The sequence below is a fragment of the Aythya marila genome (assembly GCF_965140915.1).
Source record: "Aythya marila genome assembly, chromosome: Z".
NCBI classification, from domain to species: domain Eukaryota; kingdom Metazoa; phylum Chordata; class Aves; order Anseriformes; family Anatidae; genus Aythya; species Aythya marila.
Genome location: NC_139080.1, coordinates 18,427,777 through 18,499,865, shown reverse-complemented (window position 1 = coordinate 18,499,865; position 72,089 = coordinate 18,427,777). Strand labels below are relative to the sequence as shown.

Here is a 72,089-nt window from a genome sequence, read left to right as displayed (position 1 = left end):
GGACTGTACAACCTCTGCTGAAATGAATTGCTTAGCTCATGCTGATTTAAATCTCCTCTTTAAGTTGGATTTTGGCTGGATGGCATCACAAGAATCCAAAATACAATGGGAGAAAGTGGGTAGGATCAAGCAAAGAATCAACAAGAGATGCAACATTGAAATTATGACTTATCAGTTTGTTATTTTTCCTTGAAATCAGCAGCAAAGGGTTCTGGGAACACTGCAGGTTTGGATACTGCTGGGCATTTTTTTTCAGTAGTGGCTTCCTGAATTTTATGTGAAATTCAGTGAAAAAATAATGAAAAACATATATCTATGTATCATAACATAACTCCCTGTAAGTGCAAATTTATATTTTGTGCTTTAAAGGGAAGTTCTATAAATAAAATCAATGCATATTACTGTGATAACATATATATTTTTTAAACTAAGATCTGTTTAGCGGTATCTATATTGTCCTTCATTTTTCCCAGAATGTTTTTGGTAACATTCACTAGTGATTTGTGGTTATAAAACAATGGGTAACTATTTACTTTTGAAAAAAAAAAAAAAAAAAGACAACAGATAAAGGATTTTCTGTTTCTCTTTTCATTTGTTTGTTTTGTGTGGAAAGGAAGAGTTTAGTATATTGTACTCAGAGCCAGAATCATTGTAAATGACATTGGCACCAATATCTGAAAAATGTTGGAGAAAAACAAAGTTTAGGAAAAGCAAGAATAAATATTTTGCAAGAGAAGAGAGAGTGGGTTTTTATGTTTTAAAAATGGACTCTCTGTGGTAGACCTAAGTGGCTGGCAGTGCAGCTCTCCATTGGGACCATCTCTGACTGGTGTGTTAAGGTTTAAGCATATAAGTAGTATTGTAAACCTTACTCAAATGAGAAACTTTAAAAAGTATTTGCACATTTCCCTCCATAAGACGAGAGTACTTTGCAGCTCACAAGTGTGGGGCACCATTAACATCTCTGGTATCAATGGACAGATTATCTGCACACAAATACTGTCATTTCTATGTCAATATCCCAATTGCTAAGGCTCAGCTCTCATTAGCTAAATAAATCAGCAGGACATCACCACAGCTGAAATGTCTTCAGCACTCGGACTAGAATAGACACATGTTCTCCTTTCTCAGCTAAAACTGATGCTATTTGGAAATACTGCATTTAAGCATTAAAACTGGCAGAGTATCATAGAGATTTTTTGGGGGCCCGAGATCACTGAAATCCTTAAACAGAGCAGAATGAATTTATATCCATGTTTCTATGCTGGGTACCTCTGTATTCTTGAGTTCACAGCTAAATCACACTTACTTGATGAACAATGCCAAAAAACAAACAAACAAACAAACAAAAAAACAGCAGTGATGAAAAACTGCTTAAATGAGAGGAAGGGAAAACACATACACTTAGAGGAACCAGGGTGGGACTTAACACCCTGAACAGAGAGATGCTATGGAGACCAAGGGACTAAGAGAGGTCAATGGTGTGTCCAGTTTGTGTGCGTTAGTCCTAGGTCTACAGATGGCTGCACAAAGCTATGGATGACCTGATCTAGTGATGGTGAGCCTTGTCTGGAGTGGATGGGACTCAGGTGCTCCAGATGTCCCCTCCACCCAACACTTCTGTGTGTAAAACCTCCATATAGCTGCAGCCACAACCTCATTTGCTTTCATGCTATATCTCTATGCTCCTAAACCCACATCAGAGCTGTGACATCTACACACGCTCTTCTAACCTACTTTTATGTCCTCTAGAGGGTGAGAGGAATGATAGCTCAGAACTCACTCTTCTTTACCGATTTTCAGCAGAACAGAAGAATAGATTGGCCATAGGTTGACACCCTGCAGTTGTTTGAGCTAGGTCACATGAATACCATTCAAAACTTTCAACTTAGATATATACCATTATATTCTTTTCATTTCTGTGTTAAAATAACTTTTGTAGGTATACCAAGGTTGGAAATGGTGAAGAAATATCATGAGGGCAACACTGATTTAAGCACCTGATTTAACAGATAAGTGTACATCCTGTGTGAAGTTAATCTTTCCCCACGAGATAATGAACTGTGGAAACAGGAGAGACTTGTAAGCTTTTAGTAAGCTGTCATTGCCCTCCAAATACCTTCTAGCCTTCATCAGTTTTCTAGATCATTTTTCCTCCTAAGTGTGACAAGTACATGTATGAGAGCAAACAGTTGGTCAAACAAAGCCAACCAAAGTGGCCACGAGCATTTATGCAGAGAGGAAGGTATTCCCCTCTGGTGCTATGATTCTATCATGATCATAACTGATGTCTCTGCTTCCCAAAGACACTTAGCAATAACAGAAATAACTTTTGACCATGGCAGGAAAAAATAATCACAAAAAATCACCAGAGAGATAATAAAAATACCTATATCACAGACCATGTAGAGATATAGCAAAGTACAATCTAGTCTCACCATCTTGGTGGCAACGGCTCCTGAGGTAGCTAGCCGAGAACAAGAACCGCAGAGCAAGAACAACAACAAAATGGTCAGTGACTCAGAGAAATGATGCAACCTTTCCCTTCCTCTCTACTGAGGACTGGGCCCAAATATCAACCCCAAACACTCTGTCCAGGAGGAACGAAGAGCCTGAAACTTCTTGGATGAAATGTAATTCCGACTTCCTTCCGTCCTGTCTGGAACTTAAATAGAAGATCTAGATTCCTATCTTAAACCCTTACCGAGGAAGGAAGAACTGTGTTAAAACTCTGAGCGTTCAGAGGGTGAGTAACTGCGGATATGACAACTGAATATGGAATTTCATTCATTTGTAAAACATTTTAACGCAGTCCATCTTCACCAGGTTGATCAGCTCTGATGGCAGGTTAAAGGACACTTCAACTGTATGAAGCAAACGCTAAGCCACAATTTTATGCAGACCATGCTATTGCTCACCCATAGCGAGACCATGGAACTAAGAAGAAATCTGAACAGGTGCTAATAAAAGGGCAACATGCTGGAGAAAGTAAAAGGAGAACCCGTCTAGAGGTCTCCATGTGTATCTCCAAGCAAACAAGGTCTTCAAGTGTGATATAAAAGAGAGGAGGTGAGCTTGCTGGTGCATGTGGGAGTTCCTCTGTCAGTGGTGAGTTTTACTGAGGATGGAAAGAATTTCATTTGTGGGAATGCATGCTCCTATGGTTTGAGCGATAAATGTGCTTGGAGAACAAAAACAGATAGGAAGCTTTGTTGTGTATTTCTTCAAAATTTTATTTTATTTTTTTCTTTTTCGAGTGGGAGTTTCCAGAAAGAAAAAGGTTTCTTTTGCTCAAGTTGTGAAATCTTAAACTGTCACTGCTGGGAGAGAATACGTCTGAAACAAATTGAAACAAATTGTTTTCAAGGCCTGGAATTACAGATGAGATGTCACAACTAGAATAACCTTTTAACCTGAGATTTCTTAGAATTTCCTCATCTGTGAAGTGGCCAGATAACACTTGGCTGAGCTTACAGATGAGGACAAATACACAAGAATCCAGTGGAAGCAGGACTGTGCTCTTAATGTGCATGGCCATAGAGAACATTTTATAGAGCCTTTTGCATTACTTAGACTTCTGGAAGGAGTAAAAGTGGGTATTTAAAGAATTTAGATAAAATCTACATGTGATCTAGAAGTTAAATACTCTGAAAGGAGACAGCAATGTACTTAAACATGTATGAAATCGTGTAACATGGATTTTTCTTCTGATTTTATCGCGTACAGCTTTTGTTGGCCGATCCTTAGTAGTTTGTAGTGCTAGCAGAAGTAGTGCAGGAAAATAATAGTGTCCCTCATTTAAAGCAGAGCAGTAAGCACCAAACATGATGAATCTGCAGACACTAATAGGATATGGACATGTAGCCTTGATTGCAATATTTTGCTCTGAATCTTACAACACAATTTCTCAGAAAGATGCTACTTACCAAGACATGAATCAAAAATATAAAACATTGAGGTTTTGGTAGTGAACCTGAATAGCTACTGTGCTGCTTGTGATATTCCTTGAATGACTTCTCAAAAGAATCTGCTGGCCAAGCCCTCGGTGGTCTTGCTTGTGTGGGTTCTGTGGAAGATACTGCCATTTTGCCTTTTACCACAATATTTCTACAATCACTTCAAGGAAAAAAAATCTAAACTTTCCAAACTCTGGGTTGATATTAAATTTCTTGGTTATTGTGCTATAACTCTGTATTGCAAAATCACGATACTACACAAAGGTCACTGGATAGGAGTGCACCACAGGTCCACAGAGACAGAAATAAAAGTAGGATAGCCAAAAATTGTGCAGAAAGATTTAAGATTTATGTGTTATATGTGTGCTACTACCCTGGTTATTATGCTGTGCCTTTTGACATGCTAGTGAATATAATTTATATCCTACCTTTCTGTAGAAAGTAAATGGGCTCTCCACAACTAAAATCTTCATTTATCTATGAAGAAAAGAAGTTGGCAAAGCATCTTGAAAAACACATTTTTTGGCCACATTTGCTAGTATTTTCTGAAAGAACTCTAGACTTTTGAATTACTTCTGTATCTCCACACGACCTGTTTTATCTCTTAAAAGGACACAATTGCAAAACTTTCAAGGTTGTCTTCATAAACTTTTGAACCTCATTGGCTCCTAAAAGGGAACACGATCACAAAAGAATTTTTAAGAATTATTGGAATCATTTGTCACAATAGGAGACTCAGTAAGAAGGAATAACAACCAGTCACTGGTGCTTTGGAAAGATCCAAGCCCAGTTCACAATTCCACACCGCAAATATTTGTGAGACCTCCAATACGATACCCGAGGAGTGTGATTAATGTCGTGTGCCTGTTTATTTTTCCCCTGAGAACCTGAAAGGGTAAAAAAAAGATCACAACTAAACAAAAGCATATCAATAACAGGAAACTGTTGGTGAGAAATACCCCGATCTTCCTGTAAATTCACGTCACCACATTCCCCAGGGACAAAGGTGCGTGAACAGCATGGTAAATAATTATGATTTAATATGAGGCCTTGCAATGCTGTTTACAGTTGAACAACAAAAAGGAATTGTTTCTCAAGGCGCAAAATAAGCAAATAATAGAAACACATATCAATATAATCAGGAAATGATGATGTTATGTCTGGGTCAGCTGCTGAAAACAGATTGCAATCTATCAAAGTATCAACCTGATATCTCCATGCAGCCCACAGAGAAACATCAGTGATAGGAGAGAGTCTTTCCCTCTTCTGCATGCCAGTCATGTCACTTTGATCCAGTTATGGTGGTGCAGGAGACTGGGTTCTTGCAGAAGGCTTTCCAAAGCTATTTGCACTTACTGATGTTTAGGGACATCAGTAGGGAGTTTGATATATTTGTTGAAAGCATCTGAAATGATTTGTTGCATTTCATATTACAAAACCGAAAATAAAACACTTTATGTTAAGTGAGGAGGAGAGATTGTAAGGAATAGTAACAGTTGGTCTCTTTCAGGAAGATTATGTTTTTGAATATAGCCAGCAAATAGAAGAAAATCTCATTGCAGAAACACCACAGTGAATTTCAGCAGAGAGGAGTGAAGCTTCTTACTTCCTCATTAAAAATACAGAGAAATATATATATAAAAAAAAAACAAAAAACAACACATAGGATGTCAATTTGCAGCAATTTTTCCGTACAGAAATATTTTTAGGGATGCCAAGGCAAAATCAGCTATGCAAAACCCAAACAGAGCAATGAGTCTTGAATAGAAGACTAGCATTTTTAGTAGAAGGCTTAAAGCATTTAAAAATGCATTCAATCCTTAGTTACAGAAACATAATTCCAGACTACGCTTGTCAGATTTTAAAGTTAAGCAGGGTCAGGTCAGGTCAAAGCCTGAATGTGAAAACATCAAGAATTTTCTTAGTGTTGTCTGAAATAGCACCAGTGACTGTGGAAGACTTTCCTCCATCACTCAGGGCTGAAATAAAGCATCAACACTTTCATCCTGATAAGTACCAGCATCTGGGACTTATAGACATTCCTTAAAGCTCTCAGTGATGGACTAGTATTTGAAGATTTTTTTATTATTACTTATTTTTTTTGCCTTTATCTATGCTATTATCTTCAAAAGTATTTTGGTGCTTAGCACCTATGTAAGCGTCAGCTCCTGCTGAATGAATCAGCGTGTGCATGACTGCCATGACTAGGATGTCTAGGAAATAAGCAACAAGCTTTGTACAGCCTCCTTGAATTACACCATATGCTTTATCATACTCACTGCAAATTGAAGCTGATGTTGATTTTGTTTGTCTTGTGCCTGCTTGCCATCCCAAGCAGATGATTTTTACACTGTTGTCAGGATAATGCCAATCATCTTAACAGATGCTTGTGCTTTTATCTGTGCTCTGCATCACATTCCTCCAAGAGAAGGCTGCCAGCAACAAACAGGTTTTTCTGAAAGTACATAAGGGAACAATGGACAATAGGAGCTGTTTTATACCGCTGGGTATAAACAAGAACAAAACCCAGTTCACATGGAATGAAAAACACGATTTATCAAGATGTACGTTGGTGGCTGGTAGGCTGCAGATGACTTTTGGGATCTGACAAAGCACTGGAGCAGGCTGCAGAAATCCAGTTTGTTAAAAAAGGCACTGCTGGGGCTGGATGGAGCTATCTGCACATTTTAGGTGGATTCTCAGAGTGAAAGAAAGTAGATGATTTCGATACTTCTAGAAAATTCAAGACCCGTATTTTAAAAAGTTTGCGTATTAAATTTTTCAAATGTTCTTTTGAAATGGCACTTCAAGACATTTCACCATTTTCCAAATAGTGGACTAGGAAAAGGATATTGGTTTAAAAGAAATTAACGGTGGCTGGCAGATAAGCTGTCTTTCCCCTCTAAGGCAGGCAGGATGCTTAGAAAGTATATAAGGATCAAGAGAAAACATCTCTATCCTCTCCATACCTCAAATGCTTTCATCTCCTCCCTCCCCAGCTGCCTTCCTGTGTGCTTCCAGGCCCCAGCCTCAGGGCTTGGTGGAAGACATGGCTGGATAGAGGAGAAAGAGAGGAAAGGAAGTACTTTTCAGAGCTGGATGGGAAAGGGAGGTGGTGTTGGCAGCAGAGGTGTTATTTTTGGCTTTTGAGTTCTTAAAAGTATTCTTTCAATTGATTATTTGTCATGATCAAAAACCAAAGCTGAAAGGCATGCTTAAGGTCAAGCTCAGCTAAATGCAATTAAACATGTTTTAAAGCTGCCTGTTATCCCTCCTGCCCCTGAGAAACAAGAAATTAGTGTTGCTGTGGTAAATGAAGTCTGCAAACTCATCTGCTTGGTATTTAGAAGTGCTTCAACATCCTTATGCTATAAGCAGACCAACTCTATTTCACTATGCTTACATTTTTTTTTTCAAGGTAGACCCAAAACACTTTTCCACATTTTTTTTATTTATTTAGTCCCAGAATTGAAAACTCGAATAGTTCACACCATTCTGCAAGCATTTGTAGAAGAAACAAATACTTTAGAGAAAACTGCTTCTTTGATTGTTTTCAGTGTTTTTCAGAAAATCATTAGCAAAGAGAGAGAAACTATTTCAAGTTCAGCATTATTCCCCAGTAGTGGAAAAACAATGTGATAACCCTGCATGCTTACTATGAATTTCTTAAAACACCTAGTGAACATCTCCTAGGTATCAAACCAGTTCTGAGAAAGGACTGCATATATTTTCTGATTTACATCTGTAGAAGTCAAGATGAGGAGAAGAGGGGAATATGTCATAAGAAAACTAGGAATGAATCACACGTATATTGGTAAATGAACGGTATATAATACCCTAAGATTTTGATCTTTTGCCATGAGCTGTAGGTGTCAGATCCTGGAGCACACCTAAATATTTGCAGACAAATGTGGCCAAACATCCCAGCTTGCTGTGGGGCTGTATCTCAACAAATGCAAGTTTGTAGAAGTTACTCATAAAATATTGTCTCAGTATTTCTGTACCTCTTTTTCATGTTACTCTTGCTGTTGCTTGTAATATTAACAAGACAAAGAGAAAAAGAAAACTCTTTCTTTTCTATGGGTAGGATCTGTAATTTGACTTAGTACTACTAGAAAAAATAAGAATTAAACCCCAGCATGCTATGTTATTCAGTTAGCTGTCTGGATCAAACCTTTGCCACCATGGTAACACATGACAACACCAACTCAGATGTTCAGATGGGATAAATCAGCATTGCTGCATTTGCTGGAGCAAAACTCAGTCAGTTTCTATCTCAGCTGGCCTTGGGGTCCTATTAGTCTGATGCACAAGTTCTGCAAGGAAAAGCAAATCACTGTAATATTCAAATTCCAGTGATTAATTATTGGACTTTCTTTTTCACAAGTCTAGATGATCCCCACAGCATCTCCATTCACATTTACAAATGTTTCTTTGCCTGATACTGATTTGGTGCCTGCCACATCTGTGCTGGCTTGTGCATATCCTCACCAGTCAGTTACCAGTTACTTAATTTTAAAAGCAGAAATACTGGATGACTTTGTGGTGTCTTTGACAAACTGCAAGTTTAACACAAGTTCTTCCACTGAAAATTAACATAGGAGGGAGGTGTTAAACAGTCAAAATACCACAATTGCTTCATCTGGACATCTGAAACAGCAGCCGCCAGGGAATATTAAGTTCCAAGACATCATACCCTTTGGTTTCGATGTGTACAACTCCTAACGCCATTCTCTCAGCAGGTGAACAGATTGCCTGGGTTTTGAAAACAACTCAGCACACAGTGGTTTGATTTGGAGCTGGAAGGAGCTGGTGGATGCTCAACACTTTAGGGAAAAAGGGCTGGAAGCGCTAAGGAAATTCTTCCTGCTGCTGGATGACAGAGAGCTTCAAGCCTTGCATGGTGGTATTGTCGGAAGAGGTGAATAATAGAATAAGTGCATTTCCCTTTGTTTTTCTTTTCTCTTGAGGACTATTACACAGATGTGGGAATATCATACAGAGAAGATTATATATCAGGGAAAGAAATGCTCTCACTGGGTCTTTTTTTGAAGTCACATTGCATTTAGAGGCTTCTGAGCAATTGCAAAATAGAGCTCCAACTCTGCCTGTACTGGCAAAATCCCTGTTTGACTATCAGGTGAAGGATTAAAACTACATCTGTGAGTAAAACCAAATGTTATGAACATTTTTACAATAGATGGATTCTGATGGTCAAAACAGCAGGTACTCGTGAAGTCAAAGAAACTTGGACTGCTACAATCAATAGGGATTCCCTTTCTTACTTCTAATTATTTTCATTGGATCACAGGGCTAAAAGCTGTGGCTTTTTTTTTTTTTTTTTTTTTTTTTTAATGAAAAAAGCCTCCACACCATATTTGAGTGAAAAATGACTATCTGCAACATAACACTATTCAAATGTCAGCTATCAAATGACTAATTCTGTTTTTTCCATATGAAAAACCGCATTCACACAAAGGAAGGCAACCAATTGTTTTCTTTCAAAACTCTTCACTCTTTAAGAATTACAAAAAAATCTCACTTGATCTATCAAGCATTTTATTTTATGAGCATCAGTTTTATAGTCCTGAAGTGGAGTCAGAAGCGGTTTGGAAAAAATTACTCAGACCTGTAAAACGCAGAGCAGCGGGGGGTTGGATGCTGCTCTTGTTGTCAGTGGATTTTGAACAGTGGGATTCGACTGGATTCAGTGGTGCCACACGAGTACGAGCGAGGGGGGAGTCAGGCAGTCTTCATGGGCAGTCTATCCTGTAGGAAACACCCACACAAGGAGATAGGCTTGAGATGTTCTTGCAGGGATCGTATTAGATTTGGCTGACCTCTGCCAATGTTAATGGGAAAATTGGGACGATACTGGAAAAACAAAACTTGTTCTAGTTTTGTGACATTTTGGTCAATATCTGCCTCAAAGGGGTCTCACTGGCAGCATAAGATCAACCCTGCCAGAAGAAGCAACCTTGTCTCCAGCAAATTGCACAGCTGTGTGCTGAGAACACAGAGCTGAGAAGAGCGCAGTGGAGATGCATGTCTATTTTCCTCATATCCTGGGCAAAAAAGTGTAAGGAAGCCAAAATAAACCAGACATGCTGTGCTTAAAAGTTAAAGTATTTGCAGAAGAAGCATGGCTGGAGTATGCTACAATAAAAAGTTTTGTTCTTCTATACAAATAATACAAATCTAGAGCCTCAGAAAATCATACTTCACGGGCAATGTAAGGAAGAGCAGACAGACTTTCCCTGCTTTTGAAGGGAGACAGGACTGTGAATGCCTAGGAAATAATTATAAACTCTCTGTATTACCCTGGCCTTAAAGAAGATGCTGATAGACAGTAGAAATAAATGATCAGTGAAACCTCTTCTGTTTTCTCTTCTTTCCAGTATCTACATCACAGCCACACACATATCTAGTACCTTCAAGGCAGACAGGAATGAAGGTAAGGAAGGAAGCAAGGAAGCAAGCAAGTAAGAAATTCTTTCACTTCTGCTCCTTTTTCCTTTACACTTTTTTTTTTTTTTTCTTCCTTGTCAACAACTCTTTCTCTTTATTTTCATTACCCACCACCCACAACCCTTTCCAGACCTCCCTGATTCTTGCAGAAGTTGGACTGACCATGAGCACCCAACTCTCTCTGTTTTGAAATAAATCATCTCTGGTTGCTTATGACTCCTGTGGTGCTGATGTGAAGAATCTTATCATTTGAAACTGTCTCAGGGACTGGACATATCTTCAAAGCTGCTTGGGTACAGTTCAGGATGTAATACTAGCACTCGGCTCACCTGTCCCTATTTCTGTTCTCAGCGCTAACTCAGGTCCACTGGTATGATGCTGCAGTCCAGAGTGCTGGTGGGTGTCCAGGCTTCTGCTTCAGCCAGCATATCCATAGGTTGCTCTGGCTGGGAGGACCATACCTACTGTTTAGGTTGTCACTGCAAGTTTAGAGACCTAGTTTAAAACTAGGACACAGGTTTTACTAATGCTGATGGTGTTACTGATGGGTTGAGCACAGCTGGAAAGTGTGGAAAAGACTGCAGATGAGAGCTATCATTTCTAAACTACTGAAAAGCAATCCCTGTCTTCCTAAAACCTTGAAGGACTAGTTGAAGAACAGCAGGACCACATAGATCTGAGACGACCAGTAAAAGATGAAAAGAAAAACTAAATATCACTCTATTTGATTAATATTTTACACTGAAAGGCATTGTAGATTCATCCTGCCATCACCTCTGATCAGACAGGGGTTGCGTTCACATTTCTTTTTATACAAGCAGTCCTTCGTGAACACAGACAGGTGATTTGGCTATGTGGCAGCTCTCAAGGGTGAAACCTGACGTCTCTCAGAAGATCTTTTTGCCATACATTGTTTTGTGCCAAACTTTCCTAGCTGAATAACAGCAAGGGAATAAGCTTCCATCAGCGATCAGCCTAGAGCAGATGCACAGAATGGCATGTGATCGGACTCAGCTGGAAAAAAAACCAGAACAGTGTTACTGATTCTGGAGCAGATGCAGCCCCTACCTGAATGGGTGGCTGGGCAGGCGTGTAGGAGATGTGGAACTATGTGCCCTGACACTGGGGCAGGCGATTGTTAGGGTTATCAACTGCTTACACACAAGGCGGGGAAGGAATTTAGAGTCCAGTATATCCCCCATAGCAGACTACAGGAACACTATCTTTAGTATTCAAGATACTCCATAAAATGGAGTAGGTACCATTGCCACCATTTACAGATGTGAAAGTCTCTGCTTATCCAAAACTGTAACTCATGCTGGTTTCAGAGTATGTCTTATTCCCTCTCAGCTCCCGCAGGGCCACCCAAACCACTAAAACATTCCTCAGTAGTAACAACGCAGAGTGAACTGGCTCCTATTCAGATGGTCTGGACGGTGGGGTGGGATACAATAACCAGGCTGCTTCCAAAGTGTATTCTCAGGGTTGAATACCACACACCAGAACGAAGTGTTCGCAGCGGGTTGATTAGGGCACTGAAGGATCTGCCAGACAGGATGAGTCAAACATGCTTGAAGTGTTAAGAGGTGGCTTTAAAAACCGATCTCCTCCTTCTTAAGGAAATTAAGGGATTAAAAATTAAAACAATCTTGTTCTTCTTTGTATGAGGAACTGACCTGGCTGGGAAACACTGAGAAACCTGAACAGATAACAAGTTAGCCACAAAGTGACAAAAACTGAAGCTATGAAAGTACTTGTCCCTCCACCCTGCAAAATCTCTAGCTGTTTGGAATCAGCTTTTACTGGTGACCATGTCACCTCAAGACCTGCTATATCTCCCTGTTTCTGTATGTACAAGATTCAAACTTTCTGGATTAAATCCCAGCCCTGTCAATCTCAATGAAAATGCTTTTCCTGGTGTTAGGAGACCTTTAGTTCAGTACTATTGTTTGTTTTCCCACTCAAGGACATCCATCTCTGAGTTTGTAGTGTCTACTTGATCAAAGATGCTAATTTAACCTTCTTTTTGATGTTCTTCTTATCTCTTCTTCAGTCAAAGTCCTTCCTGTACTTTCCTGGATCCTCTCACCTGCTCCCAAACACCTTGGCACCAAGCCACCAGCCCAACCTTCAAATCCCACTCTTCCAAGTTCACTTCTGTGGCAAACCTAAACATATATAAAAAGCATTGCACAAACATATCCCCAACATATTAAAAACCTAGATACTGATCTACATACAGTCTACTCTGCAACTCAGTCCCCCACACCTCATTTCAGTCTGCCATTTTACTATTTTACTATTCCCTGACCCACTGGGCTACAGTTGTTTCTCAACTGCTTACCAGAGCACTTTGGTTACCCAAGGTAAATAAATGTTTATGATGAAGTGACAGAGGAGAACTGGCAGAGTTCTTGAGAAAAAATTGCAATGAGGTAATTAATTTAGATACAGCAAAAAGCAAACAGCACGGCTTTGAAAATGCATGTGAAATAAATGGTGATGTCCAAACATTAAGGAATAAAGAGGCACAATAGTGCACATGATGCACTGTGTACTAAACGGGTTCTAGGTTGCTGCAAAAAGTGTGCTAAATCCTACCACGGCACCAGGCCAATGCCAGTCCCCATGGTGCGTCACACATCCAGCACAGGGAAGCATGGTTGTAGTCTGGCAATTCCTATCGGGCTGACCTGCCATGGAGAGATGGCTATCAGCACAGGGAGAGAAAGCTGCAGCCCCTGGTTAGCAGGGTGATGACAGCCACCAGGGTGATAACGGCAAGGGTACGGGGAGCCAAATTTACGAGAAGAAGCTAGGTGAGCAAGGCTTGCTCAGCCAGGCTGAGGGAAACCACTGCTCTCTACAAACACATTGAGGAAAGGTCTCAACACCAAGGGGCTGGTAACTGTTCTGATGAAAAAGCAGTGTTGGCATAAGCGAGATACCAGCTGCCTGTAAGGAACTTAAAATCAGAAGTTTCCAGACCATGAAGATAACCATGTCATGTGGCAGTTCTGTAGAGGGGGAGTCAGGCTTGGGACAGGGATGAGACCAAGCCATCTGAATGTTTTTAAGAAAGAGCTCAATAAATGAAAAACAGAGATTATTACATGAGGTAATGTCTGCAGTAGTTGGGATTGGGATTTAATGATCCAGGTGGTCCTTTCCATCCTATGCTGTTATGCTTCCACAGCCAACATTATTCTGTACCCATGGCCAACAGAAAAAAGAGCAGTCCTCATTACTTCCAGTGCAAGTGCTTTAAAAGAGCAAAACAGTCAAAATTGTGAGGACTGTGAAAATACCTAGCATGAGTCAGAGATAATTTAGCAAGCCCAGCAGCAGTTGTGTAAAATGGATGCACGACAGGAACCCAATTCAGATGTAAAAGCTACTATCAACAGAAGGTATTGATTTACAGAAAGAGACAGCTTTCTGCATAGTAATGGTGTGAACCTACTACAGCTGCCATTTGGTAAGTAATTTCAAAAGCAAAGCCATACAAAATACATTTGCAAATGCACTTTTTAAAATAGGTGACAAGAATGGGAGCCATGCGAGTATGAGAGCATAATGGCTGTAAATACAACACTCATTTCTAATGATGTTAAAAGCAGCGCTTGCAAAGGCACCAGATGTGTAGACAGGATAACAATGATGCTGAGGACAATTCTCACTAATCTAGGATTCACATGGTGTAAGAAAGATATATTACCATTATTGGAAGAATTTGGATTGTTTGCACAGGCAAATGAGAAAAACAGGTCAGTATAGATGAATATAAATGATTTTCCTAGAGAGTAAAGGTCTGGCTGAAGAGTTACAAACAACAAAGTTACTGATCAAACAGAGTAGCATAAAAAACCTTCAGAAACCAAAAAGATTAGTAAAACTGTAGAAATCAGTGAAGCAAAGTGTATCAGAAAAGAAAGAAAGAAAGAAAGAAAGAAAGAAAGAAAGAAAGAAAGAAAGAAAGAAAGAAAGAAAGAAAGAAAGAAAGAAAGAAAGAAAGAAAGAAAAAAACCCACAACTTAAAAGAAAACCCATATGAAAGGTTCTTCTCAGTTTCACTACTTCTATTCAGCATTCTGACATGTTGCTTGTAAATGGGCTGCTGCAGTGTCTGATCCCTAGGTAGTCACTAAATCAGCCATGCCATGGAATTAGATGATGTTTTTCACTAAAACCTAAGAACTTAATTTCCTCAGATGTCCTGAGGGAGTCCACGTGCCACTGCCCTGGAACTGAGGCCCTCTCTGGGGATTTGCTTCTCTCTTTCAGTGTGCTGAAGGCAGGGGAATGAAAGCATTTTCTTCAGCACCATCCCCTCAAGCTCCTCTCCCTCCTTTGACCTACACAAAGGCTGAGTTTTAGTCTTCTCCCTGTGCTAAGATTATTTGCATAGTTTTGCTGTAGTTATTTTTCTGTTTTTCTTTTGCTGGACTTCTGGCTGGCTGCAGGTTGTTTTGCTTTGGCAGACAGGGGTGAAGACCTGGTTCAGGACTCCCAGTTCTGAGAGATTCTCTCTGGGGAAACTGCTGGAGTCGGAAGCTTTACACAGGTTCCCTCAAAAGAAATGACCTGAGACTTGCATATGGATCTGCAGAGGAGAGGACACTCAACTACAACACTTAACACGGATCTTGGGGCAAATAAATATTTTCTTTATGCCAGTGTGACTGTTCAGACTCCTGCAGTTATGTCTGTAACTATCTGAGATACAGAAACACATCTCCACATACTGAAACTGAACAAACAAGAAAAATAACACAAATTAAAGATGCTGCATCATTCAGTACACTGAATGAATTCCCACATCTGTTTTAATAATCACAGATTTTTCAATAACACTTATTATGCAAACTAATATACTCATCAGTGTACCCTGTAAATTAAGAAAACGTGTTGCTAAGAAATGACTAGAGGTTGTACTCAAAATCAAAACAAAAAGGAGGCAGTTTTAAGCTGCTGTTTTAAAAAATAACTCTAGGTGGGCAGATTCTTATGCCTAATTAATTTGAGCTGGTACCCCAAAATTCAGCTGCCATCACTAACACCCTTTGATAGCACTACCGGATTTTCTAAGGACCTGATTTTGGGAACCAGTAGGCTGGGTGGGCTGCGATGATGTGAAGATATTCTGTCCAAACACAGTATCCAGTGTCCCAAAAGAAAGGCACCTAACACACGTACCTTTTCCTGTTAGCTCCTGAATGGTCCTCCATTCCAAAGCTGCTCATAGCCACGCTCTGTCTCTTGGAGCTTCTTCAGGATTGTCAGGAGAGCATCCCCAACCCTTACCGCAGGGGTGAAACCACTGCAGTACCCAGCCATTGCAATAAATCTGGCACTATGGTTGATCTTTTACTAGAAGAGACCACATATATAGCACCCTGTGTTCACTGACACATACCCTACAGGGATTAAAGCAGAGGCTACAGCATAGCAGCCTCATAATACAAACTCATGCTTCTTCATGGCATGTTTTTTCTAAAACTGTAGTGTACTGTCAGGAGGTGCATCTTTCATTGGGGTAGTGAAGCAGCCATAACAGTTTAGGCATGAACATGAGGACAGCAGGTCCATCACACAGCCTGTTGCACAGAATCAAACCGATTACTTGGACCTTATTATCCACAGGAAAAAAATGGGGAGGAGGAGAATGGTTAGGCCCACACCCCTGATTAGCAACAGAGAGAAAGCACAGCAGCAGGCCTGCTAGGTGGCTGTGATTTTCCTCTTGCTCTTGTAACAGTACTACATCTCTTTTGGGCTGACCACGTGAACAGTCCAGGGAGGACTACCATTAAGAACTTCTCCATGGCACGCTATTGCTTTGCAGACGAAGGGCACCAATGCCCACCAGTGTCGTCCCACCAACTTTTGTGTGTCCTGCAACAGCAAAACATCTTCCTCCCAATAGCAGCTGCAGCCTCCTGTACTGAGCCTCTCATGTTGTGCCACTCTGGCTGAAACAGAGGAGTATTTTTGTTCCCTGGATGATCTATTACTGAACATACCTTCAGATCTCTCTAATAGAGCTCACCCAACATCAGGAGAGGAGCAAGACCTGAGCACTCTGTGATGTCTTGGAAAGGGCAGGGATTATATGGAGAATACCTGAAGCAGGCTAAGAAATCTTGGTCTGATGCATGAGCCACCAAGGGGAAGGAAGGCCAACACTACCCTCTTCCTTTGTACAGAACACAGCATCTTGCCTTGCTTTAGTCTATCTCACTGGCACAGGATGAACTTTCATTCTGAGCAACTGAGGACAGCCAGTTTTGGGTGCACACAAATTTCTCTTTCAGACACCTAAAACAGAATTGCCAAAGTTGCTGAAGTGGTTTAGGAATATGCATGGATCAGCATCCCACAGTAACTTGTGCTCCCAACTCACCTATGCACTTCTTGGAAAATTATTTTTACTATAAATATGTAACCTGATCTTCAAGGTAAATATGAATTCAGTTGCCAGCTTGAAAATTTACATGGTCTAACTTGTGTAAGATCACAAGATAATGAGGGATTACGAGAAGAGCACAGATTTTGTAGAGAGATTTTATATCTCTGGTAAGACAATTCACAGAAGAAAAATCTGAGATTCTTTTACTCCATTTTGAATGGTGACTTTACATATTCTCTTTACTGGAAAAATAAAGTCCTTATTAACCATGCCCTTTTTAAATTCACTTGGCTTAGTAAATGAATCATTGGAAAACTTGGAATTTAGAATTTGAATACCATTTGATCCTACTTGAATTGAACCACCTCTTCATTTTTCCCAGAAGCTGTATTTCAACAACATTTTTATTTATAAGGTACTATTTACTTAAGAAATAACAGGAATAAGATTATATTGCAGCCTCAGGACTCCCTCTAGTGTCTTTACAGCCAAGCTCTTTATGGAACTGCATGGACCACTAGAGTTCTGTGTCTGTGTCTGTTTTTGATGACTACGGAGCATACATCAGTAACTTGTGTCTAACATGCCTCAAAGCTTCAGTCCACAGTGTTGACCCCTCACTCAGAAAATCCAAGTGAATATTTGCCACCTGATACAGTGTTAAATTAAAATTAAGACTGAAATAATAATAAAAAAAGCCATTTTAACACAATAAATTATTCATTTTCCACTGTTTTTTTCTAAAGATTATTAATTTCTTCTGTTTAGCAGGAAATCTTGAAGTTATTAGGGCAGAACATCTCCTAACTGCTTGCAGGCAGCGTTCAATCTTTCCCATCAGAATAATTAATATTTGTCTTCTCAGTGTTTGTTATAATTACACTACTGTCATATCAGCATAATTTAACCAAAACCAACGAAATTTGATATATATTTTTTTTTCTTCAAAATTTGGGGACAGTTTTGGCTTCTGAAATTGGTCTAAAACCTATGAGGACCCTAAGAAAGTCTTGGCTGCAGCAGCAATTTGCAAAGAGTATTGTTCATTGAAAATTGAATAGAAACTAATTTCTAAGGTAGTTTCTGGTATGGCGTGAAACTGCTTTCTTCTCAGTAAAATCTTTATCCAACCAAATCTGATAGAAAGGAATTGATAGAAAGGAAATGATGTGCAGGGTATTATAGAGCTCAGTAATACCACGCATTCTGCTTTAACCGATAGACTGACTGACTGTCACCTGCAGGCAAGCTTACCTCCGATATTAATAGGAAAGAATCTATTTACTAGCTGGAAAATTTTTTGTATTTTCACAGAAATATTCCACATGGAGGTCAAGACTACAGGATATCCATTTGGCATACAGTAACAATCCTACAGATGAGGAAGAACAAACAGAAAACAGAAAAAATTACATACTGGATTTCTGCCCGTCTGACTGCATGAACAGGAATTTGTTTAGAGAACAAGTCCTGTTGCACTTTGAAGACAAAAAATCCTAAGTAATAAATGCCAAAGATGATAAAAACAAAACAAATAAACAAAAACACAAACCAAACCAACAAACCAAACCTACCAATAAACAAAAATAAATAAATAAAAGCTTTTCAGGAACTAAGGATGCAAGGCTTAAAATCAAAGAAGAATTCAGATTTACACTTCTTAAAAAAAAAAAAAACACAACACACAAGTCTCACTGAAAACAAGTAGGACTTTTTGGGAACTCCTGAAGGACATAAGAAAATGTGGATTAAAGCTATAGGTCACTTGGGCCTTTGTCAGAATGTGGCCTTTCTTTTCTCAGAAGTCTCTTAATACCTGCTTTACATGGCCATGAAGTGTCTGCCTGAGTCACAGCATCACAGGACAGCAGAGGCTGGAAGGCACTTCTGGAGGCTATCTTGTCCAATTCCTCTTCTCAAACTAGGGTCACCTACATCAGGTTTTTCAGGGCTGTGCCCTACGAAGTTTTGAACATCACTAAGGATGGAGTCTCTCCGGGAAACCTGTTCCAGCGTTCGACCACCCTCAATGTGAGAAAGATTCTTGTATTTAAATAGAATTTCCATTATTTCATTTTTTTCCCCATTGCCTTTTATCTTTCCACTGGATACCGCTAAGTCTGGCTCCTTATTCTGCACACACTGCTATCAGATGTTTGTACCCATTGATGAGATTCCCACTGAGCCTTCTCTTCTCCAGGCTGAACTTTCTCATACATCAGAGTGGATTACTTTTCTTTGGACAAGAAGTAATGTCAAAATGAGCATACTAAAAAATGTCAATTTAATGACAAAATTAGTTCAGTGATTGCAGAGTTACTCAGTAGAGGTACAGACCACATTAACTGACTGAGTATATTTTTGTGACTATATCAGTGTAACTACAATGTGGAATAGACTTTAAATTGTACATACCTTAAAACAAATGTATCATGTCCTCCAATTTCATCCTATGACACGAATCACAAAGTATTTAAAAATAATGTCTAGTTCTACACCTCTGCACGTACAGGATACTGCCATTTTACCTGTCTCTTGCCTCTCATCCAAATGTCTTGCTCAGCACTACCTTTCTTCTAACCTAGTTAGAGAAGACAAATATCCCTAACTGGGGATACATTGTCATACCTGTGCAATACATGGTCAGTGCAAAAGCAATTTTTTCCCCAGGGTTTTCCATCAGAAGCACAGAGTTTCACTGACACACACCTGCAGTCCTGCTTTTCCAGCTTCAGACACATTATGGATCTTTATTCCATGTTATATCCTTTTTGCTTTTGACCTTCTGGTTTGCGTCTTGGACTCTCTTGATACATTTTTAGAATCTCCTTCTCAAGGTTTGCACAAATCTTCTTAGAGCACCAGTCTGAAAAGAAATAAGTTTATCAGGTCTCTGCCTTTGAGATTTTTAATAATCTGTTAAATAATATCTGGGTGAAGATCACTCCCTATGATTTCCCACCGGACATGGCTTCCACCCAAATACATTATTCTAAAATTGTGAAGACAGCAAAGCCTGCCAAAAATTTCTAAGGAAAATCTAGACTAAATGATGACTACAAACCTCAAAGGAAGAGAGGAACCAGACGGCTGACCCAGAAGAGATTCATTCCATCACAACTTTTCTTATTTCTGAAGCCTTGGAATATTATCTAGGTTACTTATTCTGCTTATTTAGTGTAACATTTCATCTCACAAATTCCAGTTCTATGTGTAAGTGGAGTAACAAGTTAAAAAAACAACTGACCTGTTGAGACACATTAGAAAGCACCCTGCCAGCTGATTATATCAGAGAAAATTTTATGACTGCAAGGCTGTTCCTGGCATGGATGATGTATGCAACCAAGGGTATGTCTGCATATTTGAATTAAGTATGATAAGTGGCTTATACACAAGTAGTTCAAGTATGCTCTTAAAAAAAAAAATTAAACTAGAACCTTGTGCTTTCAAGTACAGGGCACCACTGATAAGGTGCAAAATGCAGAATTTCCTCTGTCTAGTTTAAGTTCTGTACAGCTTATAATAATTTCACTTTGTTTTGTCTACCTGCTGTATATTCATTCTACAACAAAATATGACTTACTTCTTTATGCAAGTATGATTGTAGTTATAGCCCGTATCTGGTACAAAAAGAATTAGTAAGAAAGCTGTAGATAAGACTTCTTATTTCACAATTACAAAAGGCAATAGTATTTACAAGGGTACAAGTACAACATATCTAGAGTACTTCCTTCTGTTCTTTGAAGGGACTTTAAAGGCACTGTGATGTGCTGTTTATTACCTGTTATACGTCCATTTCAGACTTCTTTTCCTTGTATGCATATAGCACCCTCACTAGAGTATTTGATCAGTGTACGGTTTAATTTATTTATACTTAAATAGTTTTCTGAAGTACAAAAACCATAGTTTATCAATTTTAGATGTAAGGATCCGAGTCATACAGTGCCATCAGAGAATTAGCAATCCAAAACTAAATTTTTGAAACAAAATGAAACCATAAAAATTACAGGTGAAATGCTTACTGAGCCACATGGTGTGCTTAATACAACTCTCCTACAACGCCAGGGCTGTGTGTGCCGTCCATTCCCGGGTCTGATAGTTAATTATTCCCAGGTCTGTGGCTAATGGGTCACATATCCTGACAGCTGGTTAAAGGTGGAGAACCAAGGGGGCCTAAAGGTTGGACATGCTGATTAGGGACGTGGTTTAGTGGGTGACAGTGACATTAGTGGTAGGGTGATGGTTGGACGTGATGATCTTGAAGGTCTTTTCCAACCTTCTATGATCTTGTTAGGAGTGATCTGGAGGGGACACCAGAACAGACGCTTGGAATTGCGTGGGGACAAGGCCACATGTGGGAGTGCTGACCACCTTGTGTGCTGACCACCGTGAGTGCTTCCAGCCTGAGGGATGCAGTGATGGCAGCAGACTTTGAGAGAAGTGTTGGACACAACCACAACGCTGAGTGCTCTGCACAGGGCTTCACACCCTTCTCCTCCTGTGCTCTGCTGGGACAACCCGGGGACCGCCGCCGAGCCCCGCAACGTCACCTGAGTGCTTGAAGTGAAACAAAACTATGGGAACACACCGCGAGGAGCCACCCCTACTCCACAGGACGCCTGTGGCAGCCCCGGGGCCGGCCCTCCAACCCTCCCGGTGCCGCCCCCGCCGTGTTTCTGTAGCGGGAGGCGGGACTGGGGGCAGGGGGAGGGCGGCGAGCTCCGTGCCGGGCCCCCGGTTGCTCGGGGCGGGCGGTGCTGCCCGGCCGGTCCGCGGCATGGCGGCCGGGCCCAGCGCCCCGCTGCTGGCGGCGCTGCTGCTCCTGCTGCTGCTGCTGGCCGCCGGCCGGCCGGCCCTCGCAGGTAGGGGCTGCCGCCATGCCGCGGGCAGCCGCCGGGCTCCGGGCAGGCCGGCAGGGCGCTGGTTGAGGGGGAGGGAGGCGCTGGGGGCTGCGCCTGCGGGAGGGGAGCCCCCATGGAGGGGCGCCCCGCGGGGCTGGAGGCTCGGGCGGGGGCTGCGGCGGGGCGAGCCCCGCACCCAGCTCCCGGAGTGTGAGGCCTGTGGTGGGAGCAGCCGGGCTTACCTGGCGGTAGGCGTGCAGAAATAGCTTTGTTTTCGACAGCAGCAGCTTTTGGGGGCGAGGGGAAGGTGTTTCTGCTAAGGGGAGGCCGAGCCTGCCAGCTGAGGCATGATTCGCTTTTTGCCAGCTGCAAGGTTGATGCCGGGACTTGACGGAGTCCCAGAGTTTTTTTAATACAAACAAATAGCAAGCAACTGGCGTAAAATTCTTTTTTTAACAGTCGTGAGTATGACTGAAGTTACGTGCCGTGAGAAAAGCTCTATGGCATGTGCAAGGGTATGCCCTGTGTTTCCTTCCCCCGTTTTGGCTTGCAAGAAGCTTCGATGTTCATTACCAAGCAGTGACAACGGGTGCCGGGTTTTGGCATCCAAATTGAGCTGATGTCTGGCTTCCCACACATGCCAAGGGCCCGCCGCTCTTCCTGACGGTGGTGCAAATAGACGTGCTACTCTAGAGCTGTCACCAAAACCACTGGCACAGCCAAAAGCTGAAGTTTGAAATTTATTTGTTTTCATCTTCCAGTGAACTGTAATTACAGCACCAAGGAATGATAATCAGATTTGCTATTTAAATATCCACTTCAATATTTGACCAGTGAACAGTTGCAGAATTGACCTGTCTAGTATGCTTTGCAATCCCATGCGACAGGAACTAATTGCTATAACTCCCTTTCCTTAAAAATTACAAGTGTCTCACTGTCTATGACTGTACTGTGAATGTTTTCTCTAGATCAGTAGACTAGTTAGGAACTAATGCCTAATGTTTAATTGTAATTTAAAAAAATCTTCAGTTCTTATACCTCCCTTGTCTTTTTGCAAGAGGATTTCAATGTATGGTGCTCTAAACAGTGTTCTTGCAGGTTTCATGGACAAGAAGTCTGTATGCAGAGTAGGGAGGATATTTTATTGCTCACAGTTATTTGAGTTATCACAGATGTCTGGGAGATCAGATTGCCACTGAAATTTCTCTAGTGCTAGTAGCATTTTCATAAATGTCATGGTCTAAGGGTTTTGTCAGTGATTTTACTGGCAGCAATATCAGGCCAACCAGTATGGTTTTGCAAACAGTACTTTGAGAAGTTGACAAACCACTTCATGCCTCACTGTTGTGGTAAGAGCTGTCCGTGCCCAGCATTCCGGGCAGTGCACGGTAAATACAGGGCTGCAGGGAACATTTCCAGATTGCAAGGTAGGATGTCAGAATCACAGCCTGCTGCTTGTGCTAGCCCAAGTGCAGCAATGTAGGATGCTTCAGCAGAGCTGTCATGCAGATCTCTACCATCCCACGTGGGCTGGCATCTGTACCAGGACCATTTGTCAAAATCTAGCTCTTGTCTCTTTACTACAGTTGCTGTTATAACTGTAGCCATGCTCAGAGGTAGAGAGATTCTTGTCCCAAAGATCTTAGAGAGGAACTGAAAAACAATTTGAGGATGGAAGGAAAACAAAGCGCTAACAACTTTTAGGCAGTAAACTGAAATTAGGTTGTTAAGTGGTTCGCACTATTCTTTGGCATGTTTCTTTGATGGAACCAGAAATTAACATTTTACCTTTGTTCATTTGATGTTCAGCGCTTCAGCTATAGGACTATCTTTTATCTGGAAATCTGGTGTGTGAAGCACATGTGGATGCAACACAGGGATGTGTCTCACTGTGTACGTTTTGCATTACATGCAAGAATCAGAGGTTTGCAGACTCTTACTAGCATTTGATTTACCCACAAAATCTAACTCTAAATCTACCAGTGGTAAAGTGTGAATCAGCCCTGAGAATTCACTTCAGCACTATGGTTACATTACCTGTAAATGGCTTTCCCAGCAAATCTGGCAGTCCTTTTCCATGTCCATTCTTCCTGTGCCCCTGAAGTGCTGTCAATGTGATCTGCTACTAGCTTGAATAAGAAGCAAAAGAAGTTGTGCTTCTCCATTATGAAGTATCCTTTGGCTCTCTGTTTGCTTTCTGTCATTCTGCTGCATTATTTCTTCTGTTTGTCCTCATAGCAAAATTTCATTAACCAAACTCCCGTTCTATGAAGTATCAGGACTGTGTGTTGGAGAATGTAGTTTAGACTGTGTGATCTGGGAAGAGGCACTTCCAACATTAACCCAACAGTCCCATGCCATGGTATTTGTAAGTATCAGAATGTCTTCTGCTTTCAGGTCTTTAATAAATGCATCCTCCAAAGTGCAGTTTGACAGCTTCTGTGTTTTTTTTTTTTTTTTTTTTCCTTTTTTTCTCCTGATTAATATTTTGATCACCCCTGGGCTGCTTGTGCAGGTGTGATCTTTGCATACCTTTCAAGTGGAGCAGAACACAAGCATTTTAATAATGAAATATGTTTGTACTTTTTAGACACGGTACCACAAAAGCATTCAGGCAACCTTGCTAAAGAGAGAAGGAAGCAATGAATATCTCCATGTAATTTAATCATCAGGCATATTTGGAAGAAGTGCACCTGAATGCTGAGAGACTAAAGTTTATATTCTCTCCCCCTTGTTTAGAACAAGGTTTTTAACCAGTTTCCCACCAAAGATCTGTAAGCAAGCCATATGACCTAAGATATTCAGTGGTGCCTATAATGTTTTTCCATCTCACTGGTTGAATTAGATCATATCTATGATGCAGCAAGTTCTTGGTTAAAAATGGAATATTTTAAATATGGTTCCATCCAGCTGTAAGATCAAATGAAGAAGACAGGAGTGTATTTTTAATTGTGAGGATATGTTTTGTGATTATTTTTCCAGGTGATTACTAGTGAGTGCTGCTGAATCAGGCTGGAAAGAGGTTCACATTTTCCTCTCTCTGCAAGAGAGAGAGACATTGAGATTCACTGTAAAAGAGCATTATCATCAATATCAGATTACACCTGTGTAAGGGTATTATTCATTTCATCAGGCTAATGATGTTCTGGTTGGTATTCTTAAGCCTGTTCAATCTAGTTTTAATGGGCGGACACACAGACAATAAGTTTTTCTAACATAAGGCCAGGTTTCAATCAGGAATGTGAGAAAAATCAGCTACTGATCTGATTCTTCTTCACTACCTATCAGAAGCAAAAAACAAATGGGAAATTACTTTAAGAAAGTATTTGCTGTCATTTTTTATTTTTCTAGCTTGTAGTTTGAGAGAGCTTTGAATAACCAGAATGATCTAGAATCAGAGTATCACCTAGTTTGGAAAAAACCTCTAAGATGATCTAGTCCAACCTTTAACCTAGCACTGCCAACTCCACCTCTAAACCATGTCACTGAGCACTACATCTACACGTTTTCTGAAGACCTCCAGGGATGGTGACTCAGCTGCTTCCCTGGGCAGCCTGTTCCAATGCCTTACAACCCTTTCAGTGAAAACATGTTTCCTAGTACCCAACCTAAACCTCCCCTACTGCAACTTAAGGCCATTTCCTCTTGTCTTACCACTTGATGCAGCTCTTGAGAACTCCATGAAACCTATGGTTTACTTTAATGGTTATTTCTTTTACTATTTGTATTATATTTTTTTAAAAATAGTGATTTTTATCACTGATATACTATAAATTATATGTAAACCTTTCCAAAAGTTGCAAGAAGTTGTTAGTCATGCTGGAGAATGTTAGTAAGAATATTCTGCCTGAATGGATTATTTTTCAGTGAAGATTGCTTCATTTAACAAACACTTCACTTTATCCTAATTTATCATCTTTTTCACATCACTCAGCAGGTGTATAATTCAAAAGGTTTAGTATAAATTACTAACAAACTTTTAAATAATTGTGTAATGGTGTTGGAGCCCAGTATTTATTTCTCTGAATTATTTTTATGTACTCTTGTATTAGGCTTCTCCTGTAGTCACAGCGATTTGAGATGTACTAATGGCAGCTTTGAGGTGAAAGGAAATACAACTGGATATGAAAATAAACACACAAATCACAAAATTTTGGAAAGGATACTTGCAGCATGTGAATGAATTGCTTCACTCCAGTTGTTCTGATAAATGGTTCTGGCTACCTCAGCACGAACAAAATACGCTAAAATATGCTACAAAATCTTATGGGAGTAGAGTCGGTATTTTGGACACTATGGAATTCACTTTGGGGAGGACTGACATCTCTTCTGGTGGTGCACTGGCTGGATTCTTGGACCTGGATGTGAAGCTCTGTTACCTGGAAGCGGCTAGAGAGGTTGTTTGTTTCTGTGGGCCAGCTTTAGGCATGTTTGTAGTGCAGACCATGTGCAATACTTGCAGATGCATTTAATCCTTCATTCTGCTTTGTTTTCTGGTGGAGAGCTGTAAGAATTTTCTTATATTAGATACATGGAATTTGGTACACTTTCTCTGAAAGCATCTTCCTTTTCAATGTCTTCACTTGTGCTGTACAATCAGAAGAAGCAGAGCTTTTAAAAGTTATTAATATCACATCAGCTTAAATTTGGTATTCATAGTCTCTGAACACTTGCTTCCATCACTCAAATTCTCTCCCAGGGTAGAGACTTCCTATTATATCTGTGCGTGAGGTTGCATGCTGTTTTGCCTCTAGCTTAACAGAAAAAAAGTTGGGACCTGCACAGTGTAGAAGGAGCAGTTCAGCCTGCATCTAGGGACGTTTGGTGGTTATCACATCCTTTGGTACAACTCTGCAATCCAGTACCAGGAAGAAAAAACAAAGCAGTTAGACATAGTAAGGCTCCATTGTTCTTTACACCCTGCACGCTGCTGCTGCCCATTCTCTTGCTGTCCCTTGCCAGGCCCTCATGTTGTTTCATTCCCTTTTTTTTTCATCTTAGTTACAGCAGAAGCACATTAAGTCTGAAGGTGTCTCTCACTGTTTACCTCAAATTGCATCACTGAGGGCATTTAATGGGGCTTCAAGCTGTACTTTCATAAAGCCTGGAAGTATTTTTACTGATACCTCCTGAACACTTTGAAGACAAAAACGTTGTCCAAATGCTCTCTTGTATGGCAATGTTGTCTTTTTCTTCCCTGCTTGAAGATCAAATCGTGTATTTCAAGTTTTTCATACAAAAGGTGGCAGGGAAAGCATCTTTTAAATGCCCCTCTTTTTCAACTGACGTGAACTGAAAAACCTCTGGCATGAATATAAAAGCCTTTTTGGGTTACAGGTCCAAGCCTAAGCCTTCTCTTACAACTTTTTTTGGGACGAGAGTGTAGAAGGTAAGGAAAGGTATGGTTGAGATACGCAGGGATTTGGCTGTTTCCTGCCAACAGTGTAGACTGAAAGGTGTTGAGCAATGTGAAGCCTGCATTAAATTACTTCCAGTTATGAAGTGAGCATTGGATTGCGATTCCAAGATCAGTTCGTCCTTATACATTGCTGAGAAGACATGAAATTGAGTCTGAAATGAGCAATACAGAAAAATGTGGAAAAAAAAGCATTATTTCATTTAGGTCTTTAGTCTTGATTTTGGTTTTGGATGTTTGTGCACTACACAAGTAATAACTGTGTGGATTGTTTGAGGTCGTTTCTTGTAGGTACATTTTGGAGGCTATTAGTTTTCGAAATGGAAAAGAGGTGAGGCTTTGATTGCTTTGCACAGTGAGGAGAGAAACCAAGAGAAAAGCAATGCAGAGTGTAGTTGAATTCAGTAATCTTTTCAACAGCAGAGAGAAGAAGCTAAGTGAAAGGTCAAAGAGCCAGCCTAATGGTTCTGCAGGGTAACAAGAGTGAAGTCCTTGCTGTGTGATTCTGAAGCCTTCTGCTGTGTCTGGCCTGGCTTCTTGTGTTTACGTCTAAGAAAGCTGTTACGGATGGAGCTGTTCGGGAATACTCAGTAAAATTACTTGAAACAAAATTCTCAAAACTTACGGTTTTCATGTAAGTGTAACTTGTCATGATAGAAATATTAGGAAGGGTTTGTAGCCCCTGTGTGTTTTTTCTAATCAGAGTTGGGAGTGTGCTCTAGTGGAGAAAGAAGGGAGATGGGGACCACAAATTAGCCGGTAGCTCAGGTTGAGCAGATCTTTAAATTTATGTCCCACATGATTTGACCTCTGTTTTCTGAGGCCTTGTGTATCTGTGCTGGGAGACGCCAGTCTCTCCCCCTGGTACCTGATGGCAGGATGCGCAGGATAGGCGCAGAGCAGCAGCAGGGGAGGTGCAGACTGGACATTAGGAAAAAATTATTTACCATGAGGGTGGTCAAACACTGGGACAGGCTTCCTAGAGAGGTGGCTGATGCCCCATGCCTGTCTGTGCTCAGGAGGTGTTTGGACAATGCTCTCAGCAGTATGCTTTAACATTTGGTTAGCCCTGAAGTGGTCAGGCAGTTGGACTCGATGCTCTGTGAGGGTCCCTTCCAACTGAGCTGTTCTGTTCTGTTTTATCTATAGCACATAGAAATACCCACAAAGGGAAATCATAGTTGAGCTAGATCAAACTCTTACTCTCAGCTGCTTCCACCCTTCTTTTTCCCTTTGGGGCATGGACTGACATTGCAAAATGGATTGTCTGCCCACGCAGTCTGAAGGAATTGTTTCCTGTATGATATGCTGAATGCATGTGTTACGGTGTCAAGGGAGCTTTCGGGGATGGTATTGTTGGTTGAACTCCACCTATTTTCCATGGTGGTACAAGTGACATCAGATGGAGCAGGACATAATGTCCCCTTTTCTAAAACTGTGGCACTGGAGTCATTTTGAGGTCACTCATAATGTGGTTTTAGCCAGAAATCATTCTAAAATATGAACTTGATTCCTGTATTGTAATAACATGCTGCCTAGTTTGGTGGGTACTGAAGCAGAAATCACGCCAAGGCACAGTAGGTGGTCTTGGCCCAAGATCTCCTTTGGTGTTGGATCAGTGCCTAGGCTGATGTTGAGTTTCCAGTCCCACCTTCAGTGATGGATTCTGACGCTGAAGTGTTTTGTGGAGGGCAAAAGCTTTAGCTTACATTTATTTTTTTCTTTTTAAGGAAGTGCAGTTTAAACACCAAACTGTTGCCCAGTGTCACACTGGAAAATATTGTCTCTCTGCAACTTCATATTTGGTTATTCTAAATGGCACTGAGTGATAAGTTTTAGATTAAAAGGTAGGAAGAAAGGGTAAATGATATTTTGCATAGGAGAGAAGTTAACAGCTGAGCTGTGCAGGAGTCACTCTTGCAATTTGTGCTGTTCAGTATAGTAATAAAGGAGATGGCAAAGGCAGTGAGTAGTCAAATGAGGAAGTTAATTGATTTTACTGTACTTCAGGGCAGTAAAGAGGGGAGAAGAGAGTGAAATATTGCAGGAGTTCTATACAAAACCAAGTGACTGGGCAACAGGACAGCAGGGATGGTTGAAGGCTGCATATAGGAACCAAGAGATGAAGCTAGGACTCTTCAGCCTGAAAGACAGATGGGAGCATTTGAAAGGATATGGTTCTGCAGGCGCTAGGAGACCTGTGGGTCTTCTCATCAGAGGTGACAGAGGATGTCTCTGACAGAGACATGGGGAAACATCTTAAAGATGAAGATGTTTACATGAGGCCAAAGAGAAACCAGAGGAGTACTTTAGGGAGAAATCCTGTGGCAGACTTAGGCAGACTGTGACAAATTCATGAAAACATCAGAAATGAAAAATAATTGGAAACTAGGACGGTGTTTGAAGGAAGATGTTAAATATGCTTCTGCCATGATTCCCCATGATCATTGTTGGAGATACTATAATGGGCTATATTCAGTTCTTGTTCACACTGGTATGGCCACAGGGCTCTTACCCAGTTGCTTGAACTGGATGAATTTAATATATGAGGTCTATTTTTATACATATATAAATAAATATAGAGAGAGTTAATATGAGTTTTTAATATATGTATAGACAAGATTCTGTGTGTGTACCTAAATCTGCTTGTTTTCCTTTCTTTTAGTATCATTTTATGGTGATAGCTATGTGGCATTGAAGAAGGCAGAAACATCCTCACAGACAACTTTACAGTTGCGGTTTCGAACAAGCAAGCCACATGGAATGCTCTTTCTTGCAGCTGGAAAGAGAGATTATTGTTTGATGGAGCTACAGTCAGGAAGGGTGCAGGTAAGATTTGTGGCTATGGTAAAAAAGAAATGCAAAGCCTCTATTTAGTGTTTTCTTTAAGCTGTTGTCTGTAACAATTCCTGAAGCTTATGTTAAAAAGAATGGAAAATTTGTATAATATAATTGATAATTTCAAAACATGGTATGTGCTTCTCACAATGATAATTATTAAAAAGCTAGTTATCTAGAAGCCTCTTAGATTTCTGGGTTTAAGATCAAGATCGCTGTTCAAGGCGTGAGGGTTCAGTAAGGGCAACATTTCAGATTTAATGCTGTTAGCATCTTAGAAATGTTGGTTCCAAATAATAGTTATTCTGCAAGGCAAGTTCTTGAAACATTATTGTCACAAGAGTTCTCAGGAGTTGTTGGTCTCAGCAGAACTGGAGTGTAGTTCATTCCCTCTTCTGCAATTATACAAGTCAATGTTGTGATGACAGGTAAACCCAGACTGAATTTTAATGGGATTTTTTTTTTCCCAATTACATTTTATAAACGATACGCTAAATACGAAAATTTATGAAAAGTAACTGTTCAAGTCTATATGAATATATGATTGTAAAAAATACGACATTGGATTTTGATGTATTTTTAATATTCTGTCTCTTGCAGCTGAGAATTAACTTTGGCATGGGGGAACGAGTACTGCGTTCTCAGCAAAGATCTCAGCTGAATGATTTAGCTTGGCATCTGGTTGAACTGCATCATGAACATGACAACATCGCCTTGGTAGTTGATAAGCATGATAGAACAAGTGCAAAAATGCCTGGAATTCTCTACGACTTAAATATTGATCATGGATTCTATGTAGGTGGTACTAGTGAACTTGACATTCCTGACCTTGTTGGAGCACTGCCCAACTTCCGAGGATGTATTGATGACGTGTCATTTAATCAGCTAGACATCCTGATGCCCCTGAGACCTTCTCCTGGCTTTAAAAGTATTCATGAAGTTTCAGTGGGATGCAGTGACGAATTCTTTGCAGGTGAAGATGAACCCATCAGTTTCTTCAGTTCCAGATCTTATGTTTCTTTCCCATTGTGGAATGTTGATGGTGAGGGAGTTGTGGAGTATGCGCTGCAAACCTCAGCTGCACGTGGCTTGCTGCTTTATCATCCTGGGCAAGCAGGAAATTTCATTGCAATGGAAATGGAAGATGGATTAATTAAAGCGTGTATTGGAAGACATCAAAGTAGAACCCAGCTTTCCTCTCGTATGCCAGTCAATGATGGTCATTGGCACTATGTGAAGCTGAAATTTAGCACAGAATATTTACAGCTGACATTGGATGAAGAAACTGTGAAAAAATCATTCCCTCCACAAAGCAAGCTGCTTCTGAAGGGGTCTCTCTTTGTAGGTGGTGTAGATGACAGTACACGATCAGAAGCAATTAAGTTAGAGCTACCCTCAGTGTCTGGAAAGTATGCCAGAGGAGGGTCCTTCAAAGGTTGCTTGAGAGACCTAAAAGTCAATTCAGAAAAGAAATCTCTGAAGAATGTTCTGGTAACAAAGGACATTTCAGCTGGATGTGAAACTGAAAGTGCTTTTAATACAAATCTTTCTTTACAGATGGCTTTAAAATATCCTACTGCGAAAGCAGCCCCCACATTTTCCATGTCTTCTCAAAGCTCTGTCTCACTGGGCCAGGGAGATAAAAGTCACCTTTTAGTTCTGAGTAACTTGATTGTGCAAGAGGGTGGACAAGCTTTACTTGAATCTAAACATATTAAAGTCAACTTAGACTTTCAGAAACTTGGGATCCATCAGTCACAAGTTCTTTTTGAAATAAAGCAACCACCCTCACATGGGAACTTGAAATTGGATGCTGAAGCTGTGCAGGAAGTAAATGCATTTACTGTGCAGGACCTGTGGCAAGGGAAGATCCTGTACGTCCATGGTGGCTCGGAGGCCACTTCTGATCATTTTAATTTCTCTATTTCTGCCAGCAGCAGAAACACCCTGCCCCCGTACTTGCAAGGAAATGAGCAGTATGTGTTTGACATTACCATCATTCCAGTAAATGATGCTCCTGAGATCACACTGCCTGAGGGAAATGTACTTCTTCTGTTAGAGAACTCAAAGAAACGTTTGACTAGTGACCTGATAAAAGTGTTAGATAATGATACAGATCCTCTGGACCTCAGTCTTTCAGTTCTTGGAAGTATGAATGCAGATGCGGGATTTTTAGAAAACTCAAAGCATCCTGGAAAAGCTATTGCTACTTTTTCTAACGAGGACTTAAGGAAAGGCAATATTTTATTTGTTCACACAGGTGTCAAGAACTCGAGGATTGTTCTGAGGGCAAGTGATGGTGAGAAAGTGAGCAACACTGTTGTGTTACGTGTCATGGCAGTTCCTTTGGATTACAAAGTTGTCAGCAGCTCAGGAATAAGACTGTTGCAGGGTGCTGCAGCTCTGATCACACCTAGCCATCTGGCTGTTGAAACAAATGCCAACCTGCAGGAGCTGGAGATAAGGTACGAGATCACAGAGCCGCCCCAGTTTGGGGAAGTCCAAAGACAGCATTCAAGCAGGGAATGGAAGCAAGCCAGCTCTTTTTCTCAACGCTCTGTTCAGCGCAGCCGTGTGAGATACTGTAGCACTTTTAAAGAAATTCAGCAGGACAATGTGACTGACCAATTTAAATTCAGAGTTAGCATAGGAAACAGAATCAGTGAAGAGTATGTGTTTCCAGTCCAAGTGAAATGGCTAAGGTACAGCTTAGTGAAATATACTCCTCTAGAAATTGAAAAATCAAGAAAGAAGTACCTGAATTCAGATAATCTTTTTGCTGTGCTTGCGGATCTAGAAATACCTGAAGACGAGCTTCATTTTAAACTGCTATCCCTACCAAAGAGTGGACAAATGCTGCTTAATGACCAGCCTTTGAAAAAACATTCAGTCTTTAGCCAGAAAGATATTACTGATCAAAAAGTGGCGTATGAGTTAATCAGTAGATACCATGAAGACAAACGTGATTCATTTAAATTCCTCATTTCAACAAAATATCTGGAATCAAATTTCTACGAATTCGAAGTCTGCATCAAATCAGATTTCAGAAATGTTTTGTTGATTAACAATGGCTTGACTGTTACTGAAGGTGAAGGAGAATTAATAACAAGCACAAAATTGTTTGTGCAAACACTGGATAATAGAACTTTCCAATACAAAGTTTTAAAGTTTCCCAAGCATGGGAAATTAAAACTCATTAATTTTTCAGGTTCATTTGAGAGTAATGACAATCTCACCTCTTTCACTAGTGAAGATATAAGTGATAAGCGCCTTATGTATGTGCATGATGATTCTGAGACAGTGTTTGATGAATTCCTTGTCAGAGCTTTCAGTGAAGAACCAGGGGAGTGGGCAAACTTTGATCCAGAAGCAGGATCTTTGTCAGTAGAAATTAGATTCAACATTTCTGTCCAGCTGAAGAATGACGAAAAACCAGTACGTGTAGTCGATAAAGTATTTAACGTAGTGAGAAATGGTCAGCGATTGTTAACTTTGGCAGACCTCTGCTATCACGATCCTGATTCTGACTTTGACGATGGACAGTTGCTGTACACTAGACGTGGCATTTCCAATGGGGATTTGGTGCTAACAAATGATACATTGCACAGGCTCTACCAATTCAAGCAAGCAGACCTGGAGCAAAAGCAAGTCCTGTTTATACACCGTGGTGCAGATTTTGGGCGTTTTGTGCTCTTTGTGACAGATGGCAAGCACTATACGTCTTTCCTCCTAGAAGTTAATGCCACTGATCCTTTTGTTAGGTTGGCAAATAATACGGGCCTGCTGGTTCAAAAAGGAAAAGAAGAAATTGTTACAACAGCTAACCTAAGTGCTGTTACAAACCAAGACATCAGAAATGATCATGAGATTACCTACGAGATATCCACTTTCCCAAAATATGGAAGAATATTTGTAAATAATTTAGTGACAGATTCCTTCACTCAACTTGATCTGATAAAGGGATACGTGACTTACAGGCATGATGACAGCAACAACCTTATTGACACATTTAACTTTACAGTCCGTGCTAAAGATGTCCTTCTGGATGCTGGTGTACATGTTCGCATATATTTGGAAAGTCATCAGTGGCCACCGAGGATTGTGAACAATAACAATCTCTTAGTTGAAGAAGGAAAACCAGTTAAAATCAGTAAAGGAAAGCTGCAGGTAAGTTAACTGTATTAAGTTAGTTAATTGTGTTGTCTGTTTCTCCAATCTTGTAGGGAGTGTTCACCTCTGCTTTCTCAGCGATTGCGGCATCTGTACTCTTTCTGCTCACCAAAACTGTCTTTCATTTTTAACTCTTTTTGGTTTTCACTAGCATGTCTTTGTTCTGGATGCTTGATTCTGTAAGGACACTGACACTAGCTAACATCCATTCCTAGGAAAGAAAATCAGTTATGTTAAAGAAAGAGAAGGACTGACTGTAGTCTTTGACTCTGTTACATACTGGTGCTTGAGAAAGTTAATATTTGTAGATGCTTTACTTGTATATTTGCTATAGATGTGGCAACCATTTGTATGTATGGTCATTAGTTGAACTGGTGGAATATGCCAAGGAAGAAAGGATTTCATTTCATTCCATTTGGAGCTATCCCCATTAACATGGAGGATTGTATATAAGACTTTAAAAACATGAAATCATTAACAAGAGATTGTATTTTGTTGGTTAATACCTTCCTCCCTATTGTTTGCATGTAGCCTTACAGTAACCACCACGAGGGGGCTGCTGCAGCACATTGCTGTGCTGGCTGAAGTCTTCATTTCAAGCAGGAGTCTACAGTTAATAAGTCTACAGGCAACTAGTTAACTACAGAGTGTGTCCTTTTACAATTTACAAACCATATTCAGAGTTACAAAACACTCCCATGCCATTTAACACTTGTGTACTTAAAGAATTTTTACATACTAGAAATGTGCAGATATACCTGTAACCAAACCAGGGATGCCAAAAATTAGGTTGATAATCCCAGTGTTAAAAATGAGAAATTCAGAAGATAATTAAATAATTTCTTGTGTTTCTGTTTAAATGATCTTGGGGTGTGTTTTTCAAATTTAGGTTGCTCATGAAAACAGCTCTTCATCTGAGATTGTGTTCACAGTAAGACAGGTTCCAGTACATGGATACATTCGGAAATTTTCGTCAGAAGGAAGTTATCTTGGTGCTGACCAAAAGCCAGTTCTGACCTTCACACAGCAGGATGTTGATGAGGGCAAGGTTCAGTATGTGCAGACAGTTCCTGACCAACTACACGACCATTTTTCTCTGGATGTGACCAACGGTGTCCAAACAGTGAGTGGAATAGAAGTCTCTGTAGACATCATTCCCAGAGTGATTCCCTTGGAAGTACAGAACTTCACAGTAATTGAAGGTGGCTCAAAAGCCCTGGTGGAAGACTATCTAAAAATTTCTAGTAGACACTTTGCAGGACTCAGCTGTGAATTTATTTTAGTTGAGCAGCCAAAGCATGGGTATATTGAAAATTCTCGTGTTCCTGGAATAAAGTTGACCAAATTTACCAGAAAACAGGTAATGCATTTATATTCATTGTACTGTAGTAATGATTCTAGTTTGTTTGTATTACTAAATGTGAATTTTTGTCTGAAGTGGGAGGGTTTGGTGGGAGGTGGTGAGATGCATGAGTTTGAGCTTTGTTCTGGCCTTGTAGCAGTGTTAGTGCTGCAGTTGCTCTCTTGTCAATTTGTGTAGAGAGGTAGGCGGCCAGTTTTAGTGGCCTACTGCACCACTGCCTTGTGTGCCACTGGTCACACATACCAGTGTGCTATAATCATAAGAAACTGATGAGCAACTCACACTAGGTAAGAGATGGAACTGCGGAAACCTAAGGCAGGCAGTGGGTACGTCTTGGAAAGAGCTGACCAGAGGAAATGGTATGTAGATTGAACAAGGAGGGAAGTGGAAACAATACATATATTTTTAAAGTTATTTCTTTGCTCACAGAGAATGTGTATATGCATGACAACCTAATTTGCAGTTTGTTAGTTCTAAGAAGCAAAACTGTATAATAAGTTACCATCTGTTACTACTCACTATTTTTGGTTAACTCCAAGGAAATGTTGTGGTAAATACAGTGGGATTGGGTTTTCCATTTTTCCTTGCAGGCGAGTGCAAATGAATTCTTGGAAGTCATAAAAAGTTATAAGGCTATAAATCCAGATGGGCATGACTAGATTTACAAGCTTCTATTTTTTAACATCACATTTGTTTTCTCTTAGCTTCCTCATTTTTCAGTTTGTTCTGTTTTTCAGGTGGAACAAGAATTAATCTACTACATTCATGATGACAGTGAGGAACTGACAGACAATTTTACTGTTATGGTAAATAATACAGAACTGTGGAAACAAAGCTTGCCCCAGACTGTGTTTGTAACAGTTAAAGCAGTAAATGATGTAGCTCCTGTTATAAAAGTTAACAGAATTCTTCAGGTATGTTTGTCATCATTTTAAAATGTTGATTTCTAATCTGGTATCATTGAATTTGCTTTCATTAACAGAATGTGAGGTTTGCATCTATTGGAATATTCAGTGCAATAGTGTTGGAATATTCCTTGGAATGCAGTCCTGGGATTTAAATCAAATAGTTGTAACAAAGGGATGCAGTACATGGGTAATCTGTGTTTAGGGTGAAGAATGAGGAATGTTTAGGGGAGGTCATGAGGAATGTTTTCTGCTGCTGTAGTGTAAAGCAGACTAAGTTTATCTAGAGGGCACACTGAGCTTTTTTGTAACTTTAAGGATACATGAAGTCTCTTGGGCTAACAGAGGGCTTTTGGGGTTGGGCATCTTCTACCTTGAGCACTGCTGTGTTTCTGTGTTCTTTGCCAGGGTGTCTTCAGGGCTGCTAATAAAGACAGCTAAAAAAGTACCAAGAGTACTGATAATGAGTACAAATATCTTACTGTTGCCTTTTCATGGCTATCAGCTCGTGTGCATCTTGCTATTAAATATGCTGAAGGGACAGACCTGCTGAGGTGCAACCTGCTGTTGCTCCTCCCTGAACCCCCAGTAGGACAGAACAGGAGAAGGGACCAGCATTCTCACTTGCACATAATTAGCTAATTAACTACATGTTGGGTATTCCTGATACAGAACAGGAATGTTCCCTTAATAAGACTTTGACATCCTTTAAAAAAGTCCTAACTATGTAATAACACAATGCAGTCAGTGAAAATCTAGGCTGGTAGAGGTCACTGAGGTATTACTGCAGACACTGAAGCTATTATTGTTCGGTATGGTGAGGTAGAAAAATCACGTGTTAACTTGTTTCTAGTTCTTTCCCCCTGCCAATTACTGAAGAAAATTATAAAATTGTAGGCTGATGCTATGCTTTTTGCTCTTAATAACCATAACTGGCTTTTTAATCTTCCAGTGATGAAAAAAGTCACTACTGTCACTCCAGTGCTTTTTGTTTTTTGCTTTCTCTTTTGTTCTTTTGTTCTTTTATCCTCTCATTCTTCCTCATACCCCTTCCTCCCCGCTTCCCCATCAGGTTATTTTGAGGCTGCATCATTCCCAGTGCTGCAGTTTAAAAATTGGTGGCACCTAAAGCATACATTTGATTTTACATGTTTAGTCATGTGTTGCTTAGGTAGAATGGGTTACTGTGGAGGTGACCGTAGCCTTGAGTTGTGTATGCAGCATTTTTTCAGGAGAAAAGCTGTAATTTTTAAGCAGCGATAGTGGTAATACCATGCATCTTCACAGTGATGGCAGCAAACCTGTGATAATCTGCAGGTGCCCATAGCACAGGGCACCCTACCCTATGCAGACAGTGCTGGTAGAAGGACAAACTGTCTTCACAAGCATTCAGGTGGTAAAGTAAAATCTTCCTTGCTTAAATTAATCACATTTGTACCCTGTAGATAACAGCACAGCACATGGTAATGTTTAGTAGCAGACAAGGAGGATGTATGTCACTCTGATCTCTTTCTGTGTCTCCCCTCTGGTACAGTGCAGGCTTTGAACTGCCGTCTGTTTAGAGCACTGAGGCAGGGTAGTGCACTGCAGTGCATCCCGTGGCTTTTTCTAAAAATGGCTTTTAAGTCCAAGCTTCACAAGAACAATGATAACACGGCTGAACTTAGCCAAAGCTGGTCCTCTCTGCTGTGCAGGCAGTTTGTATATCCAGAGCCATGATGTTGCCTTTGTGCCTATGGTCTGCCGGTCGTGCGTAAGCTTTTGCTGAGAAATAAGCTTTAGTTTTGTTACAAGTGTGTACTAATAATGCACATATGTTGGATATGTTCAGCATGTGCATGCTGAAATAAAGGTGGCAGGTGATTTACGTACTGGGAAGAATACGCTAAGATCATCCTTCTTCAAAGCAACCTCACACATCCCAAATAGGAGGGAGAAAATGGATTTTTCATGGTGCTGCTAAATGCTGAGATGAGCTGGGCATTCCTGTGTAGGATGGTGCTTGCTGGCCAAGCAGACTCTGCTCCTCAGCGATGCTGCTAGTGGTGAATGAATGTTGAGTAATAACCTGTGCATTGCTCTAGAAAAAGCAGTACTTCTGAGGCATCTGTAACATCCCTTATTCAAACCACTGTGTCCATTGTGTACGTGAAGGTTATGAACACCACAGAGGGTTTCAGAAGGACACACAACCAAATATTTCTGGTGGTGGTTATGGTTTTCTTTAGGAAGTGAAAGTTATTTATTTATTTATTTATTAACCTCTGGCTGAGAATTTGTGACATGCTGAAGTATTTACATTAACATAACATGTGAGATACAGAAAGTTTTATTCTAGTGAAAGCTTTTGTTGTGCATGCTAGTAATCTTTGCATTTATTTTATAGCTTTTCCATTAAAACAATAAATGCTTATGGGATTCATATACAGCATTTTATGCATCATCTCCTAAAATTCTGGTTGGTTTTATTGTTGGTTTTATGTTTTGTTTGTTTGTTTGCTGTAGCGGGGACAGGAAAGGGTAATGTGACAATACTAAGATAATCAGTATCCTGGCCTTACTTGCTCCATTTGTTTCTGCATTTAAGCATATTTTTCAGTAGTGATGCTCTGAAATGACTGCATCATCTCGTTGCCACAAGAGGGCCGTATTTTCCTAACAATAGGTTTGTTTTTTTTAAAAAAATCAAACACTGATTTTTTTTTTAATTTTCTTTAAATCATTCACTTACTGGAGTTTTTAAAATGGCTGTGAATATAGACTGTCTGGTGGGGTACGTAGCACGGAAGGAATAACTGACAAGCTGAATGCTGTAAGCAGAGCAGAATGGATTATTTCCCAGTGGGCAGGGTCATGAACCCTTTTTTGGACCAGGTCTGTGGAATTTGTTAGGCAAATGCACAATTAGTGTATTGCTACATCCTAGAAGTTTAGATACAGTTTTCATGGTGCTCTTCAAGGAGGGCTTGATCCCAGAAGTGGAAAGTAAGCCACTTGCACAGTACTTGCAGCACTGAGTGTCCGCTTCCCTACAGCCCTTTCCAGCTCTTGTATCTCCTTTCATTCCTTGAGGATCATGTTACAGGTCACAGAGGACCTCAGCATGTACAGTACTTTAAAAAGCATTGTGTGTTAGTGTGCTGGAACAATTGCAATAAACACTGGCTTTATAGGTAAAAAAGCTGATTTTTTCCCTTAATAAGAGGTTTTTTTTTCTCCGAACTTCCATTTAACCCAAGTCATATGCAATAACATTTGCATTGTCCTTTCTTATGTGTTTGCATATTCTGTATGTGACGTCTTACTTTCTGTGCAGAATTGAGTGCTGCTGACATGAGTCAAAAGGGTCTCGTTATGAAACCAGTGACACTGATGTACGCATTTGGTGCTGCTTTTGGTCAATCAGACTTTGCTTAGTTCTCATCCTGTGTTTTCACAGGTGGCATCTTCTATCAAACTTAGATACTAGTAACTGCATTTCAGAGAAATACATATTTAAAGGGAGAAAATAACAATTTCCTGGTTGCAAGATGTTTTCCACTACAAAATGTAACACATACATTTCCAAACTTATTTTCCTAATTAGAAAATATATAATTTCATCTTAGTGTCTCTTCTCCTGTGGAATATATTTTTTGACACAATCTAGGCCAAAATCTTTCTTCTATTGAAGTGTCATGGCAAAAATCCCAGTGGCTTTTAAAAAAAAAAACCATCGGGTTTCATCCATAGTTTTTAATAAAAAGTAGTATTGATACTTAAGGAAAAATCTGGCTGATGATTTTGTTTCTGACAGAAGTAAAATGCCCGTTCTTCAAGGATCACATTTCCTCTTTAATCACTTGGTATGATGTTTCTACCAAATATTTGTTATGTGAGGCCCTAGGAAGACAGAGAGGAATGATGCAATATGTGTTTTGAACCTCAGGATAAGTTTGTTAAAAACCCAGACTTTTAAGATTATACACTGTGATATGAACTCTAAATGGAAAGAATTGACATGGATATTCTGAATATTTAGAAATTTCACTATATTTTGAGATAAATATGTATTGTCCTTTGTTAGTACTTTTGTCTATATTCTAACTATATAGAGAAGAGATGAAGAGTAAAGTGAGCTGTTGCTTATCACTTCCAAATAAATGATCTAGTGAGATGTGAATGAATCTGAGACATTAGTTCTTTCTGCTCAAAAAAAAGGATCTGTCAGTTTGTGTGTATCTTAAGCTAAAAAAAACAAAAACAAAAACAAAAAACACCAAGAATGTTGATTTACTAGAAATAAGTACTAGGTTTTGTAGTATCTTCCCAAATACTAGTTATTTATTTTGTCTGTCTGCATGACCTTGCAAAGTGCTAAGCAGCTGTTAGAGGTGATGGTTCTTTCCTCTGCCACCAGACTGAGCATCTCTGTGGTACACTTTGTTTGGTACACTAAAAAAGGGCTTTTAGTGCACTGTTAAAAGGAAATAATGCAGCAACAAGTGTTCCAATTGTATTAGAGATTGTGCTGTCCTTGGACTGTTTTTCTTTCTTCTTTCTTCTTTTTTCTAGTGAAAGTGGAGTGTATTGAATGCTGTGACTGCTGTGAAGTACATGACTCCAATATTCATGTGTATGTGTTGGATGGGAACTGCTTGACTCAGTTATCAAAATACAATTTTGTTATGTTTGTAAGAGTTTGGGTAGTGCTTGACAAATAGAGCACTTGTGCTTCAGCTTTCAAAAACCAAAACCGATGGAGTATATCTGTGGTTGTCTTATTTTGTGATCTTGTTTTTTGAAAACCACATGCCAGCATTAGCCATTCCAGTCCAGGATCAGAAATTTGGATGGACAATAAGGAAATCTGTCATAGCTGCTAGTGCTGTACAGCATAAATGTTTATTCTTTTTTTTTTTTTTTTTTTATCTTCTGTGTTTCATATGCATGCATTTCTTATTCTTTATTTTTTATTTCTTTTTGTTTTTCTAGGTCTGGGTGGGTTCAGTCACAGAAATAACTGCTGATGACCTCTTTGCAGAAGATAAGGACTCCTCACCATCAGAACTGATATATTCAATTACTCCACCTAGCAATGGGCACTTGGCTCTGAAGGATTCACCAAACAAAAGCATCCTTAATTTTACTCAGGCTCATATACTGGAAGGGCAGCTGTTATTTGTACACAATGGTATGTAGTTTCAAAAAATACCACCTGTTGACAGTATACTGCTCCTATTCGGTCTTTTTGTGTTGGTAATCCTTTGAGAATCTCCTTCTCATGTCACAAAAATCTCAGATGGCTAGTTATGTGATCCATGGTCTCACAACCTAGACAGGAAGGGTCCCGTACACTTAAGTGTATGCTCACCAAGAAAGCCTGGTGTTCTGTTGGAAGAAGCACTAGAGGTTCAGTTGATAGCAGTCTCCTAACTGAAACCTTTGTTTGCAGTAAGGGAACATCATCATGCAGCTTGCAGAGATACAAAATCAATGTTTTTGACCATTGTCATTGATAATCAATTTTTATTTTTTTTTTTAGTCTTAGTGCACTGCTGAGTTATTCATGGACTGGCAGTCTCTCAGACATGTCACAGTACCCTCATGTTCCTAAGGAGCTCAGGGCAAATAAAGTCATGGCTCACCTGAGTAATGTGAACCTCCCTTAAGGCTGTGAATGAATTCAGCTTTAACCATTGACTCTTTTAAGCCAGTGGTAAGAGCTAGAGATTGGGTTATTCATGCTGCTGCTACAGAAGAATATGTGGGCCATATGAAAGAAGTCAGGGCAGCCTCCTGGATCCTTAAGTGGCAGTGCTGAGAAGCTGCAGGAATTAACTTCCCAGTGGGGTTCCAGTCTGAGGAACACGTGGGGCTTTTATGAGGCAGGAGCTGCTATTCTCCTGCCCCAGCTCTATTACTGTATTGTACCAGCTGGAAGAAGAAAGTTGGTGCTAGAGAAGGAATAAACCTTCTGCTGTGGGCTAGGAGGTGGAAGAGGTCCAGAACTGCCTCACCAGCCCTAGGGTGAGGTGGAATTACTTCCAGGGCTCCTTTGAGTCCTGCAGTCTCTCCAGGTCTGTGTTGTGGCTCCTTGAGGCTTGCTGCAGGTTAAAGCACTCTAAAGTGTTCTTCCAGTGCAGTATCTTGCTGAGTGCATGTGTTGCTGAAGTTGCTTTACAACCAGCTGTTGGTGAGCTGTTACTATCCTACTCAAATAATTTGGTCAGGAGATGAAAGGTCAAGAACATAGCAAAAGTGAGCCAAGCTGTTTATGTTGTTCCAACAGAGGCTTTGATATGTAAGAACCTCAGTGGTGGTAGGAAGATGGTAGCCTGAGTGTGAGGAAATGAATTCACTCTCTGTTCCAGAAAGGGCGAATGCACGTCTGTAGCCTTAGGAAGTGAATCGTGATTAACAAAAGTAAAAACAATAGCAAATTTCATTTTTCAGTGAGTGGGAGTGTGGGATGTACAGTAAATCTGAAATGTAAAATTGCCCAGGTCACGCATCAGCTCTTGCAGCTGCTCTGGCAGCATCATCACCTTCAGTGTTTCAGAAAGTACTCTTGACATTTCACTTCTTTTCCTTCCTCAGTAAGAGATTTTCTTTCCTCCTTCAACCTGGGCTGTTGTTTTAAGTGTGCTTGCTATGCTAATCTTATTCCCAGCCTTGTCCTGGAGCCTTCCCTTACCTGTTGGTGTCACGATGCTTCTTAACCTCGTTTTCAGCTGCTCTGTCCCTCATCTTCAGTCCTCTGTTGCCTATGAGCTTCCTGGGAAGTGTGCCCATTTCATGTTCTACCCAGCCTGGCTTCTACTTTTCCTACTCGCCGTGAGCCTTTCCAAGGGGAAGAGCAGCATCTTCTCGGCTGAACTGGCTCTTCCACCCACTGGCATTGCTTGCTCCAGCTATAAGAGGGTTTTTTTAACTGTACATGGCACTGACTCTCTGTCCTCAGGGTCTTTTACAGTACAAAAGAAAGATTGCTTTTATGCCTTTAACATTAGTCTTCATAACTTTTTCCCTTCATCTTTGCTGTCTCGTGAATTACATCAAGCTGCTTATTGCCTGCTGTGAGTTTCAAATCGGCCCCTTTGTTCTTAGGTTTTCCCCTTAAATCTTTTGTTTGCTATTGCATAATGCAGAACCAGATCGTACATTTCCTTTTCTGTACCACTCTTTCAGTGTGAGAATGCCTTCCCTTTTCCACCCTCGCTTCCTTCCAGGGTGATCCTGCACAGCTTTTGTGGTTTGGGGTCTGCCCTTAGACCCTGCCACTGTTTTTTCTTAGGGCAGGACTGAAATGACCTCTTGTCAGTTCTGAAGCCTCAGTGTCTTCTCAGTGCAGTTTTTACAACACTCATTCTGGTGTCCTTTTTATCACCTCTATCAGATATCCCTTTAAAAATTAATTGTGTTAAACCAATACATGCTCTGCCGTAGCAGCAGGATTTAGTTCTCTTCCTGGCTCTGTCAATGACAAAATGTCTGATTGTGTCAATCAGACAGTTGCTCTACATTAGCCAAAAAAAACAAGTGAAGCTGAGTAAGCCTTTTTCGACCAACTTGAGGCAATTAGTAGACTCTTAAGTGCCTCTTCAAATGTGCAACTGCTTGTGCATTTTTATGAAAATAAAACATTAGAGAATAAAGACTTAAAATAAGAAAACAGTATGGCATGATTTTTCAGAGCTGCTTTGGTGCCTGGCTGAATATAAGAGGAGTTGTGAGAGGAGCCTAGGGGAGTTGTGAACTATAATCTTAGAACCCACATTTGATTCTTCTGATAGGTTGATTTAGAGTTAGGCAAGGAGTTCTGATCTTTAAATTTAAATACGTGGCAACATTTCACTTTCAGAATACATATTCATGTAGCAATATCTCATAGCTGCATTAGGCAAAACAAGCAGGAGGGTAATGATAGCCATTTGCAACAGTTAATATTTTAATTTTTCATTCTCTCTTTCTACCTGGTTAAACACCCTGGGCACCGTCAACATAAAGGCAGTCTTAGGAAGCACTATACACCTCAGTAAGTCAGTTTTAAAAGATGCACTTTTACAGGAATCTGCCCAGTCTCCTGGAGATATTTTGCCATTACTGTGTGCCAAAGTACATATAGGTCTTAAGATTAAAGAAAAAAATGTGCATTTATTATGAGTAAACATAACCTCTGAAATAATTTAAGCTGTCACAACATATCCTATTCAACAAAGCTGAAGGAGAGCAAAGAAGCAAAGCAAACAACCTGTGATTTGATCCAGTCCTTTAAAAGTAAATTGAAATGAAAGTGCATTCTAGTATTCTATTTTTCACCCAAAATTACTTCTATGCCAAAAATGACTGTTTAAGTGCTTGGGTCCTTCCTAAGATGTAAAAAGAGGAGAAAATTTGGGAGCTAGTGTCTCTCCAAGTTTAACTGGGTATCATGTCTGCTGAGGTCAGTGAGGGAAATAGGGAAGGGGCACTCTGCTTATTTGTAGCTGTGGTATATATGGCTTTCAGTGTAAGTAATAGCCAGGAGTTCCTCATTTGTGTGCTGTTCTCTGCATTTTGAATTTATGCAATTCTAGTTAAGACACAAAATTGCTAATCAAAAACTGCTTTAGAATGACTTGGCATTTATTTCACTTGTAGCCTACAGCAAAAGGTGTCCAGTGTGTGTGTGTTCAGATGAAAAATAGAAAAATAATAATAAAAAAAAATAATTACCAAAAAAATAAAATAAGATTAAAAATTAAATAAATTTATGCTTTTGTTATCTACAGGAGCAATGTCTGGAGGCTTCAATTTTCAGGTAACAGATGGCTTGAACTTTGCACCACGACAGATCTTTAGCATCACAGCTCGGACTCTAGTCATTAGTCTTGAAGTGAACAAAGGACTCGGAGTCTTTCCAGGTCTGTTTTTAACACCTTATCATGATTTTTTCCACTTGATAAAATTGCATAGGTGACCATATATAGCTGTACTTGAAAAAAAAAACTATCTCTGTGCTTTTTGAAAGAACAGTTATGTTGTTTCAAATGTTTTTATTTTATGGTCTTTACATTTTTGATATGCCTGTGTGCTTGGGATGATGGAATTTGGCAGTAAAATATATAAGCACAGTGTGACAATAAACACTGTCTGCCTAAGCTCTCAACATTCCTCATTCAGATTAATTTAAAAGCTCTATATAATATTCATAGAATTAGAGGTGCAAAGTGCTGCTTAGAGTATTCAGGCTGTTTTAGGTGGTTGGGATTTTTGCCTGGAGAAAACAGTGAAGCTTGTGTCCACCGAACTCTGAATAGCACACTTAAGCTCACCAGGTTTCTAGTTCACTTTCTTACTGTTTGAGCAGAGTTACGGAGAGCAGCGGAGACTCACTGATGGATCAGAAAGATTGAACAGTTTAAATTTGTATTCATGCATTTGCAGCAAGCTGTGTCAGCAGCTAAGTACTATATTTGAAGAAACTGTACTCCTACAGGAGTTGATGAATACAGAGATTCTCACCAGAGTCATATATTGCTTTGCATTAGCAAGAGTAATCCCTCATTGAGTTAGTAATCTGACTTTAATTGCAGAATTAAAGGAGAAAGAAAGATTAGCCTTCTCTCAGCAACATCTTGTATCACACTTCATGTTTGTGCTGCCTTCTTTTTTCTTGGAAGCCACAGGGAGATGGGAAATCTCTATAGGTATTAATCTGTGTCTTGGTTTATTAATTTCATGCAGAAGAGGAGCATGTCACTTTCTAAGACTTCCTGAATATAAACTGCATAAACAAAGGCTTGCAGCAAAAGCTACTTAAACACAGGCAACAAAAAATGAGATTGTAGCAGCATGATCTTCTTCAGTCAATATAAATGAGATTCACGTAAATCCACTTAAAAGGCTTATTAATCTGTGATTTCAGTGGGTAAGGTTGCCTCAGGCACAGGGATTTACAGAAATTCCCTCTTAAAGCAAAGATAATTGTAAGAAAAGTGTGCCTGATACTTCTATAGAGGGAATAGTTTCTAGATTTTCTATCCATTCTCCAGCTTGGAAGATACAGTGCTTCCTTCAGCGCTGCAGGCTGTATTTATCCAAGCCTACATTTTCTGCTGAATAGTTGCTTGCTTTGAGTTAGCAGAACTCCTATACTGGTTTTAAAAAGTACTGCTAGCTTTTGTACCTGTTCTCTTTCTGATATTTTTAAAGACATTCTGGAGCTGTACAGGTTTCAGTGGTACTTGCTCACTGTGGAATGACAATTAAAACAGTGATGGTGCCGGTTGCTTAACCCCCACACATAAAGACAATAGCCAGTGTTTAGCTATATTTTATAGCACTGTGGGAAATGTTAAGAGACAACTTAAAGAACCTTCCCTCTAGGGAAGTAAAACTTGAATATTTTCTGAAGAATTTGCCATGTTTTCATGACTGGGTATAAACTATTTTCTCAAGCATATTGTTTTGCAATTTTATAAAAGCATGTACTGCTCTCTTCTTTTGCATTGAATATAGCAGATTTGTTTATATGGTTTAGAGATTTCTTCTATCCAACAGCAGATGATTTTATTCAGTGAGCTCAGTAAGCTGACGGATAGATATATGAGTTTGTCTTATGTATGCTAGATATCTAGAATGTGAAGATTTTCTCTCTTCAGGGAAGCAATTGACTGAAGAAGGAATAAGATGAGCTGTCCCTAGAGAAGGAAAGACTTGTAGGTATTCAGAAGCAGAGCTGCCAAGGCTGGTCAGCACACATGATGATCCATAACTATTTAGTAGTGATAGGCAGAATGCTCATACCAGAGTAGTTTCCCAGTTGTAAAAGTTGGCAGAAAAAACAGAGGCCAAAGTTATTAGGTACTGATAACAGCCTTACACTATTGTGTTCCGCTTGTACAGATTAGCTTAGCCCTACTCTGTCACCCATCCCCTGTCTCTGATCCTTTCTGCAGAATTTGGGTGGTGTTGCTTTGTGACCTCTCAGCTCCTAGGCGGGGGAAGAGGCAGGCTGTGCTCTCACTTCCCTTTGCTTTGCCCACTCTGCTGGCTGGCAAATAACCGTCGCTTCCCTGGTGAGGTGTTGGACCAGAGCAGAACCACTGCAGGTGCTGGAGAAGGTTTTTGGTGTCTCAGGAGGAAAGTGCTCACCCATTTTCAGTGTGGATGTTCACCACTCACAGGAGACAGTCATATATGGGGAGGTTCCCATTTCACAGGAGAGTGTGGGAGACTCCAGTGTCCATGGCCCTGCTTGGTATCTCAGCCTCTGCTGCACAGTGAAGTCCCTCATGGTCAAGCCACAGCTCCTGAGAGAGGTCAGGGCCGTTGGGAAGGACCAGGGGCTTTGTGAAAACTCGAAGCAGGTATATCCAGCAGTACAGCGTAACCGTGTTTGTGATTTACTCTGTCTCAATTTGTTATGGCACTGGGGCCTGATTTGCATAAATGAAGTTATTGAGAAATAACTCTGTTTGCAGATACGCGTGGTCTGATGAACTTTTGCTCTCTGTTCTACATTCCTGATCACATCTGGTGTAGTCTGAACACGTGGTCATGCTTCCCTTTCTGCCTGTCACACGGAAGAGGGAGAACAGTAGAGAGAAAAGAAGGGAGACTCCTTGTATTGGATAGAGTGAGAGGATTTTTCAAGGATTTTTCTCCCCCACCTCCAAATTTTACAGGAGAAAGATCTTATTTTGGTTTACTCATGTATAAACACCGAGGTTAAGTGGAGATAGACTGATAATGCAAACCTGAAGGATATGTATTGCTAGTGTCTGAAGTTCTGCATTGATACCTATAAAAGCTTGTTGATGAGGAAAAAAAATGTAAAAAGGGAGGCAGAAGTGGGCTCAGAGGGAACAGGACTGTGTGAATCTATTGCTCTTCTAAAAGTATTAGTTAACATCCTTTGTAGTTTTCTGAGTGTATATCATCAGGAAACAGTACATCAAAAAATCACTAAACCAGTCTTTTTTTTTTTTTTATTTTTAATTTTATTATAGGAAACTATTAGATTTGTTTTTGTCACAGCTATGTCAAAAATTGTCATGGTTTGGCTAAATTCCAGAAAGCTCTTTATAATCTTCAAGTCAGAAGGCACTGGTTAATGCAGTGCTGTGTATTAAAAGAATCCCTCAGTCCTCCATCCATCTTAATAATACTTTATTTCAGGCCATTATTTCTGTTGTGCAGTGTCCTTCTTATTTGTTTAATTCAGTATTTACTTTTTAAACTTCATTCAATGAAAATTGTCCTTCATATTAATAAAGTGTTCAAGTTTTTGATAATTATTTATTTTGGTTTGGGTGCATTCATTAAAAAATGTGCTTTGTTAAGGCTTTTCTCAGCCAAATCAACCAGCCTTCTGTGGGCAACTGGGATTGCTAAATACATTGCCAGTGGTCACTTCAGCTGGAGTTAAATTCAGTTCTAGACATGTAAAAAAAGGGGCAGGGCTTCTTATATATGCACTACTTTTTACTTCGGATTGCCTTTGCAGAAACAAGAATTTAGCAATTACATGTGCTGAAGATAACTGTACCTTTCCATTTCTGTAAAACAAAGATACTTTATACTGATGTGCTTTTTGATTGAACTCATTGTGGAAGAGTTGTGTGATTTGGAAGTAACTGGAAAAGGGTAAACCTGATGATTTTACAAAACATTATTAAAATGCTAAATAGAATAACTAGATGAAAGGGTGATTTGTACATATAAAATTTTACCATTTTGTGAAAAATTGCTGTTGCAAATCTACTTTTAATTGCTGGTTTTTAGGTTCCAGGAAACCTATTTCACAACATGATCTGAAAGCTGTAACCAGTGATGTGACCAATGCAGGAAACAGAACTATAACTTTTATGATTGTAACTTCCCCCAAACTTGGAAGGCTGATCAGAGTAAATTCTGATAATACCACTCAGGAAATCCTCAGTTTTACACAGTCTATGGTAAGCATTTACTTTATACTGGATAGTTCAGTGGTAGATTGTTACTTCAAAGGGCATCCCAATTGCTTTTTCCTTGCCTGGTCCATTTATATCTGTTTAGTAACTGAGCATATGTGACCCATCAGTGCGATTGCCCAGATTTGCTGTGTCATTAAATATCTGGCATGTAGTAATGAATGCAAGAAGAGCCTTTGTTCCCCTCTCTCTGGATACTAGCAGAGTCTGGCAATTTCCACTGTTTTGCTTGTAACAGTATTTTTTGGGAAGAGCTGTTTTGGTGCCATTAACCGGCAGTCAGAGGTTGGAAGCCTTGACTTTTTGGCAGAAGGCCAAAAGTAGCCTTGTGCTGTATGAAAACTCCAAGTAACAGATTCATTTCAGCTGTGCACAGTCCTCATGGGTGTCCCCAAGAGGACTTTTATTGGCTTGATTGGCTGTGATACTAAGTGTTTAAAGAATCTTAACTGTGATACAGGGTCCCCCACTTGAATGGCTAAAACATGGCAGCTCATGTAACTTGATGGAAAACATTCTTCTGCAACTGAGATGACTTACGTCTGTGTGCTGAGTCTTAATGGAGCTGTGTGCTCTGCACGCTGTAAGTTGTTCTCAGAAAATCCTAGCAAGGGAGATAAAAGGAGCTCGATCATCTGACTTTACAGAAGGAAAAAATAAGAAACAGTTTGGATTTAGTCTACATTTACAGATTTAAAAAGTGACTGTTTGACCTGGTAAATTAAATAATGAGAAAATCTGTTGTTTAGAAACAGATACTTGACCAACAAGACTGAGAAAAAAGTTGGCATTCTTATTAGTTCCTACCAAACTTTGAAACAACCTGACTAATGATACTGTTTCCTTCTGTTCTTAAAATGAACGGTTTTTATGAGCATTAAGTGAAACAGTTAGGCATGTCAGACAAGATCTTTCAGGTAGAGTTTTGAAGTTCAGATCTCTTTGCCTACAGATAATGATCTACATATGTTTATTTGATAGTGCCATGTCAGAACATGCCACTTTTTCTCTATAGCTTTAATTCTTACTAATGTGTAGATAACTTTGCTTTGAACTTCGTAAATTGTGTAAGGATCTGAGATGTAATAATGTGTGTGTGTCTTTTCTCTGTTGGAGGTATTTGTATTGGCCACTTTCACTTCAAACAAGTAGAACTAAGTGATTTATTGCAGGTGAAATTAAGGTATCCTAACCAGCTCACTGTTTGTTCTGGCAGAGAATGAGGAGTAAGGGGAAGAAAAACGATCCAAAATAAACTTCCACTGTCTAGTGTGCTGTAGCCACATGAAGTTAAATATCAGTGAAAAAATGACAATGATATTGCAAGCATTGTATATTCTCCATTACGCAGAGAATAAGAATTTCAGTTTCTGTTTGGTAATAAAAGGCTTGTAAATCTGATTTAATTTGAAAGTTTTTGCGTTAGTTTTGTTGTTTGTCTTCATTGGCTCCATTCTGTATTGTAGAACTTGGAATTTTACTTCTGAAAAGTAGTATGCAGCTAGATTAAAAAAAAATTTATTACTTTTGCTGAGGTGCATCTTCCTTATGTCCAGTGTCTTATTGCCTTGTGGCCAAAAAAAAAAAAAAAAAGAAGAAGAAGCTGAAATCAGTATTACATTCCAGTGAAGTTTTTCAAGAACAGTTGTTTTGTAGCCAATATAAGGAAATTAATTGTTCTTTAAATTCAATGAGTTGTTTTTTCTCTCTGACAGTATGTTCTATGATAACTTAGAAGAGTTTTCATCTTGCAGCAAGCCACAATGTCATCATTACATTTAAAGTCATTTCAGAGGTAAACAAGGCAATGCTAACCAATTCCATTTTCTTGTCAGTGCAGATATTAGCATGGACTTGCGACTTACTAAAAAAAAAAAAAAGGTATAAAAACTAGAAAGATTAACAGTTGATAACTAAACACTGCTGAATTTATAGGATGTCATGCCTATTCTTGTTACATTAGTTTGCTTTCTCCAAATTGAAGACCTAGAGGCATGCTTTGGAAGGTTATCTTGAAGCAGCACAACATTTTAATACCACTTCTGTGTGTTTTGTCCCATAATAACCATTAAGGATTAAATCAGTATAGGGAAACCTGGTGACGTGCATGTAGGATTTTATCACATCAGTCTGAATTCTATGGGCAGTATGATCAGACAGTTTTGAAGCTGGTGAGAAAACTTGCCTCTGGAAGCCTGTTCCCTGGTGAGCTTGGAGGGGGCTGTTTCAGTGGTTTCAGGATTAGCTCTGTCTGTAGCTACAGATTCTGTAGTGCTTAAGTGCCTCATCCTTGATAGCAGCAGGGATTTTTGGATTTCTTTTTCACACCTTTCAAGCGTATGTCATGGGAACATGTGCTAATAAGTTCCTTCAGTTTGTTTGCAAAGCTGTGTAACCCATGTTACAAGTTGTAGACTTAAAACTGCCACCATCGTAGACAGGGATCTCTTTGGCAATTACAAACTAATACAGGCAAGCCAGGTCAGTAGCTGCCTGGGAAGCTGTGAAGGGTTTAATGGGTAGCTGTCTTTTCTTTAGGTCAGAGAATGAATTATCAAGCAAAGCTGAAATAGTGAATGAGAAATAGCAAATGTTCTAGTCTTGTGACTCTTAGGAATCCTACTGAAGTGTCAGCGTATGAAGGTATTGATCTTAAACTTCTGGTGTAGTTTCAGCTGGTGATTATCCTGTATGATAATACTAGCTTTTGGTTTTGGGTCTGAACAGATGAGTGGTTGTATCTAGCATAAATCTGTTTTTCAACTAGGCTTGTCTGGCAACACTGAGTATGTTCAAAGGGAGAAATGCAGGATAAAATAACTTCATAATATAAGCTACATACACAGCCATTGTGTGTGAGCTAAGCTACAAAACCCTTTCTTGAACAATGTCTTATGATTTTTTTCTCTCCTTACGCTCCTGTATTTAAAATTAATCTCCTCGTATACCTATTGCTATCTTTACCCCAAAACAGGTGAATGAAGGTGTGATCATGTATGAGCACTTAGATGCAGAGTCGGCTGGCTGGAGTGCAGAAGATTTCTTTACGTTTACTGTCTCCTCTCCACCGTCAGCTCTGGACCTCCAGGTGTTCAATATTGTCATTTCGTATGAAATTACCAGGCATGGTCAGAACAGTCGTCTTCTAGCAAATACAGGTAAATATGCTGTGCTGGTTGGGCCTTCTGGTTGTTTAGGATCTGTCAGCATTCCAATGAACAAATGAGAAAAAACGAAAGATAATTTTTCTTTGGTAGCAAATGACTGGAATACTTTCATCACAGAGTATAGTGTAGATAGTAGTTGCATCACTGCGTCTTTAAAAATGCGATTAACCACCTATGTTAGATTCTTCCTACTGCTGTAGTTGGTATCCTCCATTTTGCTGTAACAATAGAGATAATGAAAGAGTCCTCTGGAGCTTTGAGATACTGATATTTCTTTAATCATGCTCTATGATCAATAGAATATGTAATCTCTTATATGCAAGTCTATTTTAAGAACAGTGATAATATATTTCTAGCCATGACATTTGAGAATCGAGGATACCATTAAAGAGAAATATGTGATTCCGTAGTCTCTTTTTTGAGCATCATGAATTTTTAAAACACATTACCTAATTTCTGAAATGTTGCAGCTATGAAACAGTCAGTTTCTAAGAATCTCTTTTTGTTTCTACTAGGTACCATAGTCCAGGAAGGAGGTAGAGTGTTAATCAACAAAACAAATTTAGATGCCTCAAATCTGTTGATAAAGCTACCTGAGGTACAGCGCTCCATGTATGAAGTCTGGTATCAAGTTGTATCTTTACCCCTACATGGTGTGATTATTGTCGGAGAAAGGAATGTTACAAAAGAAAAACCTAATTTCTCCCAATACATCCTGGACAAATTTGGAATTGTGTACATGCACGATAATTCTGAATCACTTAGTGACAATTTCACTTTTGCTGTTTGGTTAAACCTAAAGACCAAGTCTGCAACAAAGCCCCATAGTGAAGTTTTGGAGGAGATATTTAATATCACTGTTGTTCCAGTGAATGACCAAGCTCCAGAACTGAAGACTAAAAGGCTGCACTTGAGAGTCCTACAGGGAGATGTGTCAGTGCTGGGGTCAGAGAATCTGAAAGTTGAAGACCTAGATAACAACCCAGCTGAGCTTAAATACACCATAGTTAGCAACCCCAATAATGGTTATTTAGCAATGAAGAGCAATCTCAGTGTCTCTGTACAGGATTTCACACAAGCTGATATCGACAATGGTAGGGTTTGGTTTGTACAGGATGGAAGTTCTTCCTCTGGCGTGTTTTATTTCAGTGTGACTGATGGTAAACATCGTCCTTTATACAAACTTTTCAGTCTTGAAGTAATACCAATCGCTCTTGTCCTGGTCAACCTTACCAATGTTGCACTTCCACAGGGCCAGACATCTGTCACTATTACTAATGTGCAGCTTTCAGCTGTCTCGAATGGAAAGAGCACTAATATCATGTATGAAATAACTCAGCCTCTAAAGAATGGGCACCTGATGATTGGAAACGAGAAGGTTAGTAAATTTGAGCAAGCAGATTTGTACTCAGGAAGACTGTCGTACCACCTGACAAATCTCACTGTGTTCGAAGAAGTACTGGAGTTTATGATATTCACTGCAGAAAGTAATCTGACAGGACAAGTACTGAAAATCAGAATGAAGCCCTTAGTGCAAGTTGTATCTGACATGCAGATTTCAAATAAAGCTGTGTATAAATTCAGAAGCAGTGACCTGGATGCTTCTGAGCTAGCTAATTTAACAAACAGTAATCCTAGATTTGAAGTGCTAGTGCCCCCAACTCATGGAAGGATTGTAAAAAAAAGGTTTGTGAATGATGCAGAGTTTGAAGATATTCAGACATTCACCCAAGCTGACATTGATAGAGGTGTTGTGCTTCTTGACATAGATGCAAATATGACAGGTGTTGATCTGTTAAATGACTCATTCACATTTATGCTCAGGGCAGATGATGTTCAGCCTGCTGTCGGACATTTTGAGTATTCCATAGTGCCATATAGTCCTCTGCTTGTGCAGGGTTTTACAGCTGAAGTGCCTGTCATAACCAGTACGACCGCTATAAAAATCCACAGTACCTCAAAGGACGATGCACCAGTTTCCTCCCATAATGAAGAACCCACAGTAGCACCACAGAAGACCGTCCCAATCATGTTCCCAGGTCAGAATCACTGGGGAAATCTACATGAGGAAGGCCCATTGCTAAACCTAGCAGTGGGAACAAGGGGATCTGCAGGGATTGAGACCACAGATTGGGCTGATGCCAAGAGTCCCAGAGAGCAAGCAGGTGAAAGCAGCAACCCTTGGTACATCATTATCCCCCTGGTCGTGGTGTCTGTGCTGCTCATCATTGCTGTTATTTCTGTGTGCATTTTGCTAATGTGTCAGAAGAAAGAGAAGGCAAAACCACTTGTCAAAAATCAGATGGATGTAATCCTCAGTAGTCCAGGTCATTGTCTGGAACGAAGCTTGACTGTGCCTACTGTTACGGTGACCCCTCTCTTGAAGGGAGCTGAGCAAAGTACAGCCTCGACACCAATGGCAGTAAGACATGAACAGCTACTTCCTATGGTGGTTTCTCCAACTGTAGAACAGCCTTTGCAAAATAGCTGGTTAAACCTTGATCCTGAAATGATCCAGTATTGTCGAAAAACAAACCCAACTTTGAAGCGCAATCAGTACTGGGTGTAGTTCATGGCCGCTTTCGGTCATGCTAATTGAGGTAGCATGGAAAAGAAAGTATACACTATTGACATGTAATTTGTTCTTTATTATGCTTATTTATTATAAGTCAAATGATGCACTGTTTATTAGGTAAAACCCAAATACCTGCAAAATAATAATAAAAATCTTACTGGTTACAGTGGCCATAGAGTAAGATTTCCAGTTCATACTTAAGCAAGATTCCTACCTAAGTCAGTGCATAATTTGTCACTGTAGATTTTGAGTGCATCCTGTGTATACAATATTTCTTATTTCCCATGACAGGGATAAAGTAGAACCTTCTGTTGTGGATTATGTGTATTTTAACATAATAATTATTTTGAAGAACTAAGTTTGCTATAAAGATTTTGTGTACTTTCCTGAACTGTCATTTCTGTTGTAAGAACTTTCAACTGTTTTTACAAGTAATTGTCAAGGTGCTAATCTCTTTAATGTTGGTTTGACCTGAAGGCTGTTCAAAGGCCAGTACTAAAGAAACAAAGCTGTGTTATTTCGCCAAGTGTTCATCTGCGTCAGCGAACTTGAAATCTAGAATTCATCCCAGCAATAATTTACAGCAGTGGCAGTGGATAAGTGTTCTGGTAAAACATTATGAGGTGTTTTTTTTTGTTAGTTGCTTTTTTCTTGTTTGTTTTGTTTTGTTTTCCTTATTTGTTGCTGAAATCTAGTCTTTGATGTCTGCAGACTAGTAAAATGCATCCATGACCTCTAATCCATATGGCAAAAACAATGTATCTGACAGCCTGTCTGCTGCATTACCTTTAGCCTTAGGTTATATCTGGAAGTGCATATCAAATTTTATATTCCTGACTAAGGGCTAAATTCTGCCTTCAGTGAAGCAAGCATAACTCTCTCTGGAGTCTGTGAGTTCAGCTAGATGACAGCAGCATCAAGTCCTTTGCTGCACACTAGCATGTGTTGAGGAACTAGAGACAGAAACAATGCTGTGACTAAAAACATACTCCCTTCTGAAGTTTCACAATTTACCCTTCATCTCCTAGAATGCAGATCAAATGTGCCTTATACCCTGTGACAAGTACTACCTACTCTAATTTAGGTCTGCTAATAAAATGTGCAATAATTTCTCTGTAAAGGGGATATTTTTATATTTATGGAAATCCAACCTCAGTAGTGATATGCAGCCTCCTGTTAAGGTCTGTTCTTTCTTCCACTGAAAACTGCAAAATTCTTGTTGACTTCAGAGGACAAATTGACCACTGAACTTCTCATCTATTTTTGTACTTTGCTTTACAGCTTCCAATTAGCTTGCCTGTAAAAACACTGTGCTCAATGTCAAGATGTCTCACTGCTGCATTATTATTATTCACACTGGAATGACATTTTCATTTGAGCCCAAGTACTGCCGGTCTTGCTTTTGTAGAGTGAATGTATGGGACTGAACATCCTTGGTGCTATTCATTTCATGGTACTTATTTGTTGTTGTTGCTGCTTGATTATGTTTTTGACATTTATATATTTCAGCTGAAGGAAATTTTCACCCATGAGGAAGGCCAGACTAAGTCACTGCTTACTGCTGTGTCCCAGGAACAAAACACACAAGCAGTGGGGGCAATCCTTCTAATCTTTCCCTCTGCCACAGGCAGCCTCAGTTGGCGCATTTTGAAACAATGCATTGTTCAGAGCCCACTCCCAGGAGAGAGGTCAGTGTCTATGAGAAATATACAGGACACATCTTCAGCTGGTTGAGTTAGTACAGCAATAGTGAGTAAGGATGTGAACCCTTTGTATACTCAGACTAAAATACATTTGAACCCGAATACACAGTTTTATTTATCTGTCATTACTATTTTTCCTTGGTGCCATTGTAAGCAGGCTTGAGCTCACCCAGCACTGCCAATGTAAAAGGCTGGGATGTTGAGATGTCCCAGATGGACTGCTGCAGCCCTGTGTTACAAAACTCTATATATAGACTTTTTCCACTTTTCCAAAGAAAATCTTTGGGACTGTTTTTAGAAACTCTCAGTCAGAGCGGTGGTACTGTCAGCTATTGCAAGAACACCCCAGCATCCTTTGTGGAGGTGCAGTTGCACATCTCCAGCCATTTCCTGAGACCTCTTCTGCTAGCTTCAAGCAAACAGCAGCTTCCTCCAGATCCCAGCTGTCAGCTGAGCATTTGCAAAACCCTTCCTCCAAAGCCTTTTAGCTGGTAGCAGGAACCCGATCCCTTTGTACCTTCTTCAAGGCTCCACTACAACGAGGAATAAAGAACTATAATCCAACACTTCCTGGACACTTAAAGAAGCATGTCTAACACTTCTCTACCACTGAGACCTTCCTGTCAACATCAAAAGAGGTATCGTACTCCGTGAGACTAAGTGATGTGTTTCCAACGCTGTACCAAAATAAGGCTGCTGGAGTCTGATGGCAAAGTCCTGTGGCCCCCTGAAAAGCTGAATATAAATGTGGAAGTGAAATATGTTGCTAAGTGTGTATCACTGTAAAGACAATGAAGCCCAAACTTGCTGTGTTTACTGCGCAGTGGAGATGTAACATCGGTCTGCAGTAATGATGATAATGGTAAAAAATGAGATCATGACATAGTATTGAGTGAATCAAAATAACAGCAATGGATTTAGAACTCCAGAACTGAATGGACCTGCTGAATGTCTGTATTTATATGTTTAGAGCAAGAAATTTTACATGAAAAATGCTGAAAAGGTTGCAGATTTTGTGCTGGCTCTTTTTTATGTAAACGTAATTGACTAAACCCTTGTTCTCTATTTCAAAAAAATGCTTTTGCCTGTCAACAGATGTTCAAGTAAATCAGGCAGTATGGAGTTGTATTTTGAGTATTGGCTCAATTTCAAAAGCACTGAGATTTTTTAATTTTTTTTTCCCAATTATTAAAAACAACGTTAAGGCCTAATTCATCAGTGAAGTGTACCAGCAACCAGTTTGCTCTCTCAGTTGGTGCTGCTGTGATACAGCTTTGCCATAATACCTGCCATACGTTGGAACATTCTGATGAGAACTCTATATGGAGAAGTATATTGTATCAGTGATTACTGGCTTTCATATAAAATGTTATATTGCAAAATGTATTTGATAATTATGTATGTTTTTTACTTTAATATTGTATCCTGAGTCTGTATTAAAAAATTGAGTGCCTTCATGTAAGCTCTCCCTGTGGACAATACAGAATAGTCTCTGGAAGAGGAGAGTTCATCTTTTTTTTAACGTAGATATTTAATACAGGTGAGGTGAGCTGTTCTTCTGAGGTGCCTGTCTCTTCTTGCTGACTCTAAATGAGCAAGTCTCATCCTCTGTTTCCTAAATAACTATCAATCAAAAAAGTCTTCTGGAAAACAAATGATTTGTACTTATGGATTCCTTTTGTGATTCCAGGAACATAGCTAGTTTATGGTCAAGATCTGGTTTGAATTTTTTGGTTGTTTCCTTAGTCCTGCAGCTGTGTGTTTTATTTCTTGAAGATGTGGTTTATGAAGGATTCCCTTTCTTACCAAATGGAGTTTTAAATTGCAGCAAAAAAGTGCCTTGAAAATATATATAAAATCAATAAATTGTTTTGTTTATAATCCACACACGTAGGTTTTTGTGTGTTCTTTGAAGACCTACAGAGTACTGTGGTGCAAGAAGAGAACAGGATCCCACTGCCAGTAACAGTGCTCTAATGTTCTTTCAGATGTTTCTTTTTTAAATGAGACACATGCTGAGGTCTGTGTTGTGCTGTGCCCAGCACTGTGCCTCTAACATAATGCACATGGCCGGAAAAGGAGAGGAACCTCATCATGCATCCACCTGGCTGCATTCAGCACTGGCATGAACATAACATCAAAATTAACACATTTGTTTGAACTGGCTCAGGCAGCACTGTGTTGGGTGTATTTCAGGATTAAAGTTTTTTTTTTTTTCCTTTTTTTTTTTTTTTTTCCTCTTTCAATGCACATGTTTAGGAGGTCTTAAAATATCAGTTTCTTAAATGTTAATACACTAGTGCTGTCTTGTCTCTCTTTCATAAGGCAGTAGAGAAGCCTCTCATGACCTGTCAGCCATTTGCCTCAGTAGTGCTGAATTACTGAGCTGTTTTACTATTAATTGTGGGTCCAGTGTCTAACCAGATACTGAGAAAACTTAAGCAGCTGGTCTTACAGAATAAACTGGTGTGCATCTTGCTTGGCTGCCTCTCTGGGGAAGATCTCAGCATCTGAGCTCACACTGTGAGAGTCCTGGCCCAGTACTGGAGCTGATTATAAATCATTCTTCAAATGTTTTAGGTCAGAAAATGCTGATCTGATTGACTTCAACAATGAAGAGGCCTGATATTGTTCAAATAAACCTTCTGCTCCAGTTATACCAGAGCAGGATTGTTAAACTGGAGGAAGAAGGACAATTTGAACAATTATGTGTTTTAGGTTGATACAATTTTAAACTTGATTTACAATAAAACTCATCCCAACTTCAGGATACTAAATTAAGATATTATTGCCCACTTACCACATGAAATGCTTTGTTTGAGCTGTTTCTCATTTTTATTTAATCAGAACTCAGATGGTTTGTGGTTGTTTCTGTAACTTGAGATGAGGAATTTCTTTTTTTAAATGTTAGAAATTTTGGTGGCAGCCGGACAGCAGCTTCCCCTGCACCATGCTGCAGCTCCTTGACTGTCAGCAAACGTAGAAATCCATAAGCACCAGCTGCAGCGTTTGCTGCAATAGCCTGTTAAGACCTGAGAGACCAAATTCAGTAGTGAATACACTTCAGTGTCCTAAGCTACAGGCCTACATTCTGCCTGCACCATTTTTTTTTTCAAGTCAGCCCTCGTGATGTTATGTTGAAGTACATTCTGTGAATATTTTTAAATGGGCTGAAAATAATTGTCCTGGCATATTCAATGGAAACTCTATTAATTTATCTTCACTTGTTCGAAACAATCATTCCTGCCAGAGCTTGTGTATCCCAAATGCAGTCCCAGAACAAAATGTTCTTTCATTGCAACTGGTGAAATCTATAGTTTCACATCTGTTTGTAGGGAGACTTGGTATGGTGAAATGCTTGCTTTGCTCGCTCATTTCCTCAATTCCAGTCTTGCTTCTTGGTTATTTTTGTGGTAATGCTTTTTACGTGCTGGTAACCACTACCTAAACACGAAGTTGTTTGCAGACTGAGGTTTTAGCTGCATCACATTTTCATGGCTTCACAGAGAGGCGTCATATCTCATAAATTCACTGGGGAGAAAAGAAGACTGAGTTGACTGAGCACTGGTATGGAACGGACTGAGCGTCACAGCTTCCTGAAAGAGTAGAGGCAATAGATCAGAATAAATAAGTTCAATTATTAGCAGATGACTGATTAAACTTGATCTTACATATCAACTTTTGTGTATAACACAGAAAAACATATTGCTGAGATTCGAGAGAAAATTAAAAATAATCAGAAGCATCAAAAGTATTTTCTATACAAGGATAATCTCAAATATGTATAAATGAGGGTGAATCGGTAAGGCAGAGACACATAGGAAGTTGGTTTCAGACATGCAAAGCCACCGGGGAAGCTGCCTTGTTATCAGGGAGCACTGGGGAAGATGTTAATTAAAGTTGGGTAGCTAGGAGGAGAAAACAGAAGTGCATTTGCTGGGGTAGACGGGAAGTTTTAAAACTAGAGAAGGTCTTTTAGCAGCAGAGCCATAGGCTTGTCTGAAAGGCAGAGCAGGTGTGCTGAGCTGTGCCTGTGGGAAGAGAGCTACGACACGCCACAGGGCTTGGGGAAGTCACCTCACTGCCAGAGAAGACCTAGAATCAAGATGACAAGTTTTCTTGACATTCAAGGAAAGAAAATAAATTATTTTTTATTTTTTATTCTTTTTTCTGCATCTCTTTGCAGCTTACATGAGATTTAGCTGAATTAAACCTGCCATGGCATGAACATACAGAATGTTGACTTATAAAGGGGTCTGGCTGTCAAGAAGTCCAGTTGTGGGGATTCATCAGATCACATCACTAAAATCCTTCCTTATATAACTGTTGCCCAGTCTTGCTGAGCAGGGTCGGAGAGGGTATAACAGATATTAAAGCCTGTTGGCATGAATATTGCCTTAAAAATAGAGCTGCAGTGTTCCCAGTGTCTTGGTCAAAGTGCAGAAAGGAACAGGCTGAACTTTTCTGAGGTTTTGACTGATTGTTATCACAATTACTGTGGTAACTCTTGTTAGTTGTAAATGCTGGAAGGTATTTGAAAGTGTGGTGATAAAGGTCCTGACATGGAGCAACATGGAGCACTGAACTAATCCAGATGGAGATGGACCTGAACTTGCCCCCGAAAGAAATGAAAGTAGGTTGAGGACTGTTCACATTTACACATGGCTGCACAAAATGCTGTTAAAGATCAGCTCTAGGACTAAAATTAGATCAGGTGTAGAAGTAAGCAGAAGTGGTACAAATTAGCTGGAAAAATCAAATAGCTCCCTACTTCATACCATCTCTTGGCCAAACAGGATTATCCAGCCAAGATCCTATATGCTGCTAGGAATGCTGCAGCTTGAGAATCAGTGAGACAAGTTACCAATTTTCCCACCCTAAATCACCTTGCTCCTGGTTGTAGGACTTGGGATCATTTAGCCTTTCCCCTTTGTGCTAATTCCTGGGATGCTGGGATATCTGTTTGGTGGTTCTTGCCTCCAAGTATGGGATCTGGCCTCAGAAGCCCGGTACTGCTCTGTGTGCCACCTAAGAGCTAGCAGAGTGGTTTTAACTGTTGGTCACCACTGAATGGAGATGTGGCCAGCCCTAATCTGAACCCACAAGTTACACGTAAAGACACTTTATACCCCATTCCCATTTCTTTGGTTTCCAAGCTACCTTGAAGTTTCTAAAACAGGGTTTGGGGTGTCCCTCGCAGCAACTAAGGGCAAGGTCTTTGCTCTGTGAGACCTCTCTGCACTGCTTCAGGCATCAGGGAGAGGTCCCCTCCTGTGCCCCAATGAGCACAGCTGCAGGGGAAGGAGGTGCTTGGAGGGGCTGTTGTGTAGCAGAGCTCCTTCACTCTGGTTTCACAGATTTCCCACTTCCACCTTGCTGGGAAATTCTCAGGCTGACAGCTGTGACCAGAAGGCAGTTCTCTGCTAAGAAACCTAGACATACCCAGTTCCTGCTTTAGATTTTAACTTCCTTTTTGTGCTTTTTAAAAACTTTTAATTATTATTATTCTCTCTTTTTTATTATGAGGAAGGTCTAGCACAAATCCAGAACAAGAATATATAATCATATACATACATCAGAGCCTCTGCCAGAAGAAATTGTAATAATTTGTTTGTAAACTGTGTGTCACCTCTGAGGTGTTAGAGATATGAGCTTTGGATCTAATAGGTCTACATATCCAAACTCATCTTTGCCCATTACCTCACTGACACTGTCTGCCCTGGTCAGTTGTGGGTAATGCCATTTCCTTCAAACAGTTCTGGCTGCTGAGGGAGAGCATTTATGTCTCCACTATGGATCTGTCACACGGTTTAATATTCACTGCTCACAATACACGTTCCTTTTCCTTACATAAGAGTTCCGTGAGAAGCAGTTCCAGCGCACAGATTTTGTAACAGTAAGTTCCTAATACTCTGATGACTGAAAGGCTTTGTAGCTATCCCCCCAAGGCTGACAAGGAATGGCAGGGCTGCTGTTGGCAACTTCTCCAACCTTTATTCATTTAGGAAAAAAGGAGACCAACTCTTCTACAACTCTGTCTCCCAGTGGAGTTTTTTTAAAATAAGTAGCAATAACCACCTTCATTGTATTCCTTCCTGATGATGAGAAATATAGATGCATTTCTTTCTTGGCAATTGATACCATCCATACATGAAAACAAAAATGATGAAGCTGGTTGTGTGACCTCCAGAGAGTCTGGTGAGACTGGGACTGCCCTTCTGTGGGAAGTGAGGAGCTGGAAATATCCCTTGGGTACCACATGGGGAAGTCATGCTACTGGTTATGCTGACAGCACATGCTTAAGAAATGCCAAAGGTGGATCTAGCAAGTATCTCACGAAGCTGTTTTATTTCCATTTTTACAGTTTCCACAGAGGAACGGAAGTTGTTGTTTTGTTTGCTTGTTTGTTTTTCTACCAGGAGGCATTTATATTTACAAAGAACTGCTCTGAGCTCAACCTTTTGTACCACTCTGGAACAAGTGACACAAGTGACTAATGGCTTCCGTATGAGCACATGGCTCGGAGCGAAGGAGACGCCTGACGCAGGGCCTCTGCAGCCCGCCCTTGAAGACTTCCCAGGCACAGGAAAGGGCCTGGTTTCTTGTTCATCCCAGGCAGACACACAGGACTGGTACATCCTTTGGAAATCACAGTGTTTGAAACTCATGCAGCTACACTGCTGACTGGTAGCTTGGCTGGTTGGAAGTGACTTCTCTGTGTCAAGTTTCTCTTTCAAACCCAGCCCAGAGAAGTCTGTCACAGGGGGTGAAACAGGAGTGAATGCTGGGATTTTGCTCTGTGTTTATCACATACACTGTAAAAAAGAGAAACATCTAGCGATTGCTTACTCTGTTCAGTTGTGGGCCCCTCACTACAAGAAGGACACTGATGCCCTGGAGCATGTCCAGAGAAAGGCTACAAAGATGGTGAAGGGCCTGGAACACAAGTCCTATGGGGAGCAGCTGAGGGCACTGGGGTTGTTTAGTCTGGAGAAGAGCAGGCTCAGGGGAGACCTCATTGCTCTCTACAGTGACCTGAAAGGAAGGTGTGGGGAGCTGGGGGTCGGCCTCTTTTTGCAGAGAATTTGGGATAGGACAAGAGGGAATGGCTTCAAGTTGCACCAGGGGAGGTTTAAGTTGGAAATGAGGAGACATTTCTTCTCAGAATGAGCAGTCAGGCACTGGGATGGGTTGCCCAGGGAGGTGGTGGAGTCACTGTTCCTGGGGGTGTTCAAGAAAAGTTTGGACGTGGTGCCTACAGACATGTTTTAGTGGGTGATATTGGTGGTAGGGTGATGGTTGGACCAGATGATCTTGAAGGCCTTTTTCAACCATAATGATTCTATATTTCTATGGTTCATTTAGAGGCAAATCAGGAAAAGGACTAGGGTGTCACGGCACCTGCTGCATCATCACTGTGCAGCACAGCACACATCAGCATGCACGAAGCTCTGGGCAGAGGCTGCCATCACACTGCCCAGTCTTTGGGCTTGCCTTAGACTTGACTCTGGGCTGGGGCCCAGGACTACCAATTCAGTGTAGAAAATGACCTGAATTTTTCATCATTCTGGCAAATTTATCCACCAGTGCAAGAGTGACAATGAAGCTAGACAGCAATAATATGTCCCCAAATCTCTCAATAGTCCTATTTCTGCTACTGGGCATATAAATGCAGCAGCTGAAGAATAAGCAAAGTCTTGGCCTCTTGATGTAGTCTGCACCTTGGCTAGGGTAACGAAGTGAAATACAAACTCCCTTTTCACTGTGTTTGCAAACTCCCTACATTCAAAGAAAGTGGTGGTGATGGCAGGTAGGAATGGTTTTCATACATGTAGTGACTGGGACATCCGTGTACCACTGGGGAAATCTGGATTTAAATCTTATTCCTCTCTGACTGTCACCTCCCCTCCTCCTGAAAACCCACTAGCTTGCAGACTTTATTAATTTATTATTTATTATAAAAAAAAATGCTAACTGCCAGAGTGGCGGTGTCTGAGCATTCAAATACACTCTCACAAAGGCATTGCATAAATGTTCTTCTCCGGAGAACTGCCCTTAGATGTTAATGACAGGGGCTTTTTTACCCATTGTTTTACAGCTTTTGATGTTTTTGTTTTCTACTTTCAGATAAACAGTCTCACAGAAATCATATCACAATTTTCCTTGCAGTCTCATGCAAAGCACTTTTTCTGACATTTTACTGTCATCCAGCAGTTACCCAGCAGACAGTTTTTCCCATTGCTCTTGCAACAATGCTTACTTTGTTTTCCAGTTTTAATGAGTTATATTAATCTATGCCTGCTTCTTTCTTGACAAGTTGTTTTCCCATTGCTGCTCCAGCTTCTAATGTTATTTTAACAACCGATAAAAGAGCTCAGCTGGCAGCAGATGTGAATCTACCACAGCAGATTCTCTCTGTCAGATGTGTGCAGTATGAAATCACAGTTTCATTTAATCCATGCTGGTTTTGAGCTTCCTTGGGACCACTTCATAAGAAGGTGTTTTGGATTGTTTTTAAAAACACAGGAGACATCCTTAAGAGAACACTGCCTGTCCTTGCTGCAGACATAACTTTTATTAGAAGCTGCTTTTATGAATATAGAAATAATATTATAGAATCACAGAATTATAAAGGTGCTGGTTTCAATGTCAAAGTCCCTTGTGACTTCCCAACAGTTTGCTCTAGTCAGGGTATTTCAAAACCTGTTTCTCTATTAATTTGGAAGTGATACAAGCAGCTGTATGTGTCAAAGCTACAAATAGATTAACGACAATATTGCTGAGCACAAAGAAGGAAAGAAAGGTCCCTCATCAAGTGTAATGAGAGCAATATTTAATAGAAAACTGCTGTAAAGTTTGGTCAGCTCAGATATTTCATGCACACTGCATAGCCATCTGCATATGGCAACAACAGTGTGAGGTGGTGACAGTATGCACTGGGCCAGGAGACACAGAATAGTAGTATAATGCTGTCATCTTTTCATGGAGTTTTGTGAGCTCCCAAGCAGTTTTCTAGTTTCTCATCTGTGCTGATACTCCTTTTTTTGTTGTATGATAACTAACTAGACCAGTGGTGATCTGCCATTGTAGCCAAAAGTTATCAGTAGTTCTCCTTTCCTTGTCCTCATGAAAAAATATGGTCATATCTTTAAAAGGAATAACTGAAAGATGATGAACAGCAAGATGAACAAGGCCTAGCTTCCCATGGAGTTGTGTTTTACAGACCCCTGCTCTTCTGCAGGCTCTCCTGCAGCTTCTTCCTACGTATCTCGCACAGTGAAGTTTCGGTGTGTTCTCTGGCTGATGCAGAGCTACCCATCCTGCCAAATTGGCCAAAATCTGTGTATGTGCTGGCCAGATGGCTGCTGCCTCTTCAAACAGAGAGGATGCTGAGTTGACCATGTGTTTCACTCATCAGGAGATACTAAACAGGGCTTCTTTCCTCCTTTCAGCTGCCCTTTTTCATGGAGTTTGCAAGAACATAGTATCTTATAGATCTCTGCACCCCTTTCAAAGTTGGATGAAGTTGGCTGTAGCACTGATATTGGAGTTGGGAGACAGGTAAATGACACAGTTGCACAGGGGTTGTTCCCTTAGCAAACCAGGCTAAAAATGAAGAAGGAGATTTGTAGTTCAAAGAAGTTTTCAAGTGTTGCATATATTGAAAGACTGAAATGTGTGAAACAGCTACACAGAAGCAATATGCTAGAATGGTGTTTTGTAGGTGGCTGAAGAATGAGGAATTAAGTTCTAAAATGTGTTCTCTGTGATTGTCAAAGATAAACTGCTACCATGCTGCTACAGTTTCTCCTCTTCCATGTGATACTTGGTGGTGGTTTCACCCATCTGGGCAGCTGAACTCCACCACAACCACACTCTCACTCTTCCTCCTCAAAGGGAAAGGGAGAGAAAATACAATGAAAAGGGCTCAATGGTTGAGATAAGGACAGGGAGATCTCTCAACAGTTCTCTAACAGTGCTCTCTAACAGGCAAAACAGACTCAGCTTAGGGAGACTGATGCCATTTATTGCCTATCACTAACACGTGAAAAACTAGAAGCAAACCAAAAACACCTTCCTCTCATCCACCCTCTCCTACTTCCTCCCCCGAGTGGCACAGGGGAATGGGGAAGGGGGGCTGTGGTCAGTCCCTGATGCTTTGTCTCTGCTGCTCCTTCTTGGTCCCTCTCTGCCCCTGCTCCCCGTGGGGTCCCTCCCATGGATGCCGTCCTTCCCCAACTGAGCCTGCGGGGGCTGCCCACAGGCAGCAGCTCTTCAAGACCTGCTTCCACACGGCTCCATCCCACGGGGTCCATCCCCCAGGAGCAAACTGCTCCAGCACGGGTCCCCCACGGGTGGGGGCAGCTCCCCCCAGACCCCCTGCTCCTGCGTGGGCTCCTCTCCACGGGCTGCAGCTCCGGCCCGGGGCCTGCTCCTGCGGGGGCTCTCCATGGGCCGCAGCCTCCTCCAGGCCACATCCACCTGCTCCACCGGGGGCTCCTCCACCCATGGGGGGGCTGCAGCGTGGAGATCTGCTCCATGTGGGACCCATGGGCTGCAGGGGGACAGCCTGCTCCACCAGGGGCCTCTCCCTGCATAGGCCACAGGGGAACTGCTGCTGCCTGCCTGCAGCACCTCCTGCCCTCCTGCTGCACTCACCTGGGGGCTGCAGGGCTGCTTCTCACTCCTCTCTCTCCCAGGGAACTGGCCCTTATCTAACATGGGGCAGCTGCTGGGCTCTTCTTACTGCGGCCACCCCCGCAGCCGCCCTCTACCAAAACCTTGCCATGTAAACACAATAAAGGTTGATACTGAGAGACTGAGCTTCTGAAAAACCTGCAACCAGCTTCAAACATAACTGTGTTTGAAGGAAGACTATAAGTCAGAGTTGAGTTTGTCTCCTACAAAGTAGTGACATTGACCAGGAACTGCAGATGACTATAGGTGACAGCAAAAAAAGCCGTTCAACCTGGTCTGCAATGTCTTGCATTAGATCAAAGACAAGGATAATCCTTGACCTTATAAGCAGAAGAACGTCGAAGTGGCTTAAGGATGAAGTATTATCTCAGTACTGGATTAAGAAGAGCAGAAAGGAGCAGATTTTTCAATGCTGTTGTGCATGTTTGGTAAAACAGTTAAAGTAGGAAAGGAATCTAAAACAGGGTGATTTAGTGAAGGGGAATACCTGAGGAAATCAAACCTCACGCTCTTATGAGAAGACTATAAGAAGGCTTTCTCTTCACAGACGAAAAGTGACCAAAGTCATTTGCTTTGATGATGGCCTAGAAGATTACAATTCTGGAGAAGAGATTTCTGACTACAGGTGACTCTTCACAGAATCAAAACAAAACAAAAAATGCAGAGTAATATGAAGCTGACTGTGAAGAAATGATGGGAAACATTTCTGGGTGCAAAACTTAACCATTGCAAAAATGTACTTGGGAATGTCATCCTGCTTGTGTTTACTTAAAAGCCTTCAAATTAAGCCTGAAAGTCTTTCCTGAATATGTATTGTAGCTCCAAGAGAGTTACAGACTTAAACAGGCTTAGAGACTTAAATAGGCTTAGAGACTTAAAATCTATGAATTCATGATAAGCCTTGTCAAACAGAAGTGCCTTAGCGATACAATGAGCTGGAAAAAGGAATGCCGGCAGCCAAGCAAAGGGATCCTGCCCACCTCATTTGTCTGGGGAAGAGGAAATTAACAGGGTGGCATATCTCAGTTCCCGAACACATCCCTCCTTCCTGATCTGCCATTTCTCCCACCCTGACAATCTCCTGCCTCTGACTTCACCTGTGATGGGAATCGTCTTCCTGAATATACTATGGACTTCTGAAGTGGTAGGATGAAAGTGCAGCCTTTCACGAGGCTCTTGCCTAGTTCACACCTTGCTCTGACAAGCAAAATTGTCTTGATGTTCTCCAAAATTCATAAAAGAGGTATAGTATGCCCTTCACATCTTTGAATTTGACTACTGTCCAGGTATCCTGCTAAGGATTTTGATGCCTAACTGAAGATGCTTTAGGTTTTAAATGGGAGCCCTGGTGCACATAGTCAGTGTCGTCCCAGATGTTTTTCTCAATCTACTAAGGCTCTGATTTGGAAAGGAAAAAGCACAATGGGAAAGGTTGCCTAATAATTGCTTTGGATTTTGTTAATTAATGATTACACTGAAAGAGTCAATTTGCCTTGTGCTTACAACCACTTGCCTCTGTCACAGTCCAGCAATGTACTCACAGTGCAGTACTTCAAGAGCACAGCTCTTCTCCTCCTGCCCTGTTGGACACAATTCAAGTGCTTCACCACTTCTAAACAGAAGAAATTAATAATCCTTTTGAAAATGAAATGACATTGGTATTTATTCACAAAATAACTTATTTATTCCCCTACAAAGTCAGGCTAAAAAATGTCCATTTCACATGAGGAAAAATTTTAAGCTGTTTTGTACTGGATTTTCACAGTATGGATGCAGCTCACTCTCTGGGGAAACTCAGAAAAGCATACTTTGTTTCCCACTTTGGATTCAAATTCCTAAAAGGCTTATAACAAGCAGCCATCTGGCTGCTGTTTAGCGTCCCAGATGAAATAAGGATGGTAGCCTGAACCATGTGTTCAAGGACACCAGAGAACAGGTGTCCCTATCGTTGAAATTACCAGAGTAATCGGTAAAGAGACCAGAATCTCTGGGGTATATGCAGTGTAAGTAACCTTTCCATAATGAATGGGGTTAATTTAATTTTTTAGGCCATTAAACTATGGAGGTTTTCTGTTTGATTTATTTAATTTGCAAACAGAAGCATCTTGAGTGTCCCTAATGCCAAGTTTTTGGTATTGTTGTATTTCTAATATTAAACCTCACATGATGGGTGCTGTGTGCCTGTCCTGAGATTCCTTGTCTGGAAATAAATGTACTTGTCAAATTAAAGGACACAAATTACATAGGCAAGATGATACTTTTTTAAAAAAAGCTCATTTATTCTTCCTCATTGCTATTTTAAATTGTGATAGTTGAACTGTTGAGATTAAAACAATTGAGAGAATTCTTTTAACACAGAAATCACAAATTAGAAACAAAAGCCTATTTTTAGAAAGAACATATTTGTAGTGGGTTTTCTAACTGATCTCTGAGTGGAGTTTAAATAGATTCAGTAATTCAGTAGTTTTATGCTTTTTAGAGTCATTTGATGGTGATGCTATCCAGAAGAAACCTTTTTGCAGTTCAATTAGAAAGACAATGACTCCAAAAGGGATATTTTTCAACACTCTGAAGAGCCTGGATTACATTGCTAATGTCCAGAACTGTGTACTTTAACATATATAGAGAGGGCAAAGTATTTATATTTCAGGGGGTTATAGCAGATGTAAGAACCTCAGTTTTACTAATACCCTGAAAATGTTTTGAATATGACCTTTGGCTTTGAAATGTTAAAGGCAGACTAGCTTTCCCCTTATTATTTCAGCTTCACAGTGAATAATGAATGACACATGCTTGTGGTTAGTCCTGTCCGAGACCTTTCCACCGTGAAACCTATCTTTTTCTTTACCCAGAAATTACTGGTGGTCACTTACTGTCACAGGAAAATATACCTTCTATTTAATTCATGCTTACTTCATTTGAAGTTGATGTAGTAATGGAGAATGTTTTTATTCAAGAACTCAAGTTTAACAGTATGCAGGAACAGAAGAGAAGCAACTTCAATTTAGTCCATATACACCTCACATGCCAGTTCAATATAGAACCCAAATATTTCATTGTTTTAACATGATGGGCAAAATGTGTAGCTGTTTGGTTCCCCTGTGATTGCATGATCTGAAAAGGAGAGAATAGATAAATAGAGATAATTAAATAGGAAGATCAAAATTTTAGAAATCCTGGCTTCTAATCCTAACTGGCATTGACTTAGTCCATGCCTTTAGATAAAGTGCTTTAGTGGGGGATCATTTGCACACATTTTCTGACCCTAAAAATGAAGTTACAAGAAAGCAATGAGCCTGAGAAATGAAGATATTAAGAAGCAATGGTTAAATAAAAACCTTATCTTTGCCTCAAATTTTTTACTTCTGAGTAAGAACCTTCATCTTCATTGAATTGTTACAAAGCTTTATATGTTAACATTTTCAAAAAAAAAAAAAAACAAAAAACAAAAAACTTTTTGAGTTATTTATTTTGTATAAAGTGGTGTAATTTGGCCATATTCCTTTCTTGGGAAAATGGGAGATGATGGAAAATGAATTGCTGAAAATAGGGGAACTAACGGATAGAACTGGTCAGACAGCAGAGGTTGCTGTAGGTGGCTTAGCATTGGGCTGAGACGCAAAGGCAGGTGTACAGGCTCAGCTGTCCTGCCTTTGCACCTCTCACTCCCACTGCTGCTCACACAAACCACACCAACGTGCTGCACGCAGATGGTCCCATGCCCGCAGTGACACTCACCCCCTCCTTTCCCACCACAAAGGGAAGAAGCTACCCATAACACCAAAACTCTGTAAGGTCCCACATTTGTTATCTGTTTTTCTATTCCTGTCCTTGCCTTGTTCATCCTTGTCAAATAATGCAGCTCATTCTTCCTTTCCTCTCCTCAGTTCATGACACAGAGACCTCATACAACATATATCCAACTATGTAATTGCATTTAACTGATTCAGTCTTCCATATATCCAGCTACTACTACTTCAGTGATGACTTTTAGTTATCAAAGTGTGGTGTAGGCTTAAAGGCATTTAATTGTTCAGGCTTTTGATATTAAAAGAGAATTCTTGAATATAAGATTAATGTCTCTTCATGGTCATTTCAATTTCTTTAGATGCATATTAACAATAGCAGCTGGAGGAATAAGATATCCACCCATATATGAACCTCTCCTGGCAATTCTCTGCAATGCAGTCTTCCTTGCCATAAACCTATTCTCTTTTCACAGGGTACATCCATACCACAGGCGCAATGTTTCCTTTCAATGTATTCAAGGAAGATACTGCTTTGTTTCATGCACCAACAAAAAATTGGTGCCTGATTGTCACAGTCCATGTCAAGACAAAAGAACAGTTGGTAGTAATGTGAATAATGTTTGTGCAACCTTGCTTGTGATGCATCTAGTTTGGAGAATGACTAAGTTTAGGTTTTCTTAGTAACTCCATTATGTCAACATTTCCTGGTTGCAAGAGTCATGGGTTTTTCTTTCATTGAAACAAGCCAAGTTGGGCAATGTGGCCTTTTGCTGGGCAGTCTGGAAAGGCAAGGCTACAAACTGCATGAAGTTACAGCTGAATCCACTGTTGTGCATTCTCTCCATCCTCCACCCACATATTGTTTTGCTTTCCTAGTTGTTCCATGAGGACCT

At 40.3% G+C, this 72,089-nt stretch overlaps 1 protein-coding gene across 2 annotated transcripts; it reads left to right on the top strand.

Annotated features, from left to right (window-relative positions):
• The first annotated feature begins 21,572 nt into the window (after positions 1 to 21,572).
• Positions 21,573 to 58,636, top strand: LOC309889702 (chondroitin sulfate proteoglycan 4-like). 2 transcript variants are annotated; one of them, XM_082782659.1, is made up of 10 exons: positions 21,573 to 21,695; positions 29,756 to 29,919; positions 30,529 to 34,095; positions 34,988 to 35,221; positions 36,199 to 36,375; positions 41,341 to 41,539; positions 45,120 to 45,251; positions 49,117 to 49,289; positions 52,279 to 52,462; positions 52,987 to 58,636. In XM_082782659.1, the coding sequence occupies exons 1-10, from the start codon at positions 21,611 to 21,613 to the stop codon at positions 55,038 to 55,040; spliced, it is 6,969 nt and encodes a 2,322-aa protein (XP_082638785.1). In that variant the 5' UTR covers positions 21,573 to 21,610; the 3' UTR covers positions 55,041 to 58,636. The 2 variants fall into 2 exon arrangements, with proteins under 2 accessions (XP_082638785.1, XP_082638784.1); XM_082782658.1 differs by having other exon boundaries at positions 34,988 to 35,458.
• Positions 58,637 to 72,089: the final 13,453 nt, after the last annotated feature.

Coding starts and splice junctions, on each gene's coding strand:
- LOC309889702 (XM_082782658.1), top strand. CDS start 21,611: ATGGCGGCCGGGCCCAGCGCCCCGCTGCTGGCGGCGCTGCTGCTCCTG. Junction 36,376..41,340: donor AAGTTAACAGAATTCTTCAG/GTATGTTTGTCA, acceptor TTGTTTTTCTAG/GTCTGGGTGGGTTCAGTCAC. Junction 49,290..52,278: donor TCAGTTTTACACAGTCTATG/GTAAGCATTTAC, acceptor ACCCCAAAACAG/GTGAATGAAGGTGTGATCAT.